Source organism: Pimephales promelas, chromosome 3 (assembly GCF_988280905.1).
Source record: "Pimephales promelas chromosome 3, fPimPro1.hap1.1, whole genome shotgun sequence".
Lineage (NCBI taxonomy): Eukaryota > Metazoa > Chordata > Actinopteri > Cypriniformes > Leuciscidae > Pimephales > Pimephales promelas.
In genome coordinates this window covers 49,749,058-49,821,146 of record NC_142771.1, presented here as the reverse complement: position 1 = coordinate 49,821,146, position 72,089 = coordinate 49,749,058, and the positions used below count along the sequence as shown (strand labels likewise).

Below are 72,089 nucleotides of genomic sequence, written 5' to 3'. Positions count from 1 at the left end.
TTGTGTCGTTGATCGATTTCAAGAAACAAAAAAGCAGTCAGCTGCGTTTCAGAAAATCCTTCCTCGCCGTTTTGATGTTCCCGAGGCTGCTGGTCATAGAACTTTTTTATTAAATCTGAGCAGCCTCAGCCGAGTACTAGCTCCTCACACAGAGTACGCCAAAGGCAAAGCGTGGCCGCCCGGGCTCCTCCACAATCTTCGGAGCCAGTGGCGGTCAAAATCCAGGTCAGTTAGGGGTAGGCAAGATCTGAGGACTGACATCTCTAAAAAGGCCTGGAATAAGAAGAAGTCCTGACTCGCAGGGGTTCAGACTTCTGAGGGTGGTCCCCTCCGGGGAGGGATGGTTTTGAGGAATCATTCCTCCTCGGCGCCCTCTGGGGGGCGATGCTCCGAGGAGTATCACAGCGCTTCCACATCGGTTGTTCCCTGTCGGTTCGCCGTTTCAGGGCACCGAGGTGTCAGCGTCCCCGTACGGTCCTCCGAGGAGGGTCGTAGAACGGTCAGTTCGGTTGTTCCCTGTCGGTTCGCCGTTTCAGGGCACGGAAGTGTCCGTTCAACAAAATCCCGAGGCCAGTCTCGAGAGACTGGTCCCCTTAGTGGAATTCATGGCAGCGTGGAAACTATTGCCAGATATTTCTCAATGGGTCCTGCATGTGATAGAAAAGGGGTACAGAATTCAGTTCGGTTCTCGTCCACCCAGGTTTTTAGGGGTCCTTCCCACAGTGGTGGTCCCCGAGCAGGCTCGGGTTATGGAACAGGAAGTAATGACGCTTTTGCAAAAAGGGGCTATAGAAAGGGTTCCTCCTACCAGCAGAGAGTCAGGGTTTTACAGCCGATACTTCATCGTTCCCAAGAAAGATGGTGGGTTACGTCCTATTCTAGATCTGCGTCAGCTAAACAGCAGAGTTCAAAAGCTCAAGTTCAGGATGCTTAGACTCAAACAGATCATGTCACAGATTCAGTCCGAGGACTGGTTTTTCAAAATAGACTTAAAGGACGCTTATTTTCACATATCCATCCATCCTCATCACAGGAGGTTCCTGAGGTTTGCTTTCGGGGGCGAAGTTTACCAGTATCGGGTCCTTCCGTTCGGCCTAGGTCTATCACCCCGCACTTTTACGAAATGCGTGGATGCAGCACTGGCTCCTCTCAGATCCCAGGGCATTCGCATACTAAATTATATCGACGATTGGTTGATCCTAGCTCAGAGCAGTTGGCGGTTCAACATCGAGATGTTGTTCTGTCACACATGAAAAGGTTGGGGTTACAGATAAATACCAAGAAAAGTGTGCTCCTTCCAGCACAGAGGACCACTTATCTGGGGGTAGTGTGGGATTCAACAACGATGCAAGCAAGATTGTCTCCAGCACGTATAACTGCGATCCTTACAGCCGTAAAGAATGTGAAACTAGGCCGGTCACTCACTGTGAAACAGTTTCAGAAACTGTTGGGGCTCATGGCAGCGGCGTCCAACGTGATTACTTTTGGCCTTCTGTACATGAGACCCTTTGCAGTGGTGGCTCAGGACCAAGGGGTTTTCTCCGAGGGGAAATCCGTATTGTATGATCAAGATCGCGCGGCAATGCTTACGGGCCTTGGTCATGTGGAAGAAACCTTGGTTCCTCGCCCAGGGCCCAGTTTTGGGGGTTCCTTGTCGATGCGTCACGTTATTGACGGATGCTTCCCTGACAGGCTGGGGGGCGGTCATGAGTGGCCACTTGGCGACAGGTCTATGGCAGGACCATCAGCAGTCTTGGCATATAAACCGACTAGAAATGATGGCAGTATTTCGGGCCCTCAAATACTTCCTGCCAGACCTGAGGGGCCATCATGTGCTTGTTCGCACGGACAACACTTCGGTGGTCTCCTACATCAACCATCAGGGGGGTCTGAGGTCCACAGCTTTATACAAGTTGGCTCTGCAGATCCTCCTATGGACCCAGGGGAAATTGTTGTCACTGAGGGCAATATATATTCCAGGGTATCTGAATGTGGGGGCCGATATTCTGTCGAGGCAGGGGCTGAGGCCCGGGGAGTGGAGACTCCACCCCGAGGTGGTGGAGCTCCTATGGGAGAACTTTGGTCAGGCTCAGGTCGATCTATTTGCAACTCAGGAGACAACTCACTGTCCGTTATGGTTTTCTCTCACGCAGCAGCTCCTCTCGGACTGGATGCGATGGTGCAGGTGTGGCCGAGACTACACCTGTATGCATTTCCCCCGATATCAATGCTCCCGGGAGTTCTGGAAAGAGTTCGCCAGGAAGGGGCTCATCTGTTGTTAGTAGCCCCGCACTGGCCGACCAGAATATGGTTTGCGGACCTAGTGACCCACTTGGACGGCTCTCCGATGGAGATTCTGGTCAGGAGGGATCTGCTTTCACAGGCGGGGGGCACAATATTTCACCCTCGCCCAGAGTTGTGGAAACTATGGGCTTGGCCTCTGAGGGGGCCCAGTTCATAAATGCTGGTCTCTCGACTGAGGTCGTGGAGACCATTCTTCAATCCAGAGCTCCCTCCACGAGAAAACTTTATTACTTCAAATGGAAATTGTTCTCTACATGGTGCAGAGAACGTGCTTTTAATCCTGTTGACTGCCCGGTTGGTACAGTTCTCGATTTCCTGCAAGACCGCTTTAGATCCCCTGCGGGGGCTTCTTCTCTTGGGAGAGATCCTCTAATAACTCGTTTTCTCCGTGGAACATTGAGGCTGAGGCCTGCCTTGCACTCCAGAGCACCGGCTTAGGACCTGGCCATTGTACTTGAGGGTCTGGCTTTGGCTCCCTTCAAACCTATCGAAGAGGTTTCAGAAAAATTCCTCACTTTAAAAGGCTTTGTTTCTTCTCGCTATTTCTTCTATTAAGAGAATTGGAGATCTGCAAGCTCTTTCGGTTGCTCCTTCATGTTTGGAATTCGCACCTGGTATGGTTAAAGCATTTCTATACCCTAGGCCGGGTTATAATCCTAAGGTCCCTACTAATGTGATGGGTCCTATTGTGCTGCAGGCCTTCTGTCCTCCACCCTTCAATACCCCAGATCAGGAAAGTCTCGTTAATCAGATCAGGAAAGTTATGTCCAGTTCGGGCATTGGATGCCCACGTTCACAGAGCTGCCCTGTGGCGTAAGTCAGAGCAATTATTTGTCTGCTTTGGTTCGACTAAGAAAGGTTGCCCGGCATCGACAAGGAGTATGGCTGCCGCTAAGGCTTTAATTTCGGGTGTTTCCCTTCATGATGTTTGTAATGCGGCAGGGTGGTCCTCACTGCATACATTTGTCAGGTTTTATGACCCAGACCTCTTCACCTAGACCGCTAGGTTGCTTGCTTCTTAGTGTGCGCATTCAACTTCACACAGAACGGGCATTTCTCAGCATGGCATAGTGGGTATGGGGTTCCCATCGCGTTTGACAACGCAGCTCGAAGTTCCCTTGAAAGGAAACGTCTCAGGTTACGTATGTAACCCTAGTTCCCTGAGAGGGAACGAGAGCTGCGTTCGCCTGCCATACTTCCTGCATGCCCTGATCGACTTGCTTCAGGCCTTTCACAGAAGCTGTCGCGGTCTGATCTCAAGGGTGCTTTATAGTTTCCTGGTCTATGACATCACCTGACGTCCTACTCTCTCATTGGACTGATTGTACAGACGCTTCACGACGCAATCACGCAGAGCTTTCCCATCGCGTTTGACAACGCAGCTCGAAGTTCCCTCAGGGAACCAGGGTTACATATGTAACCTGAGACGTTTTGTCTTTGGATGATGCTAAGAGACTCATTCATACTTTTATCTTCTCTCATCTTGATTATTGTAATGCTATTTACACTGGCCTTCCTAAGGGTTGACAAAATGCAGCAGCCAGAGTACTAATGAAATCAAAAAGGAGAGAACATATAACAACGGTTTTAAAGGAATTACATTGGTTACCAGTTCACCAAAGGATTGATTTTAAGGTTCTTTTATTTGTTTATAAAACTCAGCACAATCTGGCATCTTTATGCATTTCAGACTGTCTATCAAGATATGTTCCAAATCGTAGAATAAGGTCTTCTAATGTTAATCTTCTAGCACATTATACAGTTAATTATATACGATCAGGTGGTGCTTCTTTTAGTCACTATGCTCCAAAAATGTGGACTTCTTTACCAAATGAAGTGAAAGAGGCTACTAGCATTCATATTTGTAAAAGTCAGGTCAAGACATACCTTTTTAAAGTTGCTTATCAGTACAACAGTATTATGTAAAGTTGTGTATAAGTCTTTTTCTGTTATTTTAATATATTTTTTTCATTGATATTGACATTGTGCGAACTTGTTTTCATGTTTTTCATGTTTCATGGGGCGGCAGTGGCTTAGTGGTTCATGTGGGTTGTCTACGAACCGAAAGGTTGGTGGTTCAATCCTCGGTTCCACCTGACCAAGTGTCGAAGTGTCCATGAGCAAGACACCTAACCCCAGCTGCTCCCGACGAGCTGGATGGCGCCTTGCATGGCTGACACCGCCGTCGGTGTGTGAATGGGTAAATGTGAGGCAAATGTAAAGTGCTTTGGTGGCCATTAGGTCTATGAAGGCGCTATATAAATGCAGTCCATTTACCATTTATTTTTCCATGTTTGTAAGCACTTTGTGTTACATTCCATGTATGAAAAGTGCTATATAAATAAATGTTTATTATTATTATTATTATTATTATCTTTTCTTGCAAAGACTGAGCTAACCCTAACAACCTAGCATTATGGTACCCTGAAAATTACTACCCACATTGCATAATGCATTCTAACTCTGATCACCTTGAATCAGTTGCCCATATTGTAAATGGCTATAATATGTACAAAGGGTTATACACAGCACGCCATGACCGTATTGTAGACCTCACTGCAAGTGCAGTTCAAGACATATTTCCAAAAGAAATGCCTATGTATAAACATTCACGAGTAATACCGGACTGGTTTAACAGCTCTGATGATTTGTTTTGAAACATCCCTATCACCCCTGACGTTGTGCTCATGGATACCGATAAAAAGGAGATGCAAATAGGTTGTGTTTATGATTTGTACATGGACATAGCCTTTTTTTAAAAAAAAAATTACTAAATACCAAGCCCTCCTTGCAAAGATTAGAGACCTAGGATAAGCATGTAAGTTTTTTGGCATTGATATTTGGCAGCCTGGGACATGTCCACAAATTGGCTGTTAGTGGACTAAGACTGGCAGGGCTACAAAAAGGAAAGTCCAAACAGCTGGCAAAATTTTGCTCTATATCTGCTGTGATAGGCAGCCGTGCGGTGTGGTGTAAGCGATGCTTTATGTACCCTTGAATGTCAAAGCTGTGTTATCTCTGAGAATATTTGAACCCTTTCTGTAAGAAATTTGATTGGAGGATTCAAATAAAGAAAACCCAGAGCGTGCTGAGTGACGCGATCAAGAACGCTCTGTTCCATTTGCAGACTTGCGTCCTTTCGTGCTCGGGAGTTCGTTCTTGGGAGTCGAACTTGGCAAGGCCGAAGTTTGCGTACTTGCTATTGAGAAACGGCCATTGTTAGAAGGACAATTCAAAGCTGTCCCTTATCTATCTGTATTTATAATTAGCTTTTATAATGTTCATATTTATGTCCATAATCATCTGTCGGATTTAATGCAATTTGAACAAAATCAGTTTTTGAAAAAAAGGCAAGTACTGAACATAACATTAATCATATAATAAGAAAAAGTTAAAATGAATATGAAACCTGACAGGCAGCCAATAAAGGTGTGATTAAAATAATTGGGCTGATATAATTGTATGTGTTGGTTTTAATAAGCACTCTCCATGTTTTTTTATTTATTTATTTATTTTTTAAACACTCTGCATGTTGAGAACTACAGTAGTCTGGAAAAAGGCTGTTCTGCAAACAATGGAAATATGTTAGTCAAAGGGATCAGACCCAACACATCAGTTTACTTTATTTGCACTTGTATTTACAAGTTTTTTTCTTGCCAGGATGCAATAAAGGCTTTTTAGATTTTTTTTAATCTTAATCTTAAAGCCACACTGCGGAACTTTTTGGCCACTAGATGGTGCTCGACCTGTAATTTTCACGTCCAGCGTCCCTAGAGGCCACAAGCTCCGCAGCACTGTCCCAAATTAAAGTCAACCGGTCAGCCTCCCGTGTCTTTAAATTGTGTGTGCTTGTGCTTTTACTGTCTATGGTGCTTGCAGTGTATGAGGCGGGCTGGGCAGCCTTGCCGCGCTCGATTCCCTTATAGCAGTCGGCTGAGAGAGAGCGAGCGGGGTGATCCCCGTGGGGATTATCATGTCTGTGAGTGAATGTGGGCGCGGGACAGCGGACACATTCACTGCACTGAAAACACCATCGACCAGAGCTGACTGTAATGTTATGTGTGTTGGTTTATTTTTACAGAAACCGTGGGACATCTGGTGTGTAACGTTAGTGTTTGTGGGTACTACTGAGTCGTGGGCACGTTCACTACATTTAATGTAACGTTGTATTTGACATGAGCCGATTTTATTAGTGCGAGGCTGTGTTTGTAGAAATGAACAATGGGCTGTGGGCATTTTATTACACTCATAACACCATCGGCTGTGGCCGGAATACCAGAAAACACTACACTGCTTATATGAATTTATCTGGGTTACCTTAGAAACGGCATCTGTGTGCAGGCAAGCGTCCGCATCAGTCGAGCACTCTTTCTCCTCCGTTAGCTCACGCCAGCGAGGGAAGCGAAAGCGTCCTGGCTTTATAATTTGTCACTCTCCCCTTTTCTTTTTTAGTTTCCTCTGATAAAAGCGTTGCCTTCTTCCTTGTAGCTGTTGTTCGGCATGACGAAAACATACAGACGGCAATCAAACGCGAGTTGAGCACTAGCGTTAGATTCTGAGGAAGTTGTGGGTGGTGGGGGAAGTGACGTATGCCGTAAAGCGGTCGAATTTTGTAGTTGTTTTTATGCTCGGGTTCCTACCCGAAACCCGAAGTTACAAAGTGCAAGTAAAAGCGATACAGACACCTTCAGGAGACGGCAGACACGTCATTCAACCTATTGTAGTCGATCTACCACCTCAATGGGTTTTGGTAATATATTATAAAGGTTGACGAGTTCCACAGTGTGGCTTTAAATGCCTTGGTTATAAATCTTGAATCATGAAATCAGTTAATCCTTATCCAAAGAGCACCAGGACATATAGACTTTGCATTCATGTCTATGATCATACAGTTAGAGGAATATTTTTAAATGGAAGCAATTGGAAGCAAAGGAATAAATTGTTGTGAGCTAAAGGTAACATGAAAATGTATTAACTGTTATATTGCCTGTTATGAATGATGGAGGCAAGTTAAAAGTTACCTTAAAGGTGCCCTCTGGGATAAAAAATCAAATCATACATACACTGTAAAAACGAACTTTTTGGTGTAGTAATATATATTAAATGAATCATCATAATTTTTACTTAATAAAATTAAAATTCAATGTGAACTAGAATTTTCTAAGTAAAATTTTAAATATCTACGCGTTTAATTCATGTAATAAATTAACTGGTTGGAAAGAGTAAATCTTATTATATATTTTCTTGTAATATTTAAACGTTTTATAGTCCCTTCACATAAACATAGTAATTTTAAGTAAATTTTAATAGAAAAGCATAGCGCGTTTGAATCCGCACATGCGCGTTTGGACAAGTCTAACTACGCACTTTGGATCTGAGACGAGACGAATTGGCGGGCTGCTGCGTGGCTGCTTTCTGTCGTGTTTGAGGTAAGTTTGTCTTTCTGTTTTACATTTAATAAAACATGAGTCTGTGTGGGTTTTGATTGATGATTCTTGTTTATTTGACTCAATAAACATTAATGCTCACCTTACAACATGGCCTCATATTAGTGCAACGCGTGTGGGTTATCCATAACAGTATACTGTATCGTTAACCCCCTTTTCACTTCCTAACGTTAACGTACATTATTTATATTGAATCGGAAGTTTTCAATAGTTTTATAGATTCACAAAGAACTGTTTTTCGTGTAAAAATGTCAAACTAAGTAGAAATTAGTAGACAATCTTTACCGTTTTAACTGCTAGCTAGCTAAAATTGGGCCTTAAAATTAACAATTTAATGTCAACCGCTCTTAACGTTATACTGTTGACTATGGAAAAGTTTGAATGCTCTTGCTGAATATTGCTCAGGATGGAACGTTTACACATAAAGCTATTTTTTTTTCAATCGCACTAAATCGTGCATAAATGAGGTCTTAAAGTAAGCAGGGCTGCGTTTCTAAAATCATCCTGTTTCTAAAAGTTGATTGTAGAAAATAGAGATCGTGAGTGGCAATGGCAATCATGGGCAATATTAATATTGACAACAGTAACTTAACTGATTTAGCACATGAAAAAATAAATAAACTTGAAATGTACTAAACTCAAAGTTAAAATTGAAATGCCAAATTAGTGTTTCTCTTTTGGATTTGCACATTACAAAAGAAAGTGCTGGATTGTTCACTCCACTGTTGATATCTACAGTCCTTGTATAATTAACCCTTGCTCCCTGCATCAGTCTATTTAACCAAATTTCTGCTGTTGTACTCTTGAATCATTTTGTCACATTAGATCAAGGAGGAATTCAGGAGAATCGATCATGGGGCAGAGATTCATGTTCAGACTTGACCAATGCACATCAAGACTTATTGCCCTGATGAAGGCCATGGGAGGTGTTGTGGGGACCAACTGAGTCAGGTGTGTTTGATCAAAAGTGTGCTTGCTCACATTTTTTTAAATAAGATATACTTAATGTATTTCTCATACATGCATGTACATTTATTGTATAGCTTTTAATACAATATAGATTGCATTAAAGTAGCTTTACTGTATTAAACAGACAAAAGTCAAAAGTTCAGAAATTTCAGTAATTAGAATTTTAGTCATAAATTACAACTTAAATTTCAAATATTAAGAATCTGTACTGAAGATGATAGAGTTTCAGCGACAGTTCTGCTTTGGCCAAAATGCAAGGCAGACAGGAACAGGAAGTAGAGTCACTTTGCTCTAAGTACTCAAATCAGTGTTCCTTGCGCATGAATGCTTTTGTGTTCTCACTTGATTTCATTGAGTTCATTGTGTATGAATAAAAGGTTGTGTAATGGTACAATATAAATCTGTTCACAGACACAAAGCCTTGAGATGGGAATCAGTTATCCGCAGCCTCATTCTCTACTTTGACGATAAAGAAGATGATAAACTGTGTTTTGAAGATGAACAGAGTTCTGACGGGCTCGGGACGACATGAGGGTGAGTCATTAATGACATCATTTTCATTTTCACAATCACGAAACGTCGCCATGGAAATAAAAAGAAGATATATATTAAAATGAAAGTCGCACACTGGGTGGTCAGCTAGAATATTTTAAAGTTGCGTGTGAAAGGTTAAACAGAGTCAAATTTATTTCACAGAAAACTGCACTCCAGTTTATAGCACCCTAAAAAGGATAGTTCACCCAAAAATAAAAATTGTCATTGTTTACATTGTGTAAACATTGTTTACACTCAAGTTGTTCCAAACCGTTGTGAGTTTATTTCTTCTGATGAACACAAACAAAGATATTTTAAAAGAATGTTGGTAATCAAGAAATGACGGTAGCCATTGACTTCCATAGTAGATTTCTAATGGCTACAGTCAACTGTTTGATATCCCATTTTCTTCAAAATACAATGTATGTATGATATACTGTCCTTGTCCAGAAAAGGTAATACAGACATCATCAAAGTAGTCATGCAGTGACTGCAGTGGCTCAATTTTAAGTTTATAAAGCGGCAAGAATACTTTTTGTGCGCAAACATAATGACTTTATTCCACTATTCATTTCATGAATTCATATGCATAATGAAAGCATAGGTGCACTCGAACAATCATTCATTAAAACGCATAAAACTTTAGTTTACAAAGACGTGAAACTCACCGAGTGGTCTGGGGTGTTCACTGATTTGCTCACACAAAAATCGCTGTAAAAGATGCTTTCCAACAGGTTCTATCGTAGTTTTTGTCCAAGTCCATTTTCTTCCTGTTTTCGGTCGAACTAGATAACTAAGGATCGCGCACGCAAACGCGAACTAGATAACTAAGGATCGCGCACGCAAACTCGAACTAGATAACTAAGGATCGCGCACGCAAACGCGAACTAGATAACTAAGGATCGCGCACGCAAACGCGAACTAGATAACTAAGGATCGCGCACGCAAACTCGACAATTGACTACTGTGGATTTCGACCAAAAACAGGAAGAAAATGGACTTGGACAAAAACTACGATAAAACCTGTTGGAAAGCATCTTTTGCAGCGATTTTTGTGTGAGCATATCAGTGAACACCCCAGACCACTCTGTGGGTTTCACGTCTTTGTAAACTAAAGTTTTATGCGTTTTAATGAATGATTGTTCGAGTGCACCTATGCTTTCATTATAAAGGTGGGGGGGTGCTAACACAGAATCCAAAAATTCTCGTGACCGGAGCATCTGTCTAAAAAACAATCTTAACTATTATATTTCATCAGGGACGATCTTAAAACAGGGCTTTAATTGTAAAATACCGAACTTGTCCTTTAATGCAAGTCAAATAAAATAATTTAAGCCATTATATTTTTGTTTCTCAAAAGAATTATATTTTTTCTTCTAAATTGTATGCAGGAGGACAGCGGCAGTGACATCACTCAGCACAGCATTAAAATACTGGTCGTTCGTGGTGCTGATGGAGAAGATCCAATCGATGTATCCATCCTTTTAGAAGGGAAGGAAATGCTGGAAGCAGCAATACCGTAAAGACAGTTTTACTGAATGCACCTGTGTCAAGAGATGACTGAATGTCCATTCTTGTATGAACATTTTTGATGACTGAAAAATAAACTGTTTAATTGAATTTTAGTTGTGTGATTTGTGAAAAATATTGAGAAAATGATTATTTATTTATGTTCATGATTATTTATAAAAAAGAAATTATCAATGTTTAAATGTTTAAATATGTAGTAAATGAAAATCTCAACAAAAAAACTTAAATAATATCTACTTATTTTACTTCATTAAATGGTAAGATTTACTTAAAAATTTCATAAAAGCAAGCTTCCTAATTTAAAAACAATAAATAAACTTTACTTAATTACTTTAAATAGATATAGCTTCTAAATGAAATGTAAATGGGTATTTTTTACTTAATTTCTTCATGAGTTTTGTTCAATACTAAGTAGATTTTACTTGATAATGGCACGCGAGTTGTACTTAATATTATAGCAGTGAAATTTACTTAAAATTTACTTGTGCAAATTGTTACGAGGATTTTATTAAGTAAATCTTACAAGTAGTTTTTTTCAGTGTACCATACCAGATGGGCGCAGTATACCTCCAGAAATACCTCCGCGGCCGCGCGCTCTCTCATGTCTTCAAACAACACGGGCGAGCGGGTCTCCCACACGCATATTAGTCAGTAAAACTAATAGTAAAAGGTTAGAAGACCGCAGTTTCACGTGGATCATTTGGAGATTTTCAGAGATTAGAGACTAAATGAACAACATCTCAATACTAAATTATAAAGGCCGTGTCATGGACAAGCCGGTGCATTTCGACGATATGGGAAAATTAAAGCCCAGGCATTTTTAGTTTATGGTATTCGTTTTGCTCATGTTACATTTTTATCATTAGTTTGAATTAATTTGACAGACGGCATTCCCTGATGTGGACCAAGCTAGCGTCTTTCAGAGCTGCCAACTCTCACAAATTCACCGTGAGACACACAACTTTTCACACACTCTCACGCCACACATCAGTTTTGTCATGCACAGAAAAGGACACAGAGACCGATCTCAGCTCTCAGATTCTGTTCATTTTATTACGCAATTCAAACAATAAATACAGTATTGGCGCTTTACACGACAGATCCCTAGCGCACGTTAACCGATCATCTCTACTAGCTAATGGTAAAAGAACACAAACTCTGTTGAAAGATACAGTATGCTACAACTTACCAAAATGTATTCCTCATGCATAATATCGACCAATCATTTATTTAACTCATCCCTGAACTGAAATGTAGTAGCGGGCTGTATTTCCACACGACTGACATCAGGTTCAAGTACACACAAGCCGGCGCGACTTACTCGTGGTTACTGCAGTTTGGCTGGTGGTAACGTTCCCATGGCCGAAACTGGTATTACGACACCTGCCGGGCCGGGGCTAGTAATTTAGCATGCTAATTTAGGTTATATCTCGACAGCACTATAACTTGTCAGTTTTTTAATGACATCATTGCACTTATTTCTTCTTATTCTTTTGATGTGTGTAGCTCATTTTTTTGGATATTTTTACCTCAATTATTCCATATGGCACCTTTAAAATCAACTTTACTGAATAAGACAAGATTGAACAAAGCAAAAACATAAGGTGGTGTGGAATTCAGAACTCAAAACAAGAACCTGGAACAAACATTCAACACTACACAGACTAATTTCAAGACAAGGAACACCTTTGACAAATTTAACTAATAAATGACAAGACGCATGACAGAATCACATGACGAACAAGAACAAGGAACAAGGAACAAGACACAAAACCCACACATTGACACTTGTCAATCATTATCTAATTCTTATGTGTACGCCTCCTTTAAATAGCTAATTAAATGTCGGTCAGACTCATTTAAACCATTTAACATTTTCAACAAGACAAAACTCTACATGAGTATCCAGGTAAGAATATTTCACCTGCTTTTTTATTTTCACACTGTAAAAGATGATGATTTTCTTCCTCAGTATTTTTGTATTGTTCTCCAGTACAAATATTTTTTTTTAAAAAAATCTTACATTAATGAGAAGCAAAATTACTTAAGAAGTCATGTTTTCTGAAAAATATACTTATAAAGTATACTTATATTTCCCCTATAAAAATGAAGGGAGGAGGAAAAATTAAATGAAGAATGTCAGCACATTGCAATGTTAGGGAACTCGCAGTGTGTGTAGACAGAAATGGCTCATTCTTAGGAAATGAAAACATAATATTCATTATGTAAGGTCTTTATACATCACTGAAAACTTAGTTATGTAAATAATATGGTATTTCTGTCAACAGGTCCTCCTAAATATGCAATGCACCTTTAAGGCTACGTTCACATTGTCAGTCTAAATCAGTTTATTTGTGTATCCGACTAGAATCTGATCTAAAATTATTGATGTCCACACCGTTCAGATCCGATTTGTGCGTGTCGTGAGAGTCACATAAAACACACAAAATCTGAGCGCAGCAGTCAGACTGAAATTGATTTCCAGAAATCGTTTTAAAGGATTTAAAGATGTTTAGATTTTTGCTCTGGAAAACAAGACCACAATACTGAAGAATAATATTTTTTGTAGCAGTCCACACATTATTTTTTCTCCTTTAATATTGACACAGAGTTACGGGTCTCCAGCTCTTCCTGCTACTGAGACTCATCGAGAGAACTGTGTCCACCTCTTCTTTCTTCTAAAAAACATTGCTTTGTTAGTGTATAAGGAGAGAGAACTAGATAGGTTATTTGTTTGAGATTCGATTTATATTGTTTAGATTATACTGTTTTCTATGCTTTAAACACAATCACTCATGCCTCTTACCCAGATAAGCTTTGTTTTGTTTTGTTTTTTGTTTTACAGATTTTTTTTATGTTAATCAATACATATTTTTAATTAATGCAACCACACTGACTTCACTATGCACTCTATTTGTCATGGCTTTGAGCCAGTCAAAACAAAATTCAATGTGTACAAACATTGTAAAATGTAAATACGACAACATCTCTATTGCAAAGCAGCTTAACAGAGATAACAGGAAAATAATGTTGTATTAGTATTGTTAAATTCAAAATTAAATTTTAAATGTCCCAAACTAAGCAAGACAAAAGCCAATGGCGACAAAGGCGAAGGAAGGTGAAAAAGGCGACAGTGGCAAGGAACCAAAACTCCATCAGGGACAGAATGGAGAAAAAAAAAGCCTTGGGAGAAACCAGACTCAGTCTCAGTCCTCCTTTGGCCAACAAACTAACAATGTATGGTTTTGATTTAGGCAACATTTTAGGTCAGAAGTCAGATGAGATCAGGACTTTTACAGTATTTATACAGTTCATCTGGTTAAGGTCGGAGTCATCCACATGCCGGTGTGGAGATGAGTTTGTTGAGGTGTCCATGAGACCTTCACAGTGTTTATGAGGCTGGCACTGCAGGGATGTGTTGTCGTCGTGTTCATGTGATGGTCCTTCATCAGACCTGGATACGACCTGGATCTGGCAGACTGCAGTAAACCTCAGAATAAACAGAGAGACTAATATTAGCGTAGATGCTATTCTTCTTATGACGTAACGAGTACATCAGTATTTATGGGAAGTGTTCCCGGTTCCAGCTGACCTAATCTATGCTAGATTAGGTCTAGATTAATCTAATCATAATCTAATCAATTAGATTAATCTAATCATACTTCCTGGTTCTGGTAAGAACTCAAGCTGCTGGGTTTTGGACTAGCTGAAGTCTGTTTATTAAGCGTGTAGGACAACCTCCCAGTAGAGCATTACAATAATCTAGCCTTGATGTCATGAACGCATGAACTACTGTTCCGCATTTGTCAATGAGAGCATATGACGGAATTTAGATTAGAGCCAGACCGATATATCGGCCGGCCGATATTAGGCATTTTCCAAAATATCGGTATTGGCAGTTATAATAAATTAATATTTAAAAAATAAAATAAAAACGGATGAAACACACTTCAATCATCTCTCCTTGGCCTGTTATATTGAAAATGTATGTTTTACAATTTGCAGTATGATGTTATCTATTGCTAAATTATGCCTCATCATAGACTAGCTAACCACAAAGTTAGCTAATGCCACTATCATCAGTGGAAGACCGCTAACGTTAACATTAATGAGCTTGGAAACCACAATGAACTCTTTCCGCCTAAATAAAGTAATGATTACTGTATTTATAACTCGCATATCTCTAGTTACAGTCCCTGCATTGTAAAATGTAAGTTATACTTGCGAGGAGTGAACATTTAGACATAGAGAAAAAGTATCAAATGTATCTTGTGCAGAAAAGTTAGCTTTTCTTTTACCCGTGTGTGAAATCCAACAATATTTAATAAAAAAAAAAAAATATCGGCCGATATATCGGAATATCGGATTTTAAAACCCCCAAAAATGTTTGTATCGGTCGGGCTCAAATGTAGATACATTTTTAATAGGGGTGTAAGAAAAAATCGATACACTTGAGTATCAGGATATTTTATTTTGCAATACTGTATCGATTTTTAGAAACGCAATATCAATTTTTCATTATTATTTTTTGGCTATGCATAGACGCACCGCTAGCCTAACGTTTTGCTAGAAACAACATAGCTATGGCTGAACCCCGTGTCAAGACCGGCTCCTGCTCTATGCCTTTCGGCATGTTAATCAATGAGTGCGTTCATTCACACCGCAAGCAGTAGCCGCGCGTAGCGTCGAGCAGGACCGTCACGTGAGCAACTGTTACGAAGCTGGAGACGAGATGAGATCCATGTGCAGCTTTATTTAGAATCATCAAACAGGCAGGGGTCAGGAAACAGCAAAACAGGGATATCAGAGAATGAGCGCAGAGAGTCGTCAGGTAACAGGCAGAAGATCAGGGCAGGCAGCAAACAGGCAGAAGTCAGATGAGATCAGGACTTTTACAGTATTTATACAGTTCATCTGGTTAAGGTCGGAGTCATCCACATGCCGGTGTGGAGATGAGTTTGTTGAGGTGTCCATGAGACCTTCACAGTGTTTATGAGGCTGGCACTGCAGGGATGTGTTGTCGTCGTGTTCATGTGATGGTCCTTCATCAGACCTGGATACGACCTGGATCTGGCAGACTGCAGTAAACCTCAGAATAAACAGAGAGACTAATATTAGCGTAGATGCTATTCTTCTTATGACGTAACGAGTACATCAGTATTTATGGGAAGTGTTCCCGGTTCCAGCTGACCTAATCTATGCTAGATTAGGTCTAGATTAATCTAATCATAATCTAATCAATTAGATTAATCTAATCATACTTCCTGGTTCTGGTAAGAACTCAAGCTGCTGGGTTTTGGACTAGCTGAAGTCTGTTTATTAAGCGTGTAGGACAACCTCCCAGTAGAGCATTACAATAATCTAGCCTTGATGTCATGAACGCATGAACTACTGTTCCGCATTTGTCAATGAGAGCATATGACGGAATTTAGATTAGAGCCAGACCGATATATCGGCCGGCCGATATTAGGCATTTTCCAAAATATCGGTATTGGCAGTTATAATAAATTAATATTTAAAAAATAAAATAAAAACGGATGAAACACACTTCAATCATCTCTCCTTAGCCTGTTATATTGAAAATGTATGTTTTACAATTTGCAGTATGATGTTATCTATTGCTAAATTATGCCTCATCATAGACTAGCTAACCACAAAGTTAGCTAATGCCACTATCATCAGTGGAAGACCGCTAACGTTAACATTAATGAGCTTGGAAACCACAATGAACTCTTTCCGCCTAAATAAAGTAATGATTACTGTATTTATAACTCGCATATCTCTAGTTACAGTCCCTGCATTGTAAAATGTAAGTTATACTTGCGAGGAGTGAACATTTAGACATAGAGAAAAAGTATCAAATGTATCTTGTGCAGAAAAGTTAGCTTTTCTTTTACCCGTGTGTGAAATCCAACAATATTTAAAAAAAAAAAAAAATATCGGCCGATATATCGGAATATCGGATTTTAAAACCCCCAAAAATGTTTGTATCGGTCGGGCTCAAATGTAGATACATTTTTAATAGGGGTGTAAGAAAAAATCGATACACTTGAGTATCAGGATATTTTATTTTGCAATACTGTATCGATTTTTAGAAACGCAATATCAATTTTTCATTATTATTTTTTGGCTATGCATAGACGCACCGCTAGCCTAACGTTTTGCTAGAAACAACATAGCTATGGCTGAACCCCGTGTCAAGACCGGCTCCTGCTCTATGCCTTTCGGCATGTTAATCAATGAGTGCGTTCATTCACACCGCAAGCAGTAGCCGCGCGTAGCGTCGAGCAGGACCGTCACGTGAGCAACTGTTACGAAGCTGGAGACGAGATGAGATCCATGTGCAGCTTTATTTAGAATCATCAAACAGGCAGGGGTCAGGAAACAGCAAAACAGGGATATCAGAGAATGAGCGCAGAGAGTCGTCAGGTAACAGGCAGAAGATCAGGGCAGGCAGCAAACAGGCAGAAGTCAGGAAACAAACCAGGATCAAAACCAGAGAAACCAGAAACAGGATAACACGCTCAGAAATTACAAGCCGTGGCAATGCAATACTTCGCAAAGAGTCCTTGTATGAGTGTAGCTTATATAGGCAGTCTGAAATGAGGTGCAGGTGTGTGTGTAATCAGTCACAGGGAAGAGGCATTATGGGAAACGGAGTTCTGGTGGGAGTGATCAGTTCAGATGTGGAGTGCCCTCTGGTGATTCTCTGGGGCACTCCAACTGGTGATCGTCACATAGCCCCACCCCAAAGAGCGGCTTCCAGACGCTCAAAACAAACAAACAAACAAAACTGTCCAGGTGGGTGGTGGAGCGGAGGCGGGATGGAGGACCAGGTCCGTGGAGCAGAAGAGGAGCAGGCGACCAGGGCGGAGCAGGCTGTGCAGGCGGCCAGGGCAGAGCAGGCTCCTCGGGCGGCCACGGCGGTGAAGACCCCTCGGGTGGCCACGGCTGTGAAGACCCCTCGGGCGGCCACGGCGGTGAAGACCCCTTGGGCGGCCTGGGCGGTGATGCCCTCTCAGGACCAGACACCGGCTCGGGACCAGACACCAGCTCAGGAACAGACACCGGCTCAGGAACAGACACTAGAACAGAAATGGTCATAAACACAGAAACAAACTCAGGAACAGACACTGGGTCGGCCATCTTGTCCGGAGACACTGGGTCGGCCATCTTGTCCGGAGACACTGGGACGGCCATCTTGTCCGGAGACACTGGCTTGGAGGCGGCCATCTTGTCCGTAGACACTGGCTTGGAGGCGGCCATCTTGTCCGTAGACACTGGCTTGGAGGCGGCCATCTTGTCCGTAGACACTGGCTTGGAGGCGGCCATCTTGTCCGTAGACACTGGCTTGGAGGCGGCCATCTTGTCCGTAGACACTGGCTCGAAGGTGGTGACGTGAACAGAATCTGGATCAGCAGAAGTGATTTCAACAGTCTCTGAATCGGCCATCTTGTCTTTAGACACTGGCTTGGAGGCGGCCATCTTGTCTTTAGACACTGGCTTGGAGGCGGCCATCTTGTCTTTAGACACTGGCTTGGAGGCGGCCATCTTGTCTTTAGACACTGGCTCGGCAGAAGTGACGTGAAGCGTCTCTGGCTCGGCAGAAGTGACATGAAGCGTCTCTGGCTCGGCAGAAGTGACGTGAAGCGTCTCTGGCTCGGCAGAAGTGACGTGAAGCGTCTCTGGCTCGGCAGAAGTGACGTGAAGCGTCTCTGGCTCGGCAGAAGTGACGTGAAGCTTCTCTGGCTCGGCAGAAGTGACGTGAAGCGTCTCTGGCTCGGCAGAAGTGACGTGAAGCTTCTCTGGCTCGGCAGAAGTGACGTGAAGTGTCTCTGGCTCGGCAGAAGTGACGTGAAGCGTCTCTGGCTCGGCAGAAGTGACGTGAAGTGTCTCTGGCTCGGCAGAAGTGACGTGAAGCGTCTCTGGCTCGGCAGAAGTGACGTGAAGCGTCTCTGGCTCGCCAGAAGTGACGTGAAGTGTCTCTGGCTCGGCAGAAGTGACGTGAAGCGTCTCTGGCTCGGCAGAAGTGAAGTGAAGCGTCTCTGGCTCGGCAGAAGTGACATGAAGCGTCTCTGGCTCGCCAGAAGTGACATGAAGTGTCTCTGGCTCGGCAGAAGTGACATGAAGCGTCTCTGGCTCGCCAGAAGTGACATGAAGCGTCTCTGGCTCGGCAGAAGTGACGTGAAGCGTCTCTGGCTCGGCAGAAGTGACGTGAAGCGTCTCTGGCTCGCCAGAAGTGACGTGAAGTGTCTCTGGCTCGGCAGAAGTGACGTGAAGCGTCTCTGGCTCGGCAGAAGTGAAGTGACGCGTCTCTGGCTCGGCAGAAGTGACATGAAGCGTCTCTGGCTCGCCAGAAGTGACATGAAGTGTCTCTGGCTCGGCAGAAGTGACATGAAGCGTCTCTGGCTCGGCAGAAGTAAAATGAAGCGTCTCTGGCTCGCCAGAAGTGACATGAAGTGTCTCTGGCTCGGCAGAAGTGACATGAAGCGTCTCTGGCTCGGCAGAAGTGAAGTGAAGCGTCTCTGGCTCGCCAGAAGTGACGTGAAGCGTCTCTGGCTCGGCAGAAGTGAAGTGAAGCGTCTCTGGCTCGGCAGAAGTGACATGAAGCGTCTCTGGCTCGGCAGAAGTGAAGTGAAGCGTCTCTGGCTCGGCAGAAGTGAAGTGAAGCGTCTCTGGCTCGCCAGAAGTGACGTGAAGCGTCTCTGGCTCGGCAGAAGTGACATGAAGCGTCTCTGGCTCGGCAGAAGTGAAGTGACGTGTCTCTGGCTCGGCAGAAGTGACGTGAAGCGTCTCTGGCTCGGCAGAAGTGACATGAAGCGTCTCTGGCTCGGCAGAAGTGAAGTGACGCGTCTCTGGCTCGGCAGAAGTGACATGAAGCTTCTCTGGCTCGGCAGAAGTGACGTGAAGTGTCTCTGGCTCGGCAGAAGTGACGTGAAGCGTCTCTGGCTCGGCAGAAGTGACATGAAGTGTCTCTGGCTCGGCAGAAGTGACATGAAGCGTCTCTGGCTCGCCAGAAGTGACGTGAAGCGTCTCTGGCTCGGCAGAAGTGACGTGAAGTGTCTCTGGCTCGGCAGAAGTGACATGAAGCGTCTCTGGCTCGCCAGAAGTGACGTGAAGTGTCTCTGGCTCGGCAGAAGTGACGTGAAGCGTCTCTGGCTCGGCAGAAGTGACATGAAGCGTCTCTGGCTCGCCAGAAGTGACATGAAGTGTCTCTGGCTCGGCAGAAGTGACGTGAAGCGTCTCTGGCTCGGCAGAAGTGACATGAAGCGTCTCTGGCTCGGCAGAAGTGAAGTGACGTGTCTCTGGCTCGGCAGAAGTGACGTGAAGCGTCTCTGGCTCGGCAGAAGTGAAGTGACGCGTCTCTGGCTCGGCAGAAGTGACATGAAGCGTCTCTGGCTCGCCAGAAGTGACATGAAGTGTCTCTGGCTCGGCAGAAGTGACGTGAAGCGTCTCTGGCTCGGCAGAAGTGAAGTGACGCGTCTCTGGCTCGCCAGAAGTGACATGAAGTGTCTCTGGCTCGGCAGAAGTGACATGAAGCGTCTCTGGCTCGCCAGAAGTGACATGAAGCGTCTCTGGCTCGGCAGAAGTGACATGAAGCGTCTCTGGCTCGGCAGAAGTGACATGAAGCGTCTCTGGCTCGCCAGAAGTGACATGAAGCGTCTCTGGCTCGCCAGAAGTGACATGAAGCGTCTCTGGCTCGGCAGAAGTGACGTGAAGCGTCTCTGGCTCGGCAGAAGTGACGTGAAGCGTCTCTGGCTCGGCAGAAGTGACATGAAGCGTCTCTGGCTCGGCAGAAGTGAAGTGAAGCGTCTCTGGCTCGCCAGAAGTGACGTGAAGCGTCTCTGGCTCGGCAGAAGTGACATGAAGCGTCTCTGGCTCGGCAGAAGTGAAGTGACGTGTCTCTGGCTCGGCAGAAGTGACATGAAGCTTCTCTGGCTCGGCAGAAGTGACGTGAAGCGTCTCTGGCTCGGCAGAAGTGAAGTGACGCGTCTCTGGCTCGGCAGAAGTGACATGAAGCGTCTCTGGCTCGCCAGAAGTGACGTGAAGTGTCTCTGGCTCGGCAGAAGTGACGTGAAGCGTCTCTGGCTCGGCAGAAGTGACATGAAGCGTCTCTGGCTCGCCAGAAGTGACATGAAGTGTCTCTGGCTCGGCAGAAGTGACGTGAAGCGTCTCTGGCTCGGCAGAAGTGACGTGAAGCGTCTCTGGCTCGGCAGAAGTGACGTGAAGCGTCTCTGGCTCGGCAGAAGTGAAGTGACGCGTCTCTGGCTCGGCAGAAGTGACATGAAGCGTCTCTGGCTCGCCAGAAGTGACATGAAGTGTCTCTGGCTCGGCAGAAGTGACGTGAAGCGTCTCTGGCTCGGCAGAAGTGACATGAAGCGTCTCTGGCTCGGCAGAAGTGAAGTGACGTGTCTCTGGCTCGGCAGAAGTGACGTGAAGCGTCTCTGGCTCGCCAGAAGTGACGTGAAGCGTCTCTGGCTCGGCAGAAGTGACGTGAAGCGTCTCTGGCTCGGCAGAAGTGACATGAAGCGTCTCTGGCTCGGCAGAAGTGAAGTGACGTGTCTCTGGCTCGGCAGAAGTGACATGAAGCGTCTCTGGCTCGGCAGAAGTGACATGAAGCGTCTCTGGCTCGGCAGAAGTGAAGTGAAGCGTCTCTGGCTCGCCAGAAGTGACGTGAAGCGTCTCTGGCTCGGCAGAAGTGACATGAAGCATCTCTGGCTCGGCAGAAGTGAAGTGACGTGTCTCTGGCTCGGCAGAAGTGACATGAAGCGTCTCTGGCTCGCCAGAAGTGACGTGAAGTGTCTCTGGCTCGGCAGAAGTGACGTGAAGCGTCTCTGGCTCGGCAGAAGTGACATGAAGCGTCTCTGGCTCGCCAGAAGTGACATGAAGTGTCTCTGGCTCGGCAGAAGTGACGTGAAGCGTCTCTGGCTCGGCAGAAGTGACATGAAGCGTCTCTGGCTCGGCAGAAGTGAAGTGACGTGTCTCTGGCTCGGCAGAAGTGACATGAAGCTTCTCTGGCTCGGCAGAAGTGACGTGAAGCGTCTCTGGCTCGGCAGAAGTGAAGTGACGCGTCTCTGGCTCGGCAGAAGTGACATGAAGCGTCTCTGGCTCGCCAGAAGTGACGTGAAGTGTCTCTGGCTCGGCAGAAGTGACGTGAAGCGTCTCTGGCTCGGCAGAAGTGACATGAAGCGTCTCTGGCTCGCCAGAAGTGACATGAAGTGTCTCTGGCTCGGCAGAAGTGACGTGAAGCGTCTCTGGCTCGGCAGAAGTGACGTGAAGCGTCTCTGGCTCGGCAGAAGTGACATGAAGCGTCTCTGGCTCGCCAGAAGTGACATGAAGTGTCTCTGGCTCGGCAGAAGTGACGTGAAGCGTCTCTGGCTCGGCAGAAGTGACATGAAGCGTCTCTGGCTCGGCAGAAGTGAAGTGACGTGTCTCTGGCTCGGCAGAAGTGACGTGAAGCGTCTCTGGCTCGCCAGAAGTGACGTGAAGCGTCTCTGGCTCGGCAGAAGTGACGTGAAGCGTCTCTGGCTCGGCAGAAGTGACATGAAGCGTCTCTGGCTCGGCAGAAGTGAAGTGACGTGTCTCTGGCTCGGCAGAAGTGACATGAAGCGTCTCTGGCTCGGCAGAAGTGACATGAAGCGTCTCTGGCTCGGCAGAAGTGAAGTGAAGCGTCTCTGGCTCGCCAGAAGTGACGTGAAGCGTCTCTGGCTCGGCAGAAGTGACATGAAGCATCTCTGGCTCGGCAGAAGTGAAGTGACGTGTCTCTGGCTCGGCAGAAGTGACATGAAGCGTCTCTGGCTCGCCAGAAGTGACGTGAAGTGTCTCTGGCTCGGCAGAAGTGACGTGAAGCGTCTCTGGCTCGGCAGAAGTGACGTGAAGCGTCTCTGGCTCGGCAGAAGTGACGTGAAGCGTCTCTGGCTCGCCAGAAGTGACATGAAGTGTCTCTGGCTCGGCAGAAGTGACGTGAAGCGTCTCTGGCTCGGCAGAAGTGACGTGAAGCGTCTCTGGCTCGGCAGGGCTGGCGGTGAGCGCAGGCTCGGCAGGGCTGGCGTGACGAGGCCCTGGAAGCTCTGCTGAGACGTGACAAGGCTGAACAGGCTCTGGCTGGCGGGACCCGGGAACGACAGTCCTCTTGATCCTCCGCACTGACTTCAGCGGGGGATCTGCCACACTGGCAACCAGTCCTAGACGGCCATAGACCGATCTGGTGACAGGCCTAATGGTTGACATGGCGTGAAGATTTTCAGGCTGGGTGGGTGAGGCGTGAAGAGACTCAGAATTGGCAGACGTCAAACTCACAGAAAGAGTTGAACTGCTCAGTTGCAGAGCCAAGTCAATATACTGTTTTAGAGTCTAGCTAGGGTCATGCAATGGCATAAGGAAGCTTAGCGGCTCAGATAATCCTCCACGAAAAAATATCATTAAGCAAACCTCGTCCATGCAAGTCAGATGAGCAAGGTCCAAAAAGTCCATCACACGCATAATTTGGGCTGCTGGATTCATTTTGGTAACACTGCTGGATCTTGGTGCGGCGAAGTATTCTGTTACGAAGCTGGAGACGAGATGAGATCCATGTGCAGCTTTATTTAGAATCATCAAACAGGCAGGGGTCAGGAAACAGCAAAACAGGGATATCAGAGAGTGAGCGCAGAGAGTCGTCAGGTAACAGGCAGAAGATCAGGGCAGGCAGCAAACAGGCAGAAGTCAGGAAACAAACCAGGATCCAAACCAGAAACAGGATATACGCTCAGAAATTACAAGCCGTGGCAATGCAATACTTCGCAAAGAGTCCTTGTATGAGTGTAGCTTATATAGGCAGTCTGAAATGAGGTGCAGGTGTGTGTGTAATCAGTCACAGGGAAGAGGCATTATGGGAAACGGAGTTCTGGTGGGAGTGATCAGTTCAGATGTGGAGTGCCCTCTGGTGATTCTCTGGGGCACTCCAACTGGTGATCGTCACAGCAACAGTGAAACGGGGGTTTCGGCTAAGAGTCTATAAGGGAGTCGCACACCAGACGAGAAGCTCAGCGCCACATCTTTAAAATTCGAACACATTATTCTCTGTGTACACCGGCGGCGCCATTCGGCGTCTGTTCGCAGCGCCCAGCAGCACCTCAGGAAATCCTTCTGCGCCACAGAGCGCCATTTACATAGTTTTAGATAAAATTTTAATTACTTTTGTCTCAAATCGTTGCTAATGTATCCTGACTTCGCCCTATCCTGCAATATGCATTTAGTTTTGCATCCATTATCAGAAATCAGCTGCTTGAATGACAATTGCTGATGTTATTGGATTTTCAGCTAAGATTCTCAATTCAGCTAAGATTCTCGGATGCTCTGAGGTAAAGTTTTCAGACTAAAGACTAAACAACGATTGTATTTAATTGTACAGTACAATCATAACATAGAACAGACATTACCTTCATTTCATGTCATTAAACATAACAATATTGCTGGCCATACACTGATGAGAAAGTGCACGTCCAGTGTGGGATACCCGGAGTTGTCCTAGACGTGGCGCAGCGCTGCGCTTCTCGTCCGGTGTCCGACCCCCCAAGTCTATCAAGTTTATGACCAACTTCTAAAAACACATTTAACCAAAGTTTTTGTAATGAACCTGTGAACCACAATCCCAAAATTTTCTGAATATTAAATTGTTTACCTAAAGTAAACTTGTTTTAAGTAAACTTGCCTTTCTGCATAACTAATAAGGAATTAATGAAGAACTAATAGGTAATTCTTTATTAACACTGTTAACTACTAAGGAAGATATGTTAACTAATCAGTATGTAATATAATTTTATGATCGTGTCAAGTATCAGTTAGTTAATCAATAGCTAATGGATTCTGTCATACCTCCTGAAGAACTACTATTAAATATCTACTAATTAAGGTTCAAGAAAAATAACTATGAAGTAACTACTAATTAACAGTCATACACAGTAGTCTTGTGTAGTTTGTCATTCTTCAGCACTAATAAGAAAGATAAGTGCAGACATTTACCTATAGGCTATGATCTGCAAATAAGCAAAAACATATCATGTATATTACACCTTATTATTATACTTAGTTCTTATACATTTTAAACTTCTTTTGCACCATTCAAGTTCCGGCAATATTGCGGTCGCCACATACACGGTGCCTGGGTTCTCCCGAGGGTTTTTCTCCATTCTGTCCCTGATGGAGTTTTGGTTCCTTGCCACTGTTGCCTTTTTCACTTCTCTTCGCCTTTGTCGCAAGTAACTGTCGTGTATTTTACAAAGGTTTGGATAATTACGTTAATATATATAGGCTAATATATATATTTTTTTTTACATTAAGTTTGATTTGAGTCAGAAGTATGTGGTAATTCTTTATTAATTACTAATGGGTTCCCTGTATTGTCACTTTAGAATACTGTTCCAGCTTCTAAGTAATTCCTGAAGAACTAATTAAAAGTTATTTATTAATTATTAATAAGTTCGTTTTAGTTTCATTTTACAAGACTGTTTCAGATTATAAGTAGCCTAATTCCTAGATAATTATTTGATAATTCTTTATTAATTACTAATGGGTTCCCTATATTTTCACTTTAGAATACTGTTCCAGCTTCTAAGTAATTCCTGAAGAACTATTTGATACTTATTTATTAATTACTAATAAGTTCCCTATATTTTCAGTTTCCCTCAGTCGTTTCCTCAAATACATGAATTTACTCAGTGGCATTCTATGCTGGGGAAAACAGACACACACAGTACTGGATATAAAATAAACCAATAATCTGAGGTTAATTTTGTATGACTGTTCAGTAGTTACTTCTTTGTTATTTTTCTTGAACCTTAATTAATATATAATTAATAGTAGTTCTTCAGGAGGTATGACAGAATTCATTAGTTATTGATTAACTAACTGATACTTAACACAATCATAAAATTATATTACATACTGATTAGTTAACACATCTTCCTTAGTAGTTAACAGTAGTGAAGAAGTAGTTAATGAAGAATTACCCATTAGTTCGTCAATAATTCCTTATTAATTCTGCAGTAAGTAAGATACAGTATTCTAAAGTGTTACCAAAAAAATAATCCCAATATATCGCCTTATGGACAGTATCGGAATATATTGCAATATATTGAATCGTGACCCATGTATCATGATACGTATTGTATCGCCAGATTCTTGCCAATACACAGCCCTAATTTTTAAGATGTAAAAATGCAGTTTTACATAGTGCTGAATGATTAATTGCATTTGCGATAATATCGCAATATGATGAAACACATTTTTAAACCGCAAAAGCTGCGATTACACTCATGTGACACGCGAGAGAAAAGCAGTCTGCAGATGTAGCATCAATTTGCCACGTTTCGCATATAAGCCTGGCATACCTGGCATACAAGTTTGATTTTTGTGATATAATGTTGTAATATATATATATATATATAATTAATTAATATATAATGTATAATAATATATTCAGAGAATTTCAGAATTGAGTCTGAGCTTAGTTTTTAAACAGATGCGTGATGATGCTGCATGTGCAGAAAAAGCCGTATTCTGCCTCTCTCTCTGTCACACACACGCGCGAAACCTCTCGAACCTTACGGAAAATAATCTTTCATAAAGTTCAGAAGGTTTAAGCAAATTACAAGGACATTTGCAGGCTTTATCGCGCTGTTTGCCACTTTGCTTGATGTTACTCTTGCAGTTCGCAGTCTCGCCCGCCAGATTTTTCCTCACAAATGCTCTACTAAGGCATTATTTATGTAGTTTGGAATGTAATTTGTTTATGTATTAAAAATATGAAAATCACTAAGAAGGCTGCTTTCAACTTAAAATACTCACAGTCGCGAGCGACTCATTGGTTATTGTACTGGCATCTCAAAATGCTTTTTTGTCGCGAAATTAATGTAAACACGGCCAGTCATATCTTAAACCAACAGGACTAACCACATCTTATGTTTCAAATGGAATCTGTGCATTAGTGTGAATGCAGCTTATCATATCTAAACTGAGAAGACAAATCACTCACAGCTCTTGAATGGAAAACGTTCAGACAGCCGACTTTTAAATACTGAAAGCACTCTTTGTTTATTGCTTGTAATATGTTTTTTTCTCTCTAGCTTTTATATTTTGAAGCTATATTCGTTTATATTCAATTATATAATTTAAAATTCTTAACATGTTTTTTAAGAATTATTTTTAAAAATACGTATAAGTACACAAAAAAGTTAACTGTTATTAATAATATTAATTACGAAAAAAGTAGATCATGAGGTGCCTAAAGATTCCCATCCCTACTATACAATGATTTATTGCTTGTCTTTGTCGAATAACACAGAAGATAAAGAACTTAAAAAGTAATCGTATATTAAATCGCACTGGCTCAGAGGCAGTGACGTGAAAAGTCTCTGGATTGGCAGAAGTAATGTGAACAGTGTCTGAATCGGCCATCTTGTCCATAGACACTGGCTCGGAGGAGGCCATCTTGTCCTTAGACGCTGGCTTGGAGGTGGTGACGTGAACAGTCTCTGGATTGGCGGAAGTAACGTGAACAGTCTCTGAATCGGCCATCTTGTCCTTAGACACTGGCTCAGAGGCGGCCATCTTGTCCTCACACACTGGCTCGGAGGCGGCCATCTTGTCTGTAGACACTGACTCGGAGGCGGCCATATTGTCCTTTGACACTGGCTCGGAGGAGGCCATGTTGTCCGTAGAAACTGGCTCGGAGGCGGCCATATTGTCCTATGACACTGGCTCGGAGGCGGCCATCTTGTCCTTAGACGCTGACTTGGAGGTGGTGACGTGAAAAGTCTCTGGATTTGCAGAAGTAACGTTAACAGTCTCTAACTCTGGGCCATCTTGTCTGTAGACACTAGGTGCGTTCCATTCGACATGGTCCCTACGCAGTGTTCACTGCTCCCTACTCCCTGAACACAGTATATCAGTTGAAGTGGACTTCACTGACTTGTGAAGTGAAGTGATGTATCGATGTTCCCTTATTCCCTATGCCGTTTGCAGTGCCCTTCGAACTGAACATGTTCGTTTCCTTCGAATTGGAATCTCACTTAAGATGGCGAAATACCCTGTGAAGTCCACTTCGCAGTCCACTTACGGTCGAATGGAACGCACCTACTGGCTCGGCAGAAGCGACGTGAAGCGCCTCTGGCTCTCCAGGGCTGACGCGGAGCGCGGGCTTCAGCAGGGCTGAGAGTGAGCGCTGGCACCACACTAAGATCTGGCAGGGTGCACAGGTCCAGTTCGGCACGCAGATCCGACAGGGTGCAAAGATACTTCGACCAATCTGGCATGGCGGCAGCCATCATAGGAATTAGGATCAGCCGTGGATGTTTATTTGGACAGAGATCTCTTTCTAGTGCTGCTGGATTCATTTGGTCGGTCGTTCTGTTACGTTGAGGTAGGGATGGCTGACGCGAAGCAGACGTTCCGAAGCTTTGCGAGATCCCGAAGCACAGATGATTCGAAACACTGATCCGAAGCGTGATTCAAAACACCCACGTCACGTGACCACGGCTAAATGAAGTTTCTAAGTATTTCACCAGGTGGAGTCTGGGTGGAGTGCTCCGCCGAATCAGGGTTTGATTGATGGGTCGGTCGGGAAAGATCACACAGTATAATAGTGAAGTCAACGCATTTTCACATCGTGTGTTTTGTGAGAAGTGTTTGATTTAGCGGATTCTTGGAGATATAGTGACATTTATAGTGTGACTTGTTTAGTTATTTATTGCGTGAGGCAAATCGAACTTCTCCCTTAACTGATTAAAAGATGCAAACCCCCCATTAATATAAAGATATTTGATGGAACCCAAACCCTTCTCCCTCCAGACGTGGTAGGTTATATCAGACCATGGGGGTAGAAAGGACTGGTTGTAACAAATTGGCATATGAACAGAGGTCTCTGGCAAGGTCAAAGCTTTTCTCACCTGATTTAAAATTTTTACAGAATTTTTCAATTCTGTACAGAAAAAAATTCAGTACAGAAACCGTCTGGCCCTGCTGCCTTTCCAGTTGGAAAAGACAGTGCTGACTCCTCCAAAGTGAAGTCAGAATCCAAGTCGCCCCTAGCAACGTCGTCAAGTTTAGGAGTTTCAAAAGAGACAAAAAAATCCATTAAATCAGAATGAGTGGCAGTACTGTTAGAAGTATAAAGTTCACTGTAAAAAATCTTAAAGCGGGCAGACATAGTACATATTATTAATAGCTGCATAGATAGAATTATATGCATACAGATAGATTAATAGATACTGTAGACATAGATAGATAGCCATGATACACAATGCTACAGCTGATGCCACAGTAGAAGTAAAAAAAATAAAAAAATACGTTTTTGACCAGACCTCATGATCCCCTAACTTACTGGAAAGAGAGACCAGTAATCTTTCCTCATTTGTATATCCTTGCTAAAAATATCTTTGCATGCTGGCAACAAGTGTCCCTTGTGAGAGAATTTTTTCAAAGGTTTGAGAAATTTTCTGTAAAAAAAAAAAAGAAAAAAAAAAGAATTAGGCTGAGCTTTGACAGCAGAGAAAATAATATTTTTGAATAAAAATCTTTAAGAAAGTGAGACATTTTGGCTTGATTTATTTTATTAATATACATTTTTCATGACCAAAATAACATTATGCAATGTGAAGAGACTACAGGTTACCTAACCCTAACCATATATTAGAAAATACATTAATAAAAAACAACAGATTTTTTAATGGCTCGCAGAGATGGGGACTCGAGTTTGAGACTCGGACTCGAGTCGCACTTGAGTCACACAAACACTGACTTCAGACTTGACTTGTGACTCGACCCAAAAGACTTCAGACTTGACTTGCGACTCGACCCAAAAGACTTGTGAGCAATCTGTTTTCATGCAATTATTGCTTTCTAAATCTAAATTCATTTTAATGTATTTCTATTTTCTTTTATTGGCGCATACATTGGGGAAGCGTATGATAAGCTGCATGTCCCCCGCCCTTTACTGTGAGACAGAGCGTATTTAGGCCACGCCCACAGCGGGGGAAAACAAACCAGCCGTCTCCATTGACTTTGCATCTGTAGATTTCTCATAAATTCAACAAAAGTTTGGCATTGTAAATCATCCCGCTGCTCCGCGATCTGCACCGTCATCACAGACATCGCTAGAAAGCTCTCTCTCTCTCTCTCTCTCTCTCTCTCTCTCTCTCTCTCCAGTTCAGTGTTGTCGGATCCAAATATGGTCATTTCCTTTTAATCAGAAACCAATCGCGAAAGTAAAAGGGGGGATTTAACTCTAAATGAGCAATCTCATTGGCCTGAGGGAAATCGTTAGATCCCGTTTTGTGTTTTCTCAAAATGACTTTTCTCCCAAACTCCAAGTCTGAAATCTCCACTTCAGTAGCACCTATATACCAAACCTAATACACCAAACTGTCCAGTCTCTGATGGCTCGTTGTAAAGGTTGTTTCAGATCAACACCAACAAATAACCACTAGGTGTCGCCATGGAGGCGGGTGTCGGATTGATTCGAAGCCTCGAAACAAGCTGGCACATTTGCTTCAACTGTTTCATTGCTTCACAAAGCCTCGGTCTGCCCATCACTACGTTGAGGCAGGAGTGAAGCGGAGAGAATCCAAATGACACTTTAATTAAATAAACAAACGGGTAATCAGAGGCAAACTAACAGAACATGAACTCAGGAAACAGAACTCAAAGCAGGAGCAAGAAACCACTACACAAAACAATGACCGACAAACAAAGACTGGAGAACAGAGGTATAAATACACAAACAAACAAGCTAAACAAGATAACAAGGGGGCGTGGCTAATCAGAAACACCTGGGGAGACTAATTAACAAAACGGGGAACAGCTGACATGGAAAGACAGGGGAACACATGAAAGACAACAACAACACACGTGACAAGCAGGTTCATCCGAGAAGGGTCCAGCCCGCAGACAAACCAGATAAACGTGACAGAAGTTGATGGAAATTGAACCTCGGTTTGTCCCACGTCACCTCGCACAAAACATGATGTATATGAGAATGTTCTCATTAAGTTGGTCACAAAGCGTTCTCATATGGTCAACAGAGAGCCATATGGGAACGTCCTTATTACGTCCCCTTTGTAATGTTGCTATGTGACCAGTAGCGGTTCTAGGCACGGGCGAACCGGGCAGTCGCCCGGGGCGGCATCTCTTCATGTCACATGGGGGGCGGCACGAGCAGTTAAAAAAATCCTCTGTGCCGCGAAGGTTTTCTATTTTTTATCATTTCGATTCAATTATTGGCAATGGCGCCCCTGCTTGCGGAGAAGGTGCCGTGCGCAGAAGCGATATCAAGGGGGTCTCCTGATTAGTTCACGTATCGTGTCTTTTGCGCGCTCGAGGTCGTTATTTCAAATAGGCGATTAGGCGCACGGGAAGAGCTCATTATGCGCTCGCGGGAGGCGCGCTCATAAACTTTTCAGTATGGGAGTGCTCGTGCACCCAAACACTTGGGTGTTTTTTTTCTCTTCTCCGTAAATAAATCTTTTAGCAGAGCTTCAGCAAGCGTTTTTCTGTGGTGGAAATACATTACTAAAACTTCTCTGTCGTTGTGGAGAGCGCAGTGCATGGTTGTATAGCAACGACAGCCATGGGCAAATCGGTCCGAATTTTACTATTAATAATAAAAGATCAGCTACTGTGCATTATAAATGTCAGGAATGTATCTTTATTGACTCATTCTTTTTATGGAGATGATTAAATGCTGTATGAGTTTTATCTTTTTATAAAATCTTTTTTTGTGTTAACATTTTTTAAGTTTAGTAGCCTAGGTAAAATAAAAGACACTCCTTTAAAACAAATCTTTAATGTTATTAACTTGGTGAATTGATGTCATTGTGTATTAGGCTTTTTGAACAAGATTCTGTGTAGGCTATGTGATCATGTTGGTCACTATATTCATGAAATGATCAACTTAATGTTTTTACAGTAGCTCGAAGGGGGTCTCGCCCTGGGTGTAATTCAAAGTAGAACCGCCACTGGTTTCCTCAATGCCTAAATGTTTGCTTTTGCTGTCTACAGGTCATAAAATCAAATGTATCTGCAGACACGGCACATGAAACATTATGGAAAATGATGCTGAAATCGCTGTTGTTGGCATTGGATGCCACTTTCCTGGAGGTAATTGATTATTGACTATTTACCATTTTATCATTTCTTCATGTCCTGATTTTGCTTTAAACTATATTTGGATTGTATGTTCACATCTATATTAGGTGAGGGACTTGAAAACTTCTGGCGAGTCCTCCTTCATGGAGAGAACTGTGCAGTTCAGATACCAGAGGACAGGTTTAATCTCTCTCAATGGTACGATCAAGATGAGAGCAAGGCAGGAAAGATGCACACAGCAAAGGCAGCACTTATTGATGGGTAACTCTTCAATTCTTTTGCCCTCATAAAAGAAATCAAAGGGGCCATGCATTCTGTTTTTAATCAGGGCTTAAAGTATTCCGGCACTGTCCGGCGTGGGGCCGTGAGGGGAAAAAAAAAAAAGAACTTGCATGCGGTTTAATATTTTCGAGTCAATTGATTTCACCCACCAATCTTATGTGAGGATCGCAGCTCTAACACTTTACAAGCCTATCATAAGCAGAGGAGGGCGGGTCTTGGCGACACAGTGTGATAGAGATCCATACGTCACGTTAACGTCGTCGTTGAAAGCATGGAGTGCAAGTTCATGAAGCCTGGGTATGATGTCCTGCCCACGGGTGTAATTTCCTATGCGGTCATGTCCCCCCCACTTTTAAATTTGTTTGTTGTGATTTTTAACCGCACGCCGCCATCGCAGCACTGAGTCTGTGAAAGTTCTACTGAGGGCCTATAACGGTTGCGACCATAGACTGTAATAAAACTAGATTGCAATTTGCGACACAGTCAGTTTTGAAACGCAAGAAGCAAAAACAAGGGACTAATAATAAAGATGTGAATTGGTTGATTCAGGAAATTAGCTCAGGTCAGGATAATGGGTAAAATCAGACTGTTTAGCTAAATATTAAATGTAGAATATTCTGTGTAGCTGACTAAAAAACATTCTGTGTAGGCCTACCATGAAAACCAGTTCACTTCAAACCTCAGTATTTTCTGTCAGCAATGATTGGCAAGTGCTGTCAACGTCAAAGAATGCGATTAATTTTTATCCAGCTTTAATGTGTTAGATATTTAACGCAATTAACGCAGGAATCCGTTTTTTCTGTCCTCCTTTAGCTCGTCACGCTCTTATTCACGTAAATGATTTAAACCATTCATGCGCGACAAGACAAAAGAGAATGCGCTGTTAGTGAATGCCCTCCTGACACACGCACACACACACGACGCTCAGAAAGACTACGCCAGTGTCGAGTTCTCTTTCATGCTTGAACAAACAATAACACACATGTATGCCAGAATGTCCATTTTGTCGAGTATCCACTCAAGAACAGTCTTAAATGAGTTAAATAAAATCTTAAATGGAAGTAAATCGTAGTGAGAGAATGAGATGCGTGAGATCCTGTCAGCAGCGGCAGATCTTAAAGTGACAGGAGCCATTTAATTCTGCCTATCAGTAAAGTTAACCTAAAGAGAAAATTACTAACTGCACTTGACTAAAGAACGCATGTAGCTTTGATAAGGATTAATCTATAGGCACATTTCATTTATAATTTATGCAGTGCGGACTGTTTTATCACCTTATTCGATTTCTGTAAGGTACAGGTAAATATGACATTTCTTATGGGTTTAAGTGAGGATTGTTTTTAAGTTCATTTAAATAAAAAAATACTAATTTTAAGCTTATTAATTTGGGGGGCAACGAGACATTAGTAGCTATAATATTAGTAATACTGGCCTTGATTCATAAAAAATATGACGATAAGATACAGCTGTAGGACCGTATTTCCTGCACTATAAAGCGCACTGGATTATAATGCGCACCTTCAATGAATGACCTATTTTAGAACATTTTTCATATATAGGGCGCACCGGATTATAAGGCGCATAAGATACTGCAGTCAGACTGACTGCAGTTTGACTGGGTTTGCACACCGGACGAGAAGCGCCGTGCCACGTCTAGGACAAATCCAGGTATCCCACACCGGACGCACACTTTCTCATCAGTGTATGACCAGCAATATTGTTGTTTAATGACATTATGAAATTAAGGTAATGTCTGTTCTATGTTATGATTGTACTGTACAATTAAATACAATTGTTGCTGAGTCTGCAGTCTGAAAACTTTACCTCAGATCATCCGTTCACTGAATGAATTGAGAATCTCACATGAAAATCCAATAACATCAGCAATTGTCATTCAAGCAGCTGATTTCTGTAAATGAATGCAAAACTAAATATATATTGCAGCATAGGGCGAAGTCAGGATAAAGGCAAAAAATAATAAAATTTTTATCTAAAACTATGTAAATGGCGCTCTGTGGCGCAGCAGGATTTTGAACACGGCCCTGAGCTGTTGCTTGGCGCCGCGGACAGACGCCAAAGGGCGCCGCCGGTGTGTGTACACTCATAGAGAATAATGTGTTCGAATTTTAAAGATGTGACGCTGTGCGACGCGGAGCTGAGCTTCTCGTCCGGTGTATGACCTCCTTAAGATGGACAGGAGCGCGAGTTTGCGGGCGAATTTAATAACACGGAGCGTTGTTAACCAATTGATCCATTTATAAGGCACTCCGGATTATAAGGCGCACTGTCGTTTTTTGAGAAAATTAAAGGCTTTTAAGTGCGCCTTATACGGTACTTAAGATACGGTACTTTTAGGCTACGTTCACACTGCAGGCTGAAACGACCTAATTCCGATTTTTTTGCCCCTATGCGACCTGTATCTGATTTTTTCATGACAGTCTGAACGACACAGATCCGATCTTTTCAAATGTGACCCAGGCCACTTGGGTATGTGGTCCAAATCCAATATGAATCCGATCTTTTGAAATGCGACTTCAATCTGAACGGCCAGGTCACATATATCCGACCCGCACGTCATTGCACGCACCTGTAGCTAGCCAATACACGCTAACTCCAACGCGTTTCTGCACTGTTACGGGCCACTGCAGACGTGTCTCTTCCCCAGTGTTGTGCCTGAACGCGTTCATATACTGTATTACTGCCTGATGAACATTACTGTGAACACGTTCATTCTGGTGTCTGTGAACGTGCGCTCTCTGTCAGTTTATCTTCGTACAGTAGGGTGCCAGATTGATTTCTATAGAGCCTTCCAGGCGAAAACCTGGCTAAAACACATGTATACATGCCTTAAAATGTAGCGGAAAAACACCCAATCTGGCAACACCAGCCACCAGTGACGCACCGCGGCCGCCGGCGACAAAGCAAGGAGCGCCGAGGACGTGGGTTTTATGACGAGGTCGGGGAGGATCGGAAAAATCTTACATTTATGTGCAAACTTTGCCCGTCGATAAAATAATTGTTGTCTGTGTTTGTAGATGGGCTGTGGCAATAATAATAATAACTAGAACGTACATTTCCAGACGAAAATGTGAAGTGGTGCTTGCAGTGGCAAAACTCACCACCCGGTTGCTAGGGTGTTCTGAGTGGTTGCTAGTTGGTTGTCAGGGTATTCTGGGTGGTTGCTATGCAGTTGCTAGGGTATTATGGGTGGTTGCCAATGTGTTCTGGGTAGTTGCTAAGGTGTTGCTAGGTGGTTGCTAGGGTGTTCTGGGTGGTTGCTAGGGTGTTGCTAGGTTGTTACTAGGCGGTTGTTAGGGTGTTCTGGATGGTTGCTAGGTGGTTGCTAGGGTGTTTCTAAGGTGTTCTGGAAGGTTGCTAGGCAGTTGCTAGGGTGTTGCTAGGTTGTTACTAGGCGGTTGTTAGGGTGTTCTGGATGGTTGCTAGGTGGTTGCTAGGGTGTTTCTAAGGTGTTCTGGAAGGTTGCTAGGCAGTTGCTAGGGTGTTGCTCGGTGGTTGCTAAGGTGTTGCTAGGTGGTTGCTAGGGTGTTGCTAGGCGGTTGCTAGGGTGTTCTGGGTGGTTGCTAGGGTGTTGCTAGGTGGTTGCTAGGGTATTGCAAGGTGGTTGCTAGGGTGTTCTGGGTGGTTGCTAGGGTGTTGCTAGGTGGTTGCTAGGGTGTTGCTAAGGTGTTCTGGATGGTTGCTAGGCGGTTGCTAGGGTGTTGCTCGGTGGTTGCTATGGTGTTGCTAGGTGGTTGCTAGGGTGTTCTGGGTGGTTGCTAAGGTGTTGCTAGGTGGTTGCTATGGTGTTTGGGGTGGTTGCTAGGGTGTTCTGGGTGGTTGCTAGGGTGTTGCTAGGTGGTTGCTAGGGTGTTGCTAAGGTGTTCTGGATGGTTGCTAGGCGGTTGCTAGGGTGTTGCTCGGTGGTTGCTAGGGTATTGCAAGGTGGTTGCTAGGGTGTTCTGGGTGGTTGCTAGGGTGTTGCTAGGTGGTTGCTAGGGTGTTGCTAAGGTGTTCTGGATAGTTTCTAGGTGGTTGCTAGGGTGTTGCTATGCGGTTGCTAGGGTGTTCTGGGTGGTTGCTATGGTGTTGTTAGGTTGTTGCTAGGGTATTCTGGGTAGTTGCTATGGTATTACTAGGTGATTGGTAGTGTTCACATATGGTTATTATAGAGTTTATATATTGTTCATGGCATGATTTAGCACTTAGCTAATCAATATTAGCATGTAGCTATTCACAGCTAGCATGTTTAGCATTTTGAAAGTTCTGTGCTAGCATGAGTCAAAAGACCCAACCCCCATCGTGATACAATGTTCTGATGCTGAGATATAGCTGTTACAAAATGGTTGCTAGGGTACTCTGTTTGGTTGCTAGGGAGTGGCTTGGCAGCTTCCAATCATGACGCTCCAAAGTCAATGTGAATGGATAAACCAACCCCCATCTCTATACGATGTTTTGATGCAGAGATATAGGTCTTGCAAAACGGTTGCTAGGGTACTCTTTTTGGTTGCTAGGGAGTGGCTTGGCAGCTGCCAATCATGAATCTCCAAAGGCTGCTTGTCAGTATAATTGATATAATACAACTCCCAAGCCTGTATGACATTCAGAATGGAAGATATCCCTCTTTAAAATTTGGTTGCTAAGGTGCTCGATAATGGTTGCTAGGGTGTGGCCAGAAATTGTTGAGGTGATTCATGATTGGCTGTTTGCTACCCCGCGTCAAACGAGACCACCCTTGTGTTTCTATGACACTTCTATCCGGAGATATCCCTTTGATCTCTTTCAATGGAAGTCTATGGGAGTTGTTGCTAAGGTGCTCTATATGGTTGCTAGGGCGTGGCTTGATAGCTTTACAATGATCCTGAGAGACTGATTGGTCGTCTGAGTATAATGAGCCCGCCCCCTTGTCTCTATGACACTATGATCCAGAGCTATGTTCAATACAAAATCCCTATGCAATTTACCATAGTAGGAAAAACACATGCATTTGATGGGACATCCTTCACCATAGTAAGTCAATGGGGAAAATTTTGGGTAGCTCCTGCCCCCCAGGGGTGCAACTTTTACCCCATTGTGAGGTATGTTCTTACAGAGGCTGCCAGCCTCTTCAAATGTGGCAAATCACACGTTTTTCCGAAATCGTTGTTCGGAGCTATGAGTCGTCAAAGTTTGTCTCAATGTTAAGTCTATGGGATTTTTTGGAAATTTGTTCACCCCTGGGTCGACCACCGTACCCCCGATCTCTGATAAAAGTGATAGGACACTTCTCTTCAATAGGCCGCACGATTTGATGCCTCATTCATGGGTCTGTGACAAAAACTGTGGACGTAGGAGTGCGCCAAACTTTTTCCTGGAATAGTAAAATGCTATACTAGAAATTTTAAATAACATTGGGGTCAATGGGGGAAAATTTGGGCAGCTCCTGCCCCCCAGGGGTGCAAATTTTACCCCATTGTGAGGTATGTTCTTACAGAGCCTGTCAGCCTCTTCAAATGTGGTAAATCGCAGGCTTCTGTGAAATCCTCGCTCGGAGCTATGAGTCGTCAAAGTTTGTCGCAATGTTAAGTCTATGGGATTTTTGGGAAATTTGTTCGCCCTTCGGGCGAACATCGTACCCCCGATCGCTTAGAAAAGTCATAGCACACCATTCCCGAATATTCCGCACGTTTTGAGACCTCATTCATGGGTGTGTGACAAAAACTGCGGGAGGAGTAGCGTGCCAAACTTTTTGGCCGACTCAAAAAACACAATAGTAATAGTGTTGCCTTGCTTTCAGCAAGCACCACTAATAAACAAAAGCTCGCAACATATGGAAAAAAAAGTTCCGCAAACAACAAGTGATGTCGTTGACCGTTGATTACTCTTCTGCGCATGCGGGTCACTTCTGGGTCATTTCACGTTCACACAGGAGATCACAAAAGGTCGCATTTAATTGACCTTTCGCCGGCCCCTCCTACAAAACGGCCATTGTCCAATCACACATCATAGCAACCGTTACTGTGTGAGCTGTTCCGTCAAACAGTAAGCGGCGCGCCCACGGCGTTAGTAAATCGGACACATAATAGCCCGAGAGATTGTCTGGAGAAGTTGTGTTTTTTCCCTTTTCCAAAGCCCAAAACACAACGCGAGCGGTGCCTAAGATGTATTAAACAGTGTGGACGCCCCAATTCCAGTTAAATGTGTCGAACATGGTTAACTCGTCTCGCGTGCAGCGTGCGTGCGACTGAGATTAGTCAAAGAAGCACGGAGAAAGCAGATCAAGAGGATCCACAAAGGACTTAAATTTTCTAAAGGGTTGTTGTTAACATACCATGATATTCTCTGGGAAAACGAGCAGCAGTCAGCTAAGTTAGCAGTGCAGCATCGTAGACTACAGTTTAGAGGACGTTCGCAACGGGGAAAGCATGAATCTTACTTGACATTGACAACATCAGTTCATATATCAATATCGTAACGAATATAAATAACCTTAAATAACGTATGGTTCTCTGCCTCTTTCCGTCTCTTATGCATAACGTTAGTTACTTTTTAAACACGAAAATCGCATTCAGCATGAGCATGACACGCAATCGGTTGCTGTGCTATTGAACAACCTGTTTGTTAAAGCGAACGTGTACTCCTGTATCGGAGGCAAAATTAATAAATATGCAGCGCAAGTTATACATTTCTAACTCCAAACAATTAGCCACTGAACCAGTTTATAAAATCTTCAAGGCTGTGCTGGTTGCATTTGAGGTAACTTAGCATGGTCATGGGGTTTTTCTGATTTTTCTTGAGACTGGTAAGCATTAGCATCAATAGTAGTCGTGTCTCATTCATTTCTTAATTTTATATTTGGAATAAATCCCTCCACCGCATACCGTAACCCCTTTTGCTTCGATCTTGCTTGATATCGCGGAGGTATTGCTCCAAAAAAGGTCACTGACTCGCACGGGAATACCCTTTGCCATCATTGCAATCTGTCGCGCTGCCCGTGTTTGACCATTTGTTTGACGGAGGCAGCAACAGTAACTAAGGGGGCGGGGCTCGGCGAAAGGCTAATTGGAAATGTAAACGGCCTTGCAAAAAAATCGAATTTTTTCAAAAAATCGGAATTGAGCATTAAGCCCTGCAGTGTGAACGTAGCCTTAGTGCCATTGAAGATGAGTCCATCTGTGCAGTCCCTCACCCCCATCACCCCCCATGTTTTTCACTTTAACCACTTTAACCCCCCAAGAAAAAAAATGGTGCAAATTTAAAAAATAAATTAAAGGCCAGTGGCTGAAAGGCTCTGTTTGGATCTTTGCATCAATTCACTCTCTAAAAGCAATAACCCCATCATTTACCTTTTATTATGTGTAGTTTGAATGAGTTCGACAACAAGTTCTTCGGCATCACTGATTCGGAATTGATCAGTATGGACCCTCAGCACAAACTTTTGCTGCAGTGCACCTATAGGGCTCTAGAGGATGCTGGGATACCAATGGAAAAGGCCAGTGGAACGAAAACAGGAGTGTTTTTGGGTAACATATACTAAATAATTCATATATTCTTACTGTTAATGTCTAGGAGTAAATGTATGTATGTGTTCAGTTATTAATCCCAGTGGATTTATATGTGCATGCATTTATAATTGAGTGGTAAATGCAATTGGACCAATCTGTGGCAAATGTTTTGCTTTGTATTGCTTGTTTTTCAGGCCTAATGAACAGGGACTTTGAGCTGGCCTCTGTGAGGAATAATCCAAAACACATCAACCACACAAATGGCACTGGTGCCGCTATGAGCATAGCCGCCAACCGCATCTCATACGTATTCAACTTCACAGGCCCCTCACTGTCCATTGACTGTGCCTGCTCCTCATCCCTCGTCGCCCTTCACTTAGCTTGTCAAGCCATAAAACAAGGTAGTCTTTACAAACATGTACTGCATGTACAGTACTTGGGAATACATTTCACTCTTTCCACTTTTTTTTCACATAAACATTACACTTAAATCAGATGTAGATACTATATTGAGTATCCTCATATCAAAAACATACAAACACAACATACAAATATATGCCCATGCCCATACACAGTGGCGGATTTAGCAAATTGGGGGCCCAAGGCGAAGGTATGCATGTATGTATGCATGTAATTTTTTTACATTTTTGTAAAAAAATTTACCAAATGATTGGTGGATAGGCAGGTAAAGCTAATCTACAGGTAAGTAAAGGTTGGAGAGGAGAATATAAACCTTCCCCTTTAAACCCTGCATACTTCTTTACTCAGAAGTGAAGATGGAAAGCTGAGAACACACAAAGTGTAGCACTACACAAACTAATAGTCACGATGGAACCCCACAGAGAATAAGGTTTCAGATAACACCTGTCTTTGCCGAAATGCCAGGAAAACCAGCACTGTTTATTCTTTTTTTAAGATCAAATCAATATCAATATAACCAGCAAGACAAGTAGTTATATATTTATTTACATATATCTATCACAAACAGTTACAGTACATATTTAGCAAAATTTCACAAACAGCCATATACTTAGCAAATATTGTGTGTGTGTGTGTGTGTGTGTGTGTGTGTGTAAGAGAGAGACCGAGAGAGAGTGTGTGTGTGTGTTTGTGTGAGACAGTGAGAGAGAGAGAAGAGAGAGTGTGTGTGTGTGTGTGTGTGTGTGTGTGTGTGTAAGAGAGAGAGACAGACCGAGAGAGAGAGAGTGTGTGTGTGTGTGTCTGTGGACGTCGTCGTCGTTGTTCCTGTCTGTATCAGTAGTAACGTTAGCCATAAAAAAGTTTATCAAGTTTCCCAGCGTTCCCAAATACTTATCGGCATCTTTTCTGTTTTTCTTTTAATTGATCCGCTTTGGTAGCTTCTTTTCATTTTCGCGTTTCGTCTCTCTCTGTTTGTGTAACTTTACCTCACAGTCCTCCTGTCACTCACTGTGTCTCAGTGTGTTTATCTTTCGCGCACCGTTAAGGACTAGTCCATTTCATTGTGAAAATAGGGGGGTGTATGTGTAGGGACAGATAACCATGAACTGGACATTTTAACCACTACTTAAATGTTTCAATGCATTTCTTAAGAATATTAATAAAAATGTACCTTGCCTTTGAAGCGTTCATGATGATAAGGGGCTCTTTTTTTTTTTGAGGTTGGTTGGGGGCCCCCCTATACGACCGCTTGGTAGGGGGCCCCAAGCAGCCGCCTACCTATGCCTCTATGTTAAGACCGCCACTGCCCATACATACACCATACAGTTGTGTTTGATGTACATCTATCCCTAAGAAATGTTAACTTTTTTTCCTTTTAAACGAAAGAACATGTAGGGAGTAGTTTTCCTGGGCATTCTGTATATTAACTAGAAAATAAAGTGAGGTCTTTGAGTTGTTGCATATTTTTTCCAGCATAAAGCAAATTGTTCCAGTTTATGATTTAAAAATGCTGTTATCTTCAACAATTTGTAAATGTCCATTGTAATTTCCATCCATGCGTTTAGGGTAGGGCTCTCGTGTGACAACCATTTTTTGGTAAAGCTCTTCTTTACTAGCCTGGTAATACCAGACTCTGATACTTCACTTTGCTTCGTAGACAGAGTCTGGAATGGCATAATAGAGAAGTGTTTTCTCTCTCGCAAGGGGGCGCTTCTCTGAAGTTTAAAATCATTGGTTACCCATAAGCCAATCAGATACGTTTATTTATGACGTATGTTATGCGCCGACACGGCCGCAGCGCCGCGATCGGGTGAGACCGAGCCGCTGCTCTCACGAGTCATGAATGATTTAGCTTCCGCCACCCCGCAGCGCCGCGAGGTCGAGCCGCTGCTCTCACGAGTCATGAATAGGAAGTTCATTTTATTGATTTTAGCCTGAAAAAATTGGGTAGCCTAATGCCTAAGCTTGAAGTGTTAATATTTTTCCTTGTTATAATGATTTGCAAAAATAAAAACGGCTGCATCTGTGTTGATGAGAGAATCAAAAGTGTATGCGCGTTGTGCAAGCTACATAATGGCCAAGCATGCTGGTTTTTGCTGGTATACGTTGCAAATAGACGGGCAGCAAAATAGTTTTTTGCCTAGAGCGGCAGAAGTGCACGCGCCGGTCCTAGCTGTAAACACTGATGATGCGAGCGAAAAACCCCGGAATGTTCTCCACAACAGAGCGAATTGCATCCCGTGTCTCGTTTCCCATTTCTGCGGTTGTTTTTCGATTTCTCTAACCTATTTACAATGTAAACTCGGCGCTTAGCGTCTACGTCACGGCTCTCAGCCCGCTCTCTGTTCGTTGATGACTGTAGTAAGCATAACTGGAATTAAATCATTTTTAATGAGCTAAGTTCCTAAGTTCCTTATACCGCACTGCCGTTTAACCTTCTGATCCTGGTGACTTGTTTAATTTTAGTCTACTAATTCATCTTCAGATATGTCAGTGGTCATCCTTCTATTTTGCTCTTCATTTAAAGTAGGTATCTCCAATGAATTCAGTAAAGTATCCATTTGAATTAGCTTACTCCCTGGAACTCGAGTATAAAGTTTTATAGAAAACCTCAAAAGATTCCTAAATTTCCTTTAGCTTAATTTTTGTCACTTTTGTTCTTGTCCCTTATAATTCTATGGATTGTATTTTCTGCAGTTTTCTTCCTCAGTTCCCATGCCTATTTTCTCATTGCAATAGATCCCCCTTCATAATATCTCTGTTTTAGAAACATTAGATTCTTCTTTACTTCTTGTATAGCTAAATTGAAAATCTTGTCCCTAATTTTTTTCATCAAATATATCGTTTGCTAAACTTAACATCTGTAAGCAAGTGTCAATGCCTTGAACTTGATGCTTGATCATTTGTAGAGGTTTAGTTGCACATGATGGAAGTCCAGCCAGAAGAGCATTGCAGTAATCAAGCCTAGAAATGCTAGAAAACCGGGGTTGTGATGGCGCAGTAGATAAGACACATGCCTTTGGTGTGAGAAACTCAGTTTCGAATCCACTGTGAGACACCAATGCGTCTCTCAGCAAGACACTTAACCCCTAGTTGCTCCAGAGGCATCCAACCTCTGACATATAGAGCAATTGTAAGTCGCTTTGGATAAAAAGCATCAGCTAAATGAATAAATGTACATGTAAATGACCAGGGCCTGGACGAGAAGTTGTGTCACCTGCTCAATTAGGAAAGGCCTGATCTTCCTAATGTTGTGCATTGCAAACCTGCATTATCGAGCTGTCTTTGTAATGTGGTCTGAGAAGGTCAGCCGGTCATCAAAGATCACTCCAAGATTTCTGACTGACCTCGATGGGGTGATTGAGGAAGAATCTAGCTGGATAGTGAAGTCATGCTGTAGAGACGGATTGGCAGGGAGGACGAGAAGCTCAGTCTTAGTCAGGTTGAGCTGCAGGTAATGTTCCTTCATCCATGCTGAGATATCAGCTAGACAGCTTGAGATTCGTGCAGCTACTGTGGGATCATCTGGTTGAAATGAGAGGTATAGTAGGTAGACAACCAGAATGTGGTTTTTACCGCCGCAGTTTTGCAGCGGCGGTAAAAGTTGAGGTGTATTTGCTGCCTTTGGCCGCTAAGAGGCGCTACAATCACAGACTTTGAAAAGTGTCCGTTTTTTGTGTAATCTTCAGCTGCGCCGCGGCTCTTTCAGAGTGATTGAAAGATGGTAGCAGATCAATTCAAGTGAAACGTTGTTAAATTAATAAATTAATCACAATACTGAAATTAAATTGAAAAAATAATGAAACCTTAAAACATTGCAGCCAAAACATATTAGGCTACATCAATGAGGCTTTACAATCGTATAAGACATCACTGCATTATCAGTCTAGCGATAGCGGTGTGGTTAACGCATCATCCTCAACCTCATCGACCTCCAAACGACGCGAGATCGAACCTCGTTACATGCTGTTGGCCGACAGCTTTTATGTTTTAGCCTACCGTTCTTGAAGCTTAAATAGATAGCTGTTTATTCACGAGTTTATTAACTGTTTATTTAGGCCTACTTAAAGTGTCCGACTTAATTTGCCACTTCTCATTGAGAGCTGAGGTCGCAGATAAATTCAAGGTTAACACTCTAGCCTGTACTTGGGGACGGGTGGGACATGTCCCCACCACTTTTTGCCAGGGTCGATATTGTCCCCACCACTTTTGAAATCTTAGCTAACCGCATTCGTTTCATTCGTTCGAGGCGATCTATCGCTGAAATGTGTTGTCTTCAATCGGACTCACGCTGCAATCCGTTGTGGAGGTTTCATTCGTTCCGGTGAAATCACAAATCAAAATACACACAACGTGTCCCTACTTCTCTGTGTTCTAATCCGCACTCGTCCAGTTTTTGTTACCCTCATCAAAACCGAGAATGTTTTTCTGTGGTAGTATATCAGTATGCATACGGTTTTGATGAGGGGAAAAAAAAATAAACGAGTGTGGAATTAGAACCCTACGGAGCCCGAAAGTCACCTGTGGGGCGTGGGGGAAGGGTGGCGGGGGTTGGGGGGGACAATCCGAGGCGATGGTTTTGCAATCCGTCCGCTCAGTTTATAAACTGTAGGCTACTCACGGATTCTTAAACTGTTCCCTCGGTTTAACAATTCGTGCCCACGGATTAATAAACCATACCCACGAGTTCCTAATCCCTGCTCTCAGATTTGTAAACTTGTTTTTGAAATCTGTACCCACAAATTCATAATGCCCACGCTTTCACAATCTGCACTCACAGGTTTGTAATCCGGACTCGCGGATTTGTGGCTCGTCCCCGAGAATGTGCCGCATGATTCAACCAGGCCTCCTGTTTAGATGCGGGATGCATTGTTTTTAAAAGGACTTCACTTACAAAAAAAATAAATAAATAAATATAGCCTAACACAAACACAAAGTTATAGGTCTATAAAAATAAAACATTCATACATTGTTTTATGATTAACATATTCCTGTTTAAAGTGAACTCATTTAAAGTTATAAACGCAAATAATAGGCTTAACAACAATATGCCATTATTATTACATTTAGGCTACATACTGTTCTTTTTTTTGTGAAAAAAGCATCTTCTAAATAGGCCTATGTAGCCTGTATGCATTTTGATTTGATAGCTAATTATTATTTGCGTTTATTACTATGAATGAGTTCACCGAAGACAGTAATATATTTAACATAAAATAATTTATAACTTACAACCAAACCTTTGACAGTTTTTGAACTGTGTTATTATTTTTATAAATTTGTGTTTATTATTTTTTTCGCTTATTATAGTACTGAGCTTTTTCCTCAAAAAATTTACTTTAAAGATAAAAGTATCCTAAATGTATTTTTTTTTTTAAATGCAAGAAATTATCCATTTTAAAAAAGTATTTGAAAAACAATGCAATGCATCCCGCATCTAAACAGGAGGCCTGGTTAAATCGTCGACGAGCCACAAATCCGTGAGTCCGGATTACAAACCAGTGGTGTAGTGAGTATACTGTGATATACAACCCCCGCAGGGGCGTCACTAGGTTTAGTTTAGGATCTAATGCTTACTATTAACCGGTTTCATTACATGCAAAAGGCAGAGTTTTATAATCACTGTTGTCCCAAATGTGAGGTAGGTTAGTTAGGGGAGTTCAGGGTTTCCCTGAGAAAAATTTTATTTATTTACACTATATATTTTTGTGGGGATTTTTTGGGGATTTGCTAAACTATACGTTTTTGGAAAGGTTATTGTATAAGGAGTCAGAAAATCAATGTTTGCAATGTTTGCCAAGATGTCTATGTGGCGGCCATATTGATTTTTTTTTAAAAATGGCCACCATAAAACTACAATTTGTATTATCTCGGCTTCTGAATAAGCTGGAATGTTGATTTTAACTGATAAACCCACGTATTCAGGGTCAGGGAATCCAATGGTGCTAGTTAAAAAGCTAAAAGACGTTACCACATTAACCAAAAGATGCATATGTGGGTCAAAAATTACCCAGTGTGGTTGTTTTCTTGCAATATATTTGTAATGAAAAGTTGTTCGTATTTAATATTCCATGTTCCTTAAAAACATTTTATTTTTATCATCCCATTTGAAATACATCCACAATAATGGTAAAAAAACTACACATTCTTTATTGTTAAAAGGATCCCCGTTAGCTGTCACCAAAGTGACATCACAAGCAGTTGGTGAGATAACTCGGAGTTCCTTTTATTAAAGAGTCTAAAATGATAGGTCGTTTCTTTAAACAAGAGGCGATCTAGCACACGGACTCACGCTTTAATCCGTTGTGGAGACTATATTCGATCCGGTGAAATCACAAAGTAAAATGCACACAAACATACAACTGATAAACATAATCGGTTTTAATCAGAGAGAGAAAAAAATGATACGAGTGCGGATTAGAATTCAGAACCTCTGTCACGCTTGACAAAAATTCTGCCACTGGACTAATGAAATACTTGCGTGTCATTGTCAGATCTCGGTTTATCATCACGTGAAAATTCTAGCCACAAACACATATTACATCTGCCCGATACAAGCCCGAAACTCGTCATGGTAAAAAGCTGCACTTGAACACATCGAGAGAATTACCGACTGTCAGCTAAATGTGTGTTCTGCACCTGCGTTTAATAAGCCAAATGTCTATTACTGCAGATATATTAGTCTATATTCGTCATTCAAAAAGGAAAACCAACGCTGCCGGCTGCAGATACACATAACGTAAACAAAGCAGCGCGAACAATTTTGAGAGAAAGATTAACTTACCTGTCTTCTGCCCGTTTGGACCATACAAAACTTCTGGGAGTTGAGTCGGCGCATTTCCAGAGAAAATAAAATTAACCCATTGTTTCTTCAGAGCCACGGATGAAGGAACTAAAAAATACTTTTGTGTTCATTTGTACATCCGAACACTGATCAACTGCCATGCTTCGCTCGTTTGCAAGCCATGATATCTCTCGAGGAAAAACTCAAATCTCAAAGCTATTTCTCTAGGAAAAAATAAAATCACGCCGTTCATACTTCCTGTTCCTAGCTCGTTTTTTCTCATGGTCGGTCTCTGGGCGGGTAAAGCATAGAAAGGGGAGTAAACTTTCCCCTATATGACGTTATATAGGGGGAGATTCTAGATCAGCGTGTCTGAGATGCAGACGGATGCAGAGAAGAGAAAAATAGCCAAAGCTCAGTTTACACCGATTGAAAATTCTAGACACGAGGGACCAAATACAGTCTAGGGGAACTCATATTAATGTTAAAAAATCTCAGAAAATGAAAATTTCATGTCAGGGGACCTTTAAGTAACTGGTAGGGGAGTTGGTGGTGCTTGGATTGCAAGTTGTAGATTGAAGGTAATAAGGAAACGTTGAGATGTTTCACTCAACGTTTATTGTCTGTGATGCAGTTCTGTGTGTAATCAGGTCCAGTTGGTTGCCTGACTTGTGAGTACCTGTGGTGATGAGCTGTTTGAGGTCGAAGGAGGCAAGGAGAGAGATGAAGTCTGTAGCATACGGCTTCTCTAGATGAATGTTGAAGTCATCAAAGACTACAAGTGGGATGCCATCCTCAGAGAAAGAGGACAGCAGCACATCCAGCTCCTCTACAAAGCTTCCCGGTTGACCTGGGGGGCGATATATGACAATAATATGGATTTTAATGGGAGTTGTAAGTGTAATAGCATGATATTCAAATGAGTCGTTGTTGCACTGAGAAGGGTTAGAGCAATAAAGAGGAGATTCAAAGGTTTTGTTTTTCAATCTGTTTTATTGTACATATATAAACTAGGGCTGTCAGTTAAACGCGTTATTAACGGCGTTAACACAAACCCATTTTAACGCCATTAATTTTTTTATCGCGCGATTAACGGCCTTTTTGTCCTAGCAAACTTTGTAGTTTTTTCACATGCTTTTACAACAGGACGCGGCATGCGTCCTGATCCATTTCGGCGTCTCGCGCTCGTCATCCACTCAAAGCCGGCTCACAAGCCGAAACGTGTGTTTGCGGCGTGCCTGTTGTTTTGTTTCCGGTCTAGATCCGCTTGCACTTTGGTCGAAGAAGCAACAAAACGTCCTCGCGCGGCGCAAGCCATTGAAATGAATGGGTTTCAGAGCCCAGCGCGAGGACGTTTTGTGCCGCACTCACTCGTTTCGGCTTGCGAGCCGGCCAAATAATAACGTTAATTTTGAGTGGATGACGAGCGCGAGACGCTGAAATAGATGCCCGAAGATTCTAAATGGAAAGTTACTTTTAAAAAGTTGCCATATTGTCCCATTGACAAGACCAAGTGATCTGTGTTTTGTCATTTTTGAACTGAGCTATCATCATCGCAGCACGTCCAGTCTGAAACACCACTTGATGATGGCCAAGCAAACACCCACACACACACACACAGATGATGCGAATTCTCCGCCCCCTCGCCAATATTTCTTTCACCCTTTTATTGAGGTGCGTTCCATTCGACAGGGTCCCTACACAAGTGTTCACTGCTCCCTACTCCCTGAACATGGTATATCAGTTGAAGTGGACTTCACTGACTTCCTGTGAAGTGATGTATCAATGTTCCATTATATCCCTATGCCGTTTGCAGTGCCCCTCGAACTGAACATGTTCGTTCCCTTCGAATTGGAATCTCACTTAAGATGGCAAAATACCCTGTGAAGTCCACTTCGCAGTCCACTTACGGTCGAATGGAACGCACCTAGTGTTACATTGTGTGAGAGATTATTTATAGGCTATATGTTAGTGTGAAATTGAACACTATTCCAATGTTATTTTCAATAATAATTTTTCCACTTTTCCATATTCATAAGAGCATTAAAATGAGAAAAAAATAATGTAACAAAAAGAAATCAAGAGACATTTAGAATAGATAAAAATGTGAGATTAATCGTGAGTTAACTATGACATTAATGCGATTAATCGCGATTAAATATTTTAATCGTTTGACAGCACTTATATAAACATATAGTACCGGTGAAAAGATTGGACACATTACTATTTTTAATATTTAAAAGAAAAAAATGAAGAGTAACACAGTCCCACATCTTTATGCCACTCTTGCCACTGTACCTCTCCTTTGGTTTTAAACAGATTACATAAACTGGAAATATTTATTTGTTTAATAAATTACTTTATTTAAAAGAAGAGAACACAAGCTTTAAAAAGACACATGTCTCATGTCTCTGTGACATGTATTTACTGAGTTACAGTTAATTTTCCGGACGCATTTCAGAATGGACTTCACTGACGGAGAGAACGCAGAACACACATCATGTTTATTATTATTTATTTGGCGAAAAGCACAAAACCTTGTTTTTATTGTGAGGTTTCACAAAAAATACACACTACATTCAACAACAGGATTGAATGATGTATAACACTTATGTGTAAGATCAAAATCAACAGAGTAATTTAAGTCTCTTTTGCACTGAAAAGGAAAAAAGTGAGCTGGTTTCACCAGCGATACCGCCAACCCCAGAGGGTTAAAGAACATTTGTTCAAGTAGCTACCGTACAGCCCTTAAGGCTCCAAGATCCTGTTATTTCTTCTCTACCATTAGGAATTCCATGTGCAGGCCCAAATCACTCTTTGCTATGGTTAACAAACTCACTAATCCACCTCATGTTATTTCAGGCTCTGAGGTGCTTGTGAATAGCTTCTCTAAATTCTTTTCAGACAAATTGAAGTGAATCACTGAATCCATCACCAAAACCAAATTACATTAAATTTGAGTCACCTGTATTAGGAGAGACAGCTGTGGAGTACTTGTATTTAACGTTACTATTGTAAATACCACTCACGCTGAGCGTCTCTACACTCACGGCCTGATACCTCTTTGAAGCTGTTACATTAAGGTACAAATAAAAAAAAAAGATAATGAATTTCAAACCTGAATCAAATATATTTTTTTCAAAGATCAACAGTCTGTCATTAGTCTTTAGTCTGCCACTAAAAAATGGCGTGTTGGCTCCAGGTCATCAGCCATGTCAACAAAACGAATGAATTGCTTATTAATATGTCTAAATTCATGCCTATATCTTTGTAGAACTTCAAAAAAAGAAACCGAAAAGATGCTGCAGCCAATGAGCCGCCGATGGGGGGGCTGACTCAACCTCCACGGACAGTTTTTAATACTTTATCAGACAATAACTACTCAAGATTTTGCTTTAGTATCATTTTCGGGACAATTAGGGCTGGATTGGGCACAACCGCTTAGATTTGGGGACTGTCCCAAATTGCCCTTTGTGGCGGCGCATGCGCAGTCTCCACTCGGACCCGCTCTTCAATCTATCGCCTGCGGACTCTCTTGATTTATTCCGGTGAAATCACAATATAAAATACACACAAACTTAGAAATATTTACTTACTAGTCCATCAACATGATCGCCAGGTCAGCATCACTGTTGCATCCAGTGCCTTACCACCGAAATTACTTTGAAGCTGTTATATTAAAGGTACAATTCTTCACTGAAACATTGATCTCTCTCCCTGGGCGGAAGAAACCGCAGCACAGGCTTCCGATACCGGAGAGAGAGCAATGGATCCCTTGGGAAAGAGAGGAGATAAGTCCCAGTCTCCAACCTAGCGTTGCCACCTTCAGTGAGGCAAAATAAGGGACACCCATACACGAGATAAATAAATAATTAAATGAAATAAAAATAAAAAAATGTGTCAAGGGTATGGAACTGGTTATTTCAACATGACGACTTGACAGCTCAACAATAAACCACGAGAAAACATGACATCAAGTATGTGAGCTTGCAACAAAAAACATTTTATATTATTATTTTACATTTTATTATTTTACTTATATATATATATATATATATATATATATATGAAGAGTTCAGATGCAAAAGCCTCTAAATGCCATTTGAAATTTTCTTCTTTAATGATGATTTTTATGAAACCTGTATATTTAAGTTCAGTAATTTCACTTAAATAACAATTAATAGGTAATTATCATTGCCATTTAAGTGAAATTACTGAACTTAAATATACAAGTTCGATAAAAATCATCATTAAAGAAGAAAATTTCAAATGGCATTTAGAGGCTTTTGCATCTGAACTCTTCATATACACCAGTAATCATGTTTTTGACAATTCTGCATGGATGGGATATTTTTATTGTTTTTATTTACTCAAATTGATTTTGAATTTATTATGTAATTGTTTGTCTAATTTTTATTTTTTTTTAAAAATGTGCACTTTTAAAACTTTCTTTTAATTGCCATAAAGTGTGTATTACAGATATGACCATAATTTAGTATGCATATATGATTAATACTTAATAATACCAATTATAATTTATTTATTAATCTGTTTAATAACATTAACAAATATAGTTACCTTTCTACTTGCGCAAATTGACTACTCTACTTCTTGTGAAATTGATTTTATTATAATTACTATTAGTATTATCTATAGGCTACTGTAAAATCCTCATTTATTTATTCAACTATGTGTGGGTCTATGTAAAATTATGTCCGTTGATATGACTATTCGTATTATTGGTAAGAAAATCTATGCATTTATTTATGTATTCAGACATAGTAGCCTATTAAAGGATAACATTCTCTAGGTTTGTTAAGCATAAGTTATTTTCTCCACAACATGAACATTTTTATTATTAAATATGTATTAAATATATCTCTCTCTTATTTCTTATTATAACTATTTAGGCTACTCATTGCCACTGACACTTTCCAGCCAAGTATTTGTTTCCTCCCACTCTCGTCGGTACTTTTGCACACACTTTCGTTTCAGATGTGGACGCATAGGCAAGACCCGCCCTCTTCTGACTCTGATTGGCCCTGAACCTGATGGTATATTAAACAAACCAATCAAACCAACAATGGCAGCGAGTATTACCCAATCAAGGGTAGAATAGGAGGAGTCTTCACAGAATGCGGGTGGCATGATTTGCATGGGATCATGCGTTCGGAAATACGGGACAAACCGCGTCCCGTATTGATTCAAAACGGGACGCGCTGTTTACTTCACAAATACGGGACGATTCCGTATTTTAAGGGACGGGTGGCAACCCTACTCCAACCATATAAAGAGATCCATTTGCAATCTGGATCAGGAATGCATTCTCCGTGCTGCCTCGGCAGACGCGGATCCTGAGAACCATGAGCCTGGCCACTTTCCTCGAAAAGTGACCGGCATGAGCGGAGCATGCGAAACGAAAGCTTCTCACAATGTCGGCAATCAGGCTCCTCGAAGGCTGACACCGCATGCTCCACTCCCAAACACATCACACATAGCTTGTTTGTGTGTGTCCACTCGTTAAATAATGCGAGCAGGGAGAAACACAGTGACTGTGCAATTGTTTCGCCATAGTGTTCGCTGATATACTCTCTCTCTCTCTCTCTCTCTCTCTCTCTCTCTCTATATATATATATATATATATATATATTTATATACTGTATATATACACACTTAGAGAGTGTCATCAGATATTGAATTACTGCATGGTTTGGCAACTTAACAGTTAATGACATGGCAGGCATCCTGACCCCATTTACACCTGGTATTAAAATGCGATCTGTATCCAGATAAGTTATCCGGATAATAAGTACCGATTCCATTTACACCTGGCCACATAAATGTGTTTTTGCAAAACGGATATAAATCCGATCTTAAACTCCCGCGTTATATGCAGATTTAATGGATTGCGCGCCACCAAAAGCAATAGATATCAGCTGCATTTCGTTGATCATCAACTAATTTCCAAATCAAAGACATCAATAAGAGAGTGGCAACACCGCTGGTAAGATAATGTCGTTTCTTTACTTGAAGATGATTGTGTGTTAAGCGTCTGTGACTTACTTTCACTTTTATTTGCGATGTTTGCACGTTGGCTCGATGAATAGACGCTCAGCTGCTCAACTGCGGTGATGGGTGATCCGTGTCGCAGTAGCGCCGTCATATCTGACTATAACATGACATATAGCCTATATAACAAGCTCTCACTCGTTTATTTTTTTGCATTTTTGGGAGGAGTAACATATACATATGTGGTTTCTACAACCAGATTGCGTTTACACCTAGTAAAGATCCGAACACAATGCGAGCCAGACTACCTCCAGATGTGGTCAGGCAGATCCGATCACGATCTGATCACAACGCATTTACACCTTGCATTAACATGCGTTTTTTATTATCCGGATAACTTATCTGGATACAGATCGCATTTTAATACCAGGTGTAAATGGGGTCTTAAGGCCTACAACTGCAGTAACTCATTGAATTAACATTGGTACAATACACCACGTGATGCATCTGAGTGAATCACATTAAGAGAAACCAGCAGTAGCCAATAAGATTTCGTCATTAGCTTTAAATCACCCTTTGGAAATTCACGATTGGTTAATGATAGAAAGGAAATGCCCATATTTGGGTTACATAGCGTGCAGGAGAGCTGGTCTCGGCATGACGCGTTCGAATGCTGTAACTTCTTGGTAAATTCGGAAGAAATTTACTGCCACAAGTAAACAAAATGTAATAAAATAAACATCTTAATGTATATTTTCAACGTTTTCTTTAGCAGCTTGAAAGAACATTATTGAAAAGAAAGAAAGAAAGAATGTTGAAAGAATATTGAAGGAGTAAACTAGTCCAAAATCTCAAAACTGATAACTGCATGAAAATTCAATGTTTATGCCTGCCGTGTCTTGCCTTAAGCTGCTGAACGATGCGAAGTAGGGCAACGTGCAATAAACATACTTGCACCTTAAGCAAATGCACTTTACACAAACTTCAGTGAAATAACCTCACTAGCAGTTTATCACTTGCACTTTAATCAATGGAACTGTTTTGTCAACAATTTCCTTTTTCTTCTGTCTACTTTTTCTTTTCTTCTCAGGTTCTTTCTTGATGTGTTTACTGTTTAGTGATTTGTAATGTCTTTTATGATGTTCTGTTTTATGATTTTCAGTAAGCAACTCTGCACTGTGCCCAAGCAACATTTCCCCTTGGGAACAATAAAGTTAACCTACCTATCTACCTTTTTTAAGTTTTGACAGTGCAACTAAGTGTGATTAGTACATTATAGCACATATCTGATTTGTATCTTTAACAGCACCTTTGAGTCCACTAATAGCTTTTGTAATGTCTGGCTGTCTGTGTTCCACTCAACAGGAGACTGTGAAATGGCCTTGTTTGGCGGTGTGAGCTGTATTTTGGAGCCACTAGTTTTTGTAGCTCTCTCCAAGGCTAAAATGATCTCCCCTGATGGCACCAGTAAACCCTTCAGCAGCAAAGCAGATGGATATGGGAGAGGTGAAGGCTGTGGGATTGTTCTCCTAAAGCCTCTGAAAAAAGTAAACCAATGAGATTGTCTCACATAAACATATCACCATAACAACAATGCACCTTATGATACAGAACTATAACCAAGAAACAGAAGTTGTTTATGTTTTGACAGGCTCTTGAGGACCATGATCATATTTGGGGCACAATCAGCAAAACTGCAGTAAATCAAGATGGCCACAGTGTTCGTCCAATCACCAAACCATCCATGGTACAGCAGGAGGAGCTGCTTAGAAAAATCTACTCAGAGACTGACTTGACTAGTGTCGAGTACATTGAGGCTCATGGGACTGGGACTCCAATTGGAGATCCAGTAGAGGCAGGTAGTATCTCAAAAGTCATTGCCAAAGCAAGACCTCAGAAGTCAGGGCCACTCATCATTGGTTCTGTTAAAGGCAATATTGGACACACAGAATCTGCCGCAGGTGTTGCAGGGCTCATAAAGGTTCTTCTGATGATGCAGCATGAAACCATTGTGCCATCATTGTTCTACTCTTTGGAAGACTCCAGCATAGACGTTAAATCTCTCAATATTAAAATCCCCACCACAGCAGAAAAATGGATCAGTGACTGCATATCAGGGAGGTCAGCAGGAATCAATAATTTTGGGTTTGGTGGAACAAATGCACATGCAATTGTCAGACAATATGTGCAGTCAAAAAAGCCAAAAGCGCAGCTGATCAGCAAATCCCATCAGTATTTTGTAGTCTCTGCAGCCTCCGAAAAATCCATGAAAATGATTTTTGAAAAAATGGCAGAACAGATCAGTGCAGGAAAAATATCAGACCTACAGTCTTTACTGTACACATCTGCATGTAGAAGAAGTCACTTGAAACACAAATACAGGAAAGTAATTCAAACATCATCATTGGCAGATCTGCAAGAGAAACTTACTGCTGCTGTAGAGAAAAAGCATGTACCGTCAAAGACAGACTCCAAGCTAGTTTTTGTGTTTTGTGGCAATGGTGTTACATATCAGGGTATGTGCAAGCAGCTCCTAAAACAAGAGCCAGTTTTCAGAGAGGAAATCATGAAGATAGAAACTTTGTTGCTAAGCTATAGAAGTTTGAATCTGACAGAGATGCTGGAAAGTGAATCTGAGAAAGGTACAGAGCCATCTGATCCAAAGATTGTCCAGCCACTTCTGTTTGCTATTCAGGTTGCTGTTGTCAAACTTCTGAAACACTGGGGCATCAGTCCCGATGCTGTTTTGGGGCACTCTGTTGGAGAAGTCGCTGCAGCTCATTGTTCTGGTTTGCTGTCACTTGAAGATGCAGTGAAAGTCATACACTATCGCAGTTCTCTGCAAAGCACTGTGACAGGAGGGAAGATGCTGGTAGTCAGTAATATGGCTGTTTCTGAAGTCTTGAAAATGCTTCCATCTTATTCAGGAAGGGTTTGTCTGGCTGCTTATAACAGCCCTCAGTCATGCACCCTCTCAGGAGATGCAGATGACATTGAAAGGCTGCAACAGAGTTTGAGCAACTCAGCCAGTGGAAAAGATTTGTTCCTACGCATTTTAGACGTACCTGCAGCATACCACAGTCACAAGATGGATCCCATTTTATCCAAAGTGGAACAGAGTATAGGCTCATTGCAGGCACATAATTTGGAGACAGAATTGTTCTCAACGGTGACCGGTGTTAGTTTGTGTTCCTCCGATTTTCTTACTGGTGAATATTGGGCAAAGAATATCAGAGAGCCAGTTGAATTCGAACAAGCTGTGAAGTCTGCAGCTAAAAACAAAAGGAGTGTTATATTTGTTGAAATTGGTCCAAGAAGATCTTTGCAGAGGTATATCACTGAGACTCTGGGAAATGACTTCACTGTGATTCCCTCAGTGCAGCCTGATAAAGATCACGAGACCATGCTTGCTCTTGTTTCCAAACTGTTTGAGCTTGGGGTTAAAGTGGACTGGGAAATGTTCTACAAAGGTTTTGAGCCTGAACCAGTTCCCTATCCACGATACCAGTTTGATGATGTGAAGACAGATGTCTTCACTTCACGTTTGCAGTGGTTCAGTCCCACTGGCAACCATCCAGTAGTTACACAAATGGGTACAGACAGTTCAGTGTTCAGCTGTGATTTATCCTCTGAGTCAGTGGCCTTCCTGCAAGACCACAAGCACAATGGAGTTGCCATTATTCCTGGGGCATTTTATGCAGAATTGGGTTTAGCAACTTACATGGCATACGCAAAACCTAAGGTTCCACTAAGTTCTCTGCAGCTCAGCATAACATTTCAGAGTCCATTCGTTTTCACCCAGAATGCCCCAGATATAAAAGTACAGCTGGATCCATCTGACCATTTGGCAGATAACACATGTAACTTCAAAATACACTCTACTACCGCAGTCTATGCATTTGGCACAGTAGAAGCAAAACCAGGTAGAAGTCCTGAAGAACAATTCATTTCAGTAGACCGTATATCCAAAAGATGCACATTCCACATGACGACTGAAGAGCTCTACAAGCATCTAAGTCAAACAGGATTTGAGTATGGGTCTGTCTTCAGAAATAAGGTAGATGTTTATTGTGGGGAAGAATACAGAGAGGCGATATCTGTTGTGAAGGTCCCAAAGGAATTACTGCCTGAATTACACGACTATCACCTTCACCCTGTGGTCATGGATTATTTCATGCAAATTGTTCCTGTAACAATAGGGTATGACCAATCAGCAAGACCTCAATTTCCTGCACAAATCAGAAGCCTGACTGTATTTGAACCATTGCAAGAGGAGATGGTTGTTTATCTGAGAGCAGTTAATGTGAGAGAAGATTATTTTGACATTTGTGGCTGCTTAGCCAACAAACAGGGTAGGGTGTTAGTTGAATTGATGGATGTGAAGATCAGAATGCTAGGAAGTCGTTCCCAAGTAGTCAAGGAGTACTTCTACCATAACAATTTCAGTGTCATCTCTGAAGTTGCCAGATTTGATACACCCATTAAGGCACTTGTGTTTTCTGACCAGGTAGGGATTTCTGAAGCTTTGCAACAGTACTTGGACCCAACATCTAGGTATGTGTCTTCTTCAAACAGTAACACACTGTTAGAAGGCAGAGTGGAATATTTTTTGTCAAAACTGAAAATTTCAAGTGTAAACTTTCAAGAAATTTTGTTCATGTGGGGTGATGCAGACCTAACCTCTCTTGAATCGGAGAAGGTCTTGGACAGTATGGCAGGGTTATGTGAGATTTTCAGAAAGATTGTCGGATATCTCAAGGCACTTAATTTCCCAGGTGATATCCGAGTAATAACCTATAGGTCGTCTGAGACCCTAGTGAACTTTATAAACCCTGGGTTTGTTCTGTTAGGCATGACGAGAGCATGTGCAGCTGAGTTGCCACAACTTTCCTTCCAGCTGATTGACATGGGTTCTGCCACTTTTGAAGACATCAAAGCTTTGGTCCAGGTCCTCAGGTCTTACCCCTGTAACAAATATCCAGAGCTAGTAGTGAAGGAGGGCAAAATTCTCCATCCTGAAATCACCCACACACCTTTGCCAACCCTGGCAATCTCTTCAAGAAACATACACATGTTGCAAAATGAAGACTTCATCTTGCAAACTTCTGACCCATATGCAATGAAAAATCTCTCTGCATCAAAAATGGATAATCATACTGTACTGATTCAAGGAAAAAATATTGAGCTTCATCTCAGTAAAATCTGTGTTCATTCATCAGATTACTTTCCAGTCAGCATTTCTGACCTGAATTTTGGTCAGACATTGTATTGGAACAAGCACACAAATGAAAACCATAAGCTCTTGGCCCTTGACTTCAGTGGCACTGTCACAGCTGTGGGTAAAGATGTCAGGAAATTTAAAGTTGGTGATCATGTTGTGTCTTGTTACCCTGTGGCTGCCAACACTAAAGTAGTTCTCCCAGCAGTGGTTTGCTGCAAAGCAAAACGGCTTTCGTTCCTGAATGACGCGCCTTGTGTCTCTTTTATGGTACTGGCTTGGGAGATCTTTCACAAGGCTTTACCCAAAGCTAAACAGCAAAGGAAATTGGGTATTTTCTCCACTGTTCCTGATTCAGCTTTGATGAAAGTGTTGATTGCTATTGCAAACAGATCAGGTTGGAATGTCAGCGTGAGCACACAGGCTGATCAGCTGTCTTGTGATTTTAGTGAGGTTGTGGGAGCTGTTCTTCTACCTCCTTATAATGTAGAAACAGTTGAAATAGCTAGCAGTGTTAGAGGCATCAAAGACATTGTGTTTGTCTGTGACAACCAGGTAGATTTCCCATTGAATTCAACGACATTCAGTACAAATGAGGAGGTCTACTTCCATGTCCTTTTCATGTCCCAAATAATGCAGAAATGGTCTCTGCAGACACAAATGCCACAAATCTACCGTTGGATGAAATCCTTGGATTTGGACAGGAAGCCCTTGTCTTTAGACACAACAGCTGTTCAAAAAGTGAAATCTCAAAACATTGATCTTATGTCTGTAAAAGAATCTGAATCATACTTCAGATGCCAGATCCTACCTCTCATCATCCTGAACAGTGAAGTCAAGAACCAGCTGTCTGACATTCCAGTGATGCCTAAACACAGTCTATTCCAGGAAAATGCAGTTTATATTGTCACAGGTGGTCTAACAGGGTTGGGCTTTGAGACAGTAAAGTTCATTGCTCAGAGAGGAGGAGGCAACATTGTCCTTCTGTCTAGGAGTAATCCAAACCCTCAAATGCAACAAGAGATAAGTCAGGTCAGTAGCCATTGGGGTTCTGTCATTAAATCTCTGCCATGTGATGTTTCAGTTTCTGAGCAAGTGGACCAGACAATTGTTAATATTGGAAAACTATTTCCATCCAGTCCCATCAAAGGGGTGTTTCACAGTGCGGTTGTCCTGCATGATGGGCTGATTGAACGTCTTGACAAATCTCTTTATGAGAAAGTTATGAAACCAAAAGTAAACGGAGTGATTAACCTTCACCGTTCTACCATACAGTGCAGTCTGGATTACTTTGTGTGCTATTCCTCCATCTCTGCCTTCATTGGCAATGCCTCACAAACGAATTATGCTGCGGCTAATACATTCATGGACACTTTCTGTCAGTACCGCAGAAACATTGGGCTTTCTGGACAGTCCATTAATTGGGGGGCTTTAAATCTTGGCCTTCTTCTGAACAAAGTCCATTTCCAAAAATTTCTGGAGGCAAAGGGAATCATGCTTTTGGAGATTGCAGAAATCCATGAAAGTCTTGAGCAGTGTCTCTTGATCAACAAACCTCAACAAGTTGTATGTAGGTTCAATTTTAAAAACAGCTGGAATAACATCCTCAGTCAGAACAAATCCCTGAGTGTACGCTTGTTCAAAATAGCACAGGAAGCTATTAGTAAAGCCAGAGTGTTCATATCTAGAACTGAACTACCCATGACGTCATCCTCACCACGTGATTATCTGAGGTTCATGATTAGTGAAACGACTGGTGTTGAGATGGACGAGCTGAATGATGATGTTCATCTTTTCGATTTAGGCATTGATTCAATGTTAGCCATGACTCTGCAGAATCTTATCTTCAAGAATAGAGGTTTGAATGTCCCTTTAGTGACTCTACTGGATCCAAATAGCACACTGGCAACTGTTATCAAAGTCCTGGAGGTGAACTGTGTTGACGAAGATCAGAGGGAAGATGAGAGCAATTCCACATACTTATAATGGTGATTTGTATTTCCCCACAGCAGTCTTTTTGAAGCCTCAAAACAAATAATATTGTTTTAGGAAATTCATGAACTTTTGAAGTGAAATGGGTGTATAGTATATTTTGTACTACAGTACTACTGATTAAACAATCCACCTTTCTGGATAAGGTATTTGGCAGATTTTCCAATATTACTACTACAGTTCACCAAACTCAATTTTTTAGGATTCCTGCATCCTCTGTATTAACAGTAGGCCTACATATCATTATGATAAATTAGGTTATGCAGAAAATTCTGACTGGACTTAACTGTAATGTCAGGACCAGGAATAAAGTGGAGAGTGAATCAAACCGCAAGCACTTTAATTAAATGAACAGGTAATCCAGGGAAAATTACATCACAAGGAACTCAGGGCAGGAACAAGGAACATCTACAGCAAGCAACAACCAACAAACAACAACTGGAGAACAGAGGTATAAATACATAGACAAACAAGCTAAACAAGATAACAAAGGTGGCATGGCTAATCAGAAACACCTGGGGAGACTAATCAACAAAACAGGGAACAGCTGAACATGAGACAGGGGAACACGTTCTGTATCTAATTTTTCTTTTTTCAATATATTGAGATGATCTATTATTCTGACTAAAGAAATCGTGATAAATGTATTTTTAAGTTTGGTCTGAAGTTACAACAAAGACTAAATTAAGCTGTATGAAATAACTTTTAATTAATTAACACATCTAATAGTATTAGTATGAGTTGTTTTATTTCCAAAAGGCATTATTGTTTATATTCTGAACAATGTTTAAAATATTAATAACGGTATAATGCTTGCACTTCCTGCATAGTTTTAGGCTTTCTGGGGTAATTACTAGCATCATGTTGATATTTTGCTAAGAAAATAAATAAAATTAGATGTGGTGAATATGGTATGATCATTTATCAGTAAAACTTCAAAGAAAGCAGTAAGGAATGTCATAGAAATTTGCCCATTTCAACTGTGCAAGATATATTTGAGGAAGTGGTGGTTTGGCCTGATAGGACTTTCATAAGATGTATGATTATTGATGAAATAAAGAACAGTGAAGTACATGTATGGGACAACCCTATTACTCAAATCTCTGCAAAATGAAGAAATGGAATGAAAAAGTCAGTAACTCTTTCAACAAAGCCTATATTTATAATGCATTACACCTAATGCATTACAATAGATGCATATTGTCTTATAAACAATCTTTGATGATGTTGTAGCATCTGATAAATAATAAAACCAGTTCCAATACATTATATCGGTGATCGTTTTCTCCTGTCTGCCTCGCTGCCTGCCGTGCTTTGTGTTTGTTTGCTGAAAGGCTGTATGCGCCGTCTAAACCTCGTATTAGCTTCGTATTTCTTTCTGTTTTTAACCATTTCTAGTTGTTTATACTACTAAATTCATCTTACCCAACATCTCAGATTAACCTTACACTGCTAGCTTCCGTTATTGTTAGCACAATACTCAAGTAGCGCTCATTTATTTATGTATTCATTTTCTCTCACTTACCCGCGCCCTGAGTTCAGAAAAAGACCAGGGGCCTCATTTATAAACGTTGCGTACGCACAAAAGAAGGCGTACGCCGCTCTCTACGCAATAGTTGCTATTTATAAAAAGCAAACTTGACGGTAAAATGTGCGGTCCCTCACGCAAGCTCTGACCCAGGCGTACGCACAAAAACGGGTGAAATGAGAAATGGCGACACCGTCGGCAGTTGGAAAAACACGTGAAAGTGTGTGAAACTGTAGACGGTTGTGTAAAATAAATGGCAATGCTGCCTCACATAAATAACACGAAGACTTCACAAAGCAAGTCTTACAATTAACAGCCTACACAAACACCCGTTTGATAGATCTGCAACAAAAATGCAAATTAACACACAGCCTATTTCCAAAAAGAAAGGTGAAATATGTTCTGCAATAATATTGGCATGTTATACAATTCATTCTCATAAATAAGATGGTAAACAGAACGAAATAATGTACAAAACTAATATTCTCGCCAATATGTGCGTCTAACGGAGCAGATAGCCTATAGCAATTAGATAGTCAGTCAGATAGATAGATAATAGGGAGATATTAGGCTATAGATAGATCGATAAATAGATGTATTATTTGTCCACTGGGGAAAGTTGTTTTCACAGTAAAAATGTTTTCATCAGCTACGGAATCATGGTATTCATATGCCTTTAGTTTGTTTTATTTTTGATAAAATAACGTATGACGTACGTCTCAACCATTCAGAAAGCTGCAAGAAATTACATTTGCGCTGAACTATTTCCCATTTAGATTATAACCAACATCCGTAGCTTGTCAGATGCAGAATTAAATGGATGTAAATAAAAGGCCCCATCACAATGCGTATAATGACGCACAATGGCTGATCTTGAGCTCTTAGAAGATGTGGCGATTAAATGGAAGGATTCGGAGTGAACGCATCATCTTCACAACAAAAGGTGTGGAAAAAATATATTATTTATTGAAGAATTCCCTCATTGTGCAGTTTATTTCAGTTAGGACAGTCTTGATTTCGCCCAACTCCTTGGCCACCTCTCTGATTGAATTAATGACTAGACGCTTTTTTTGCCTCGACTTTGATGTCCGACCATTTCTATTTTATTTCGGCCACAGTCCAAGGTTGTGAGCATTTACGGCTGTAACCTTTTGCCACTCAAGTGCCTTTTTGGCATTAGTAATGCCCACACTGTGCCCTTCAAACAACATTTTCTCCTCTTTTTCACCTTGCCAACGATAACTTCTACTTCACATTGAGTGAAGTTACGTTTTTTTTTATTTCCTCTCTGTGTTTAACATGATTTCGCAATCGATGAATATTAACTTTTGGGCGTTTCACGGACTATTTATGGGCAACTATGGGCGTGGCATGAAGCCGCAAAAGCTGCGCTACATTTAGAATTGATTGTGATTTATTAAGGGAAAATTGTGTAGGATGTGCGTGCGCACGGTTTTATAAATCTGAATATTTCTGTGCGTCCTATGTTTCATCCGTACGCCACTTCTGACGCATATCCTACGCAAAGTTTTATAAATGAGGCCCCTGGTGAGCAATTAGAACCTGTCAACAAACACGGTGAGTAAGAATCAGTCAACTAGTGATGTGTCGTTCATGAACGATTCGTTCATTTTGAACGAATCTTTAATATGACTCGGGACTATCGAGTTGTCTCAGGGAGTGATTCGTTCATCTTGTGTTACCCGCGCATGCGCATTGCGCAACATATGGATTCTGAATCTGTACTGGAAACAGAAATGATTAGTTCATCTCTCGAGTCTCGAGTCCGAGTCTTTCGTTCCCTCTGTCAGTCCCATTGAGCCTATGCTGTCAGACCACCGGAAAGAGGAATGATTAGTTCATTTGAGTCTTCGGGTTTGAGTCCTTCGTTCTTTAGTCACGTGAATTGTCACCGTATTGAATACCCAAATTCACAAACTTTTTACAAACTAATTCACAAACCTTTTACAAACAAGCACGTAGATGATGTATAATATAATAGTAGTTAATTAATGTACAATATATAATAAAACACACCACAGATGCATAGAAAAGAGACGGACAGGGACAATAATAAAGGAATAAGGAATAATGGACGTTTATAATGTTTATTGAACATTTGTATTTCAATGCCTATATAACACAATATTCAGACGCAGTCAATAATACGAATCTAATGTTGTATTTGCTGCGAGACCCGTGGCCACGTGAGAAAAGAACGACGGACTCAAACCCGAAGACTCAAATGAACTAATCATTCCCCTTTCCGGTACTGAAAGCATAGACTTAATGGGACTGACAGGAAGAACGAAAGACTCGGACCCGCCGAACCCGAACTCGAGAGATGAACTAATCTTTAATCTTTCCGGTCCTGCTATATCGCATGGCACGGCCAGCAGACAGCACAGATCAGAGTCAGACACTGACCAGTCAACAGCTAACGTCTCGAGACATGAGAGGAGGAGAACAAACCTGATAAATATGAAGTTGCAAAGCAAAGAACGTCTCGGATCAGGAGGTGAGGTGAACTATAACAGGGTCAGACTGCATAGCCTGAACTTGAGACCCAGCAACTAATTAATAGCTAACGTTACAGTTATTTCAGTTGCTTTTGGCTTTGGCTGCATTACCCTATTATGTTATTTTTACAAATGTAATTAAGATTTTCGTAAGTACTAGATGTATGGGATATTTAACATGACATTTTAATTATATAATTATGAAATGACCGAAATGACTCGATAAAAGATTCGTTCATTTTACTGAACGAGACTCAAAGATCCGAATCAGTAAAATGATCCGAACTTCCCATCACTACAGTCAACAAACACAGTGAGTCTTAGCGCTAAAACATGACAAATTTGGTACCAGGGGCTCGTTCTTCATACCTCGCTAACTCAGTTAGCTGGATTTGATTGTTGGCGATTTGGCATGATCTTGGATCGTTTGGTTCTTCGACGCTCATCCTGGACTTGCTGTCATAGCAACAGGTCCGTCAGCTTGAACCTGCTCGCGAGCAGGCTTATTTCATGTAAACAGGATTAGATCGCGGCTGATACGGGAAGTCCTTTAGCACAGTGTGATAGTGTAGCCTAATTTCTGAGATTATTAATTTTTTTCTCGTGAAACGATCGTCGTGAGGGTGTCGTTTAAATTTTATTTTGTTGGAAATGCACATTAATGTTCGATATGATGCCGGGGCTTCAACAACAATGTGTTCATTCAACAAAAATGTTTGCATCGCCCTAAAATTCTTTGCGAGTGGCTTCCTTTACACTATTGGAGATGCAGAGAAGCTTTCTTTCATGCCATTCGCAAAGTTTACCTAGCGCTCTTAGTTTTTTTTTTTTTTTTTTGGTCAACTTAGGGTAGGCTATATTATAATTTTTAATGAAGATAATGCAATCATGATGACCATGCCGATTATGACTTACAGTCCCTCAGGCTTAACTTACGTGATTGGTGCCATACACTGTAGACTGCACACACGTTCCCCTCAATGAAGGGTTTTTGTGAGGAGAACGGGGGCTCACAATGTAAATGTGTAAAAATTACTATTTTTGTAATGTAGAAGTTACAATGTAAAAGTTACTATTACAATTTTTTTTTATATTCCAGATTATAATATTATAATATTTTTAAAAGGCAGTTGATTGAGTAAAATCTTTTAGATGGTGTGTGTGACCATGTTCCATATCACAAATCAGTGTGAAAGCAAAATGGCCAGGGTCTGTACATGTATAGCCAGAATATTTAAGGAGTCATCATTGTGTCATCATTGTGTCTGGCCTATTTGATGAAACCCTACCCTGAACAGAAGCCTGGACCGCAGGCACAATTCAACATGGCCCACAGCAGAACACGGGTCAAGGTGGAAATGACCATAGGCATCCTGAAGGCAAGGTTTCAGTTTAAGGTTTCAAGATGACCAAGAGGAACCCCCAGTGAACCCAGCAGACCAAATAGATGGCAGGGTAGTACGAGACATGATTTGCCAAATTCACTTTAATTAAAACCAGTTAACAGTCAAGTATTGTTCATTGTTTCTTTATTTCCTGTAACAAAAGACATTTGTAATTATTGCTTTAGATTTCATTCAACAACAAATGACAGATTAATGTTCACATACTGTTTTCCACCTTAAGCTGGTGCTCCAGCAATTCAATTTCAAGTCTGGCCTTTTTTTAGGTTCAGCCTTTTCTCCTCCATTTGAAGCTTTATAAGGTCCATCTCCATGTCACTTTTTCTGATTTGCTTTTGAAGGTGGACCTTATACAGCTCTTTGGCAGGCAACTAGAAAGACAGAATAATTAAACATGTCTGGGAAAGTGTGTTATACAAACACAGACCAAATATTTAAATGAGGAAGGAGAACTGCAGAACATTTCTTAGACTGCTAAGATTCTGTGTGGAGGTAGATGGACCCTCAGCTGTAATAAAATCTGCCATTTTCTGTAAAATGACAATGACAATTTATTTATTCTCTTTTGTAAAAAAGGGGGAATGCATTGAATTCATCATACCTCTACGGGCCTCTCCACATTTTGTGTTTCTGTCACAGCAGAAGTGGACTCTTCATCGTCATTCTACAGTGAAAATAATATAAGGAAGGATGCTTGGTCTAGCTAGCAAACAGAAACCTACAGACAATAATCACTTACATCTGTGACAGAGTGTGGTGTTGCAGGAGGATCCAATAATACAAAGTGGGCCATCAGCAACTTCAAGATAATTAAACTTAACTGTAACACTATATTATTAACACTATATTTTTAAAACAATAATATCTTAGTAAATACCTTAAATAATATTGACAAACTATATATCATTTGAATCATAGCTTACAATCTCTAGTTTCCATATTTGGTGACTGATTTTCAAAATATATTACAGAGGAGCCATAATTTATCAATATGCAACAAGAATATTTTCATACTCATAAGGCGTGTTCAGACCTTTATTTTAAAATAGCAGTGTTACGACCCCCGAGTTAGTCCAGGGGTTCGGGAGTCCAACATTTTAAAGATGACATTATAGAGAAACCTACATAAACCATGAGTTGTACAAAAAACACTCTACAACCAGATTTACTGTGCAAAAAGCCAAAACCTTTATTTAACAAATAAGGTCAGTGGCAAAAGTGAAAAGAATTTAATCTATATAGATTAACATAAATGTAAAAATGGACATGTTATACAGAATTTCTGTAAGGTGGATAAAGTTAATAAGAAGAAAAGATAGACGTGGACGGCGCCAAAGAAAAGAAAAGAACAAAACCAAATGAAGTCTAGCTGTTAAATAACCTCTAATCCTAACTAAGAAAATAAAGAAGAAAATAATAATCTTCAGCGTCCAGGACGCCCTATCTAGTCTCCACTAACTAACAGAAGCAGAAATACAAAGTGTGGCGCTCGCCCCTACCCTAGTGTACTAAACAGAATCGAAAACCCCTGCGTGGTGCAGTGTATGTCACGTGACATGCTATCTGTCTATCTCTTCTCCATACTAGTAACCTACTGAGCTCTGTAGAGCAGGTCACATAAAATCAGAGAGTCAACACAGGGAGCATTCACTCATACTACTTAACATCACACCGAGTGAACGAGAACCATAACCTCAACAGGGTATACAAAGGAGCAGCGCAACAGTGACAGAGAGCAGCGTGGTTTGAGTCTCAGCGAGCCGAGAGCTTCCGTGGAGACGTCTGGCGTGCACTCTTATTCCCCAGGTGGCCTGTTCCTATTGGCGATGGCGAAAAGAGGTGACGTCAGCGCCAACGATGATTGACAGGTCAATTGGCCAATCACGGGTACCTACAAAAGTGAAAGTAACCGAGAGAGAGAGAAAGCGGGAAAGAAAAACACAAGAACACACACGCGATACGGGAACGTAACATCCCCCTCCATAAGAACAAACTTATAATGATGAAATGATTAGTTTGTTATAATCAAGACAAATAAAAAACAAAAAAAAAAAAAAAACAACAAACAAGTAGGCTCAGGTCACCTATTTTTTTATACATACCTAAACCTAGCCAAGTCAAGAACTAAGCACAGCTAGAAAGGGCATCGGCTACAACATTTTCTGTTCCTTTCTTGTGACGGATTTCCAAATTATAATTTTGCACAATCAGAGACCAGCGCATGAGTCGCTGATTCTGGTTGTACATGCGGGAAAGAAACACTAACGGATTATGGTCCGTGTAAACGATAACCGGGAGAGGACTAGAGCCGATGTAAACCTCAAAGTATTGCAATGCCAACAGTAATGCCAGAGCCTCCTTCTCAATGGTCGAATAATTACACTGATGTTTATTAAATTTTCGAGAGAAATAACACACAGGATGTTCAACGTGGTTTTTATCCTCGTGAAGGAGTACTGCACCAGCACCTACAGCACTTGCGTCGACCTCAAGTTTAAAAGGCAAAGCAAAATCCGGAGCTGCCAAGACAGGAGTACTACACAGCAAAGCTTTTACACTATCAAACGAATGTTGGCACTCAGGTGACCAAACAAATGCTCTAGACGGACTCAGTAGACTCGTGAGTGGATGCACCACACTGGAAAAGTTTCGACAAAAACTACGATAATATCCTGCCATTCCCAAAAACGAGAATGGAGAATTCATTGATAGCAGAAACCTTAGCGGCTACAGGTCGAACCTGCCCCTGACCAACCTCCTTACCAAGATACGTCACCGTTGCTCGGGCAAATTCGCATTTGGCTAGATTCAGGGTTAACGTAGCTTTTTCCAGTCGTTCAAAGACCGTGTGCAGCAAGGATAGATGTTCTGACCATTCTGAAGAGTATACGACCAAATCATCCAAGTACGCATTACAATTTGGCACACCCGCCAACACTAAGTTCACCAACCTTTGAAAGGTTGCGGGTGCGTTCCGCAAACCGAACGCCATAACTTTATATTCCATAAGGTGATCAGGTGTCACGAATGCGGAGATTTGCGATGCACGACTAGTTAAAGGCACCTGCCAATAGCCTTTTAGTAGATCTAATTTAGTAACGAAGCGTGCAGAACCAATGTTATCAATGCAATCCTCCATCCGAGGAAGGGGATAGCAATCTGGCCTCGTAACCGCGTTCACCTTCCGATAATCCGTGCAAAAACGGAAAGTTCCATCTGATTTAGGAACGAGTACACACGGCGAACTCCACGGACTGTAGCTAGGAACAGCTAAATCATTTGCGGTTAAATAGTCAACTTCTTCTCTCATGATAGCTCGCTTGTACGCATTAACCCGGTAAGCATGTTGTTTGATAGGGGGAGAATCTTTAACATCTATATCGTGTTGTAACACCGAAGTTCTAGAAGGCGTATCGTTGAAAAGAGTAGGAAATTTCTCAATCAACTGAATAACATCCTGTCTCTGATCATCGGATAGATGCACTAAATAAGAAGGCAACGTCTTCAACAATTCTGAGTTTCTTAGTCTAGTACTCTGCTGTGGAGCATTACGCAGCACGAGACCATCTTCATCTGCCTCTGTTTCTACTGAAGATGAAACCTCGACGGCTACTGCCACAGACGAAACCACAGGTACAGATTTTCCCTCAGTTTTCTCCGAAGATCCCTCCCTACCATGATATGCTTTCAACATATTAATATGACAGACCCGTGTCTTGCGTGTCCTATCAGGAGTAGAAACTACATAGTCTGTCTCACTCAATTTCTTTGTCAATACATAGGGACCGGAGAAACGGGCAGACAAAGCTGATCCTGAAGTGGGCAGTAATACGAGCACTTGGTCACCGGCATTAAAAGAACGAGGAACGGCTTTGATGTCATACCGACGTTTCATATCCTTTTGTGCGGCTGTTAGTGACTCTTTGGCCTGTGCCCACGCGTTATGCAAACGCTCTCTGAAACGACTGACATAATTCAGCACATTAGTCTTAGGACTTACTTCAACTCCCAATAAGTTTTCTTTTAAGAGCTTAAGTGGACCCCTAACATTATGTCCAAAGACAAGCTCCGCGGGACTGAATCCGAGCGACTCCTGGACAGTCTCACGAACCGCAAACAGCATCAAAGGAACTCCCTCATCCCAATCTTTCCCAGTGTCCTTGCAGTATTTCCCCAACATTGACTTAAGCGTCTGATGAAATCGTTCAAGTGAACCCTGACTCTCTGGATGGTATGCGCTTGCCACGCGATGAGTGATGGAAAGTGATTGCAAGACCTGATTAAAAATCTTGGACATGAAGTTCGTTCCCTGATCTGTTTGTATGATTTTCGGTAACCCGAACGTAGCGAAAAACTTAATCAGTGCTTTGAGGATAGCAGAAGCAGTAATTTTTCGAAGTGGTATCGCCTCAGGAAATCGAGTAGCTGTGCACATGATCGTTAACAGAAATAAATTACCCGACTTTGATTTTGGTAATGGCCCAACACAGTCGATAATTACATGTTCAAAGGGTTCTCCCATCACAGGAATAGGACAGAGCGGAGCAGGGGGAATTACTTGATTGGGTTTCCCCATGCGCTGGCAGGTATCACAAGTGCGACAGAATCGCACAACATCCCGCTTTAACCCAGGCCAGAAGAAATGTTTCAAAATCCTATTATAAGTCTTAGTGATGCCCAGATGACCTGACAGCACATGATCATGCGCCAAACACAACACGTGCTGACGATAACAGGATGGAATGACAATCTGACACACTACATTCCATTCACTTTCATTTTCGGAATTTGGACACCATTTACGCATCAACAAATTATCTTCCACAAAATAGATTACCTTCTCCTGACGGATCTGGTCTGGAGAGACTACAGAGGCAAAACATTTGGCTAAAGATTCATCCTCCTTCTGTGCAACAATAATCCGTTCACGGGACATAGGCACACTCAAAGTACTATTGTCTTACCTCAAAAGGTCCGCGTTAAGGTGCCCCCTTGAAAAACTTGTATTTTCCGACGGTAACACATTTTCAGCAGATACGGGAACCATAAACGATTCGGATAAGTCAACGACATCATGCACTCTCTTTGCCTGAGCGCGCGTCAAAACGCACGCAGGAAAGGTATCAGGATAGCTCACTGATAACTCATCACAGGAAACAAAGTTCGGCTGATCCATAACTTCCAACACAGGCATCACTTTACCCCCGGCCAAATCATTACCCAGAATAAAAGAAACACCTTTTATGGGCAGTGAAGGACGTACTCCAACAGACACAAAACCGGTTACAAGGTCACTTTTTAAATGAACGCGATGTAACGGTGCTTTTACGAAACCCATTTCGATTCCCTGAACTAAAATACTCGAGCCACAAAATGACTGTTCAGACAAAGGCAAAGTATCTTCCACCATAAATGAGTGTGCGGCACCAGTGTCACGCAACATCTGAATCTCACGTTGATCTTTAGGTTTACCAGTCAATGAAATTAACCCCTTAAGCACAAACGGACTATAACCCGAATCAACACAGCTCAACCCAGCAATATCATCAGTATTCTCCATCACAGAATTAACAAACCCCACACTTTTAGACGGTTGTTGTTGCTGCTGCTTACGCTTCAGCGTTAAACAATCTGCAATTACATGCCCCTGCTTGTGACAGTAAAAACATTCCCTTACCTCTTTAAGACGTGGGGAAGGAGATTTCGCACGAGACGGTTGAGGATGAGTAGACTGAACCGAAGAATTTTTCTCAGGACGAGCTGAACTGAACACCGTTTTGTGCGTAAGCACGAATTCATCTGCCAGCACAGCTGCTTGCGACAAAGAATTTACTTTTTGTTCGTTCAAGTATACCACAACTCGTTTTGGCAAACACTTTTTAAATTCTTCCAACAAAAGCAATTCTCGTAACGAATTAAAATCTGTTACTTTACTCGCGTTACACCACTTATCAAAAAGATTCCCCTTTTCGCGAGCAAATTCTACAAAAGTCTGACTGGCAAGTTTCTGATGATTTCTAAATCGCTGCCTATAGGCTTCGGGAACCAGCTCATATGCACGGAGAATAGCAGACTTCACCGTATCATATTGCAAGCTTTCCTCTAACGATAATGTTGAGCAAACCTCCTGAGCCTTACCAACTAATTTGCACTGAAGCAAAAGGGACCACACATCTTTAGGCCAACGGAGGGAAGATGCGATACGCTCAAATGCGTTAAAATACGTATCCACCTCCGTTTCCCTAAATGGAGGCACTAGAGCAATATGTTTGCTAACATCGAAGGCTGGAGAATGATCGCCCGGGGATACCGCCACAGAAGCCTCAACACGGGTGCCCGCTCAGCCGACCCAGAGGCCACCTTCAGTGCCTCCAGCTCCAGCTGTCGCAGCTTCACCTCCTTCTCAGCTTCTATCTCGAGCCTGCGCATTTCGAGCTTCAGGTCCATCTCAGCCTGACGCGCCTGGGCCCTTTCCTGTGCTTCGTACTGTAAACGAGCCAGACGGACTCTCAAACGTCCGTTCCCAGACCCAATAGAAGCAGGGGA

General features: G+C 41.9%; 1 protein-coding gene and 1 long non-coding RNA gene across 6 annotated transcripts; both read left to right on the top strand.

The window, feature by feature from the left end:
• Window positions 1–8,742: 8,742 nt before the first annotated feature.
• LOC148995679 (uncharacterized) lies at window positions 8,743–10,874 on the top strand. The gene is made up of 2 exons (XR_016155269.1): window positions 8,743–9,254; window positions 10,646–10,874. It is a non-coding gene; the product is annotated as an uncharacterized LOC148995679 (long non-coding RNA).
• A 1,767-nt stretch (window positions 10,875–12,641) lies between these two features.
• LOC120477437 (uncharacterized) lies at window positions 12,642–61,362 on the top strand. 5 transcript variants are annotated; one of them, XM_089128983.1, is made up of 7 exons: window positions 12,642–12,693; window positions 31,821–31,919; window positions 32,015–32,168; window positions 39,528–39,688; window positions 39,865–40,071; window positions 54,249–54,430; window positions 54,535–61,362. In XM_089128983.1, the coding sequence occupies exons 2-7, from the start codon at window positions 31,865–31,867 to the stop codon at window positions 60,085–60,087; spliced, it is 6,312 nt and encodes a 2,103-aa protein (XP_088985109.1). In that variant the 5' UTR covers window positions 12,642–12,693; window positions 31,821–31,864; the 3' UTR covers window positions 60,088–61,362. The 5 variants fall into 5 exon arrangements, with proteins under 5 accessions (XP_088985109.1, XP_088985110.1, XP_088985111.1 ...); XM_089128984.1 differs by lacking the exons at window positions 39,528–39,688; window positions 39,865–40,071 and having other exon boundaries at window positions 12,648–12,693; XM_089128985.1 differs by lacking the exons at window positions 12,642–12,693; window positions 31,821–31,919 and having other exon boundaries at window positions 32,087–32,168; window positions 39,613–39,688.
• Window positions 61,363–72,089: the final 10,727 nt, after the last annotated feature.

Excerpts from the sequence above, each read along its gene's own strand:
- LOC120477437 (XM_089128983.1), top strand. The coding sequence starts at position 31,865 with ATGGAAAATGATGCTGAAATCGCTGTTGTTGGCATTGGATGCCACTTT. Across the intron at positions 39,689-39,864 it reads GAAAACAGGAGTGTTTTTGG|GCCTAATGAACAGGGACTTT; the intron begins GTAACATATACT and ends CTTGTTTTTCAG. Across the intron at positions 54,431-54,534 it reads TCCTAAAGCCTCTGAAAAAA|GCTCTTGAGGACCATGATCA; the intron begins GTAAACCAATGA and ends ATGTTTTGACAG.